The 72089-nt window shown below is 35.9% G+C and overlaps 1 protein-coding gene and 1 non-coding gene across 2 annotated transcripts; both read right to left on the bottom strand.

Annotated features, from left to right (window-relative positions):
• Positions 1-35670: 35670 nt before the first annotated feature.
• On the bottom strand, positions 35671-57879 carry LOC149088925 (uncharacterized). Its single transcript, XM_089253198.1, has 6 exons — positions 57722-57879; positions 46362-46420; positions 42051-42140; positions 37913-37939; positions 37619-37648; positions 35671-35823 (listed from the first exon to the last, which is right to left on the bottom strand). The coding sequence occupies exons 1-6, from the start codon at positions 57837-57839 to the stop codon at positions 35773-35775; spliced, it is 375 nt and encodes a 124-aa protein (XP_089109324.1). The 5' UTR covers positions 57840-57879; the 3' UTR covers positions 35671-35772.
• Positions 57880-63550: 5671 nt separating this feature from the next.
• TRNAA-AGC (transfer RNA alanine (anticodon AGC)) lies at positions 63551-63622 on the bottom strand. The gene has a single exon. It is a non-coding gene; the product is annotated as a tRNA-Ala (tRNA).
• Positions 63623-72089: the final 8467 nt, after the last annotated feature.

Below are 72089 nucleotides of genomic sequence, written 5' to 3'. Positions count from 1 at the left end.
CCTGGCCCTTTTTCAAAAAAAAAAAAAAAAAAAACATATTTAATCACCGCTGTGGTGGTCGAGTGGTTATAGTGACGGACTCGCGATGCGAGGATCCGGGTTCGAACCCCACAGTGGTGGTCGGCTGAAGTTGGTTTTCTGTGGTTCCCAACTGCAAGGCGCAAATGCGAGCCGATCTCCCCGTTAAAAAGTCCCGCAACAGTCCTACAACCATAAAATCATTCAATCATAACACTTCACTCATAGTTAGAAAAACTGGTGGCAGACGGCAGCACTACACATAACAAGCATTACAGAGAAACAAAAAAACTTCACGTCAGGTTTCACTACACGTACACGCACATTCCCGCATGTACCGATTTGTTGGGGGTTCCGCGGGGGGGGGGGTGCATGTGTGGTGTAGCAGTAGTAGGTAGGGCCTCCAAAAAATGGCTCGGGGGATCCATGATGTTCTTAAGTTAGCCACCTCGTTGGGCAATTTGCCTGTTGTATTTGTATAAATCTGTTAGAGATAGAGACAAATGGGGCTTAAAGAATTTGAAAGAACACGTTTCAAGGTACTTATTTTGCTTACTTTAAAATTTTTATACTCGCATCTTTAGTACAGCGGAGCCCATAAAGCATTTCTTGCCGTGTTATTTGTAACTGGATTTTTACAAAGAATTTAAATGAAGATGGAAATAAAATAGATGGAATCAAATGGATGGAATAATTTATTGATTTTCTCTGTGTTGGAATGTTACCACTAAACTTTTTAACTGAATATACAGTCGAATACCGTTTTAACGAATACCGTTATAGCGAAAATCTCGTTTTAACGAACACTTTTCTAATCCCCCAAATAAGTTTACATAGCAACAATGCTAGGTCACCTGGAATTCTTTTGTAACGAAATTTCGTTATAACGAAGTGATTTTTCTGATCTCTTGGCGTTCGTTATAACGGGATTCGACTGTATATATATATATATATTTTTTTTTTTCATATCCGTATTTGTATTAAACTTTGGGTTGTCAAGAGGTCTTTACCTGTTTTGGAAAAAAAATGGTTTGACATCCTCCATGTCCTTAATGCCTTCGCGGCATTGTGTGAAATGTACTGCTAAACTCTACCTGCACCTCGTCCACATTCCTCTGCTGAACATCTAACGAATTGGTTGGAATGTGAGTGTACGTGTATGTGTTGTGAACCCAACGTGAAGTTTGCAAGTTTGTTTCTGTGTAATTCTTGTTATGTATAGTGTGCTGCTATCTGCCACCAATTTTACTAACAATGAGTGAAGTGTGATGATTGAAGAATTGTATAATGGTGAAATATTGAAGGCCTGTTGCTCGTTGTGACGAAAGACTTTTTAAAGGGGGGATCGGCCCGCATTTGGCCCTCCGAATTAGGAACCCACAGAAAACCAATTTCAGCTGGCCACCACTGTGGCGATGGTGGGGTAGTGAAATATACGGAAAGATTATTTTAGAATCTTTCATGCGTATGAGCTAAATTCGCAAATTCAAAATATTGGTCGAAAATAACTTACAAAAATCGGTTTGACATAATAATCATTAGCGTCAATAACGTAAAATGTCCATTGTATTTTTGTATCAGTACATTTCATACAGAAAAGACAAACCAAGATTCCTTCGAAATAAAACTTTTAGACAACACTAACTATAATACGTTTTATTAAATTAATTAATTAATTGCACTTAATTAAGTCAGAAATAAATAAATGACTCTCTCTCTCTCTCATGTTCTAGCACGTGTAACACATTGATATATTTCAACTCAATTTTGATTCCAACCCTGAATTTCAACTGTTAATGTTAATATGACTTTCAAAAACTGACAAGAGTTGATACAGGAAGATTTCCATGGCAGGTTGCCCATAAAATCAAAAAATAAGGAACAAAAATAATTTATAGTTTACAAGTTTTTCCCATTTATTCATCGTCGAGACTAGCGTTATGGAAAAAAAATTGAAGATTTTTCATATATTTTCTTGCATTACGTATTAAACTTTACATATCAAAACCGTTTTTGTTTCACGCGAATAAAATAAATCAAGATACATGATTGAGATGAAACTTCAAAAATGCTTTTACTGATTATATTCAATATTATAACCATTAAATTACACTAGAAGTTAATAGGATCTTAAAATCTTAACCATTTTTGACATCATGTATATGTTCTATATAAAATGGAAATTGACTGCGGGTCCCAGAACATTTTCTAGGCGTTCGCCACCACATTCTGCAAAATTCCATTCATTCGGGAAACATAAATGCAAATACATTCCTAATAGTCATCATATTTTAAGCATTTTTTTAATTTTTATTGGTCTTTTTGTTCATTTGCTATCGTACAAAAGGAAGAGCAATAGTTCCAAAGTAGGAGATTTCTTTGAAATTTTTTTATCTCTTTCATTCATGAAAATATTTCAATCGAGAATTTTGTTTAGTTCATTGAATTTGAAATTAAACAACAGCATTTAAAATAGACCTAATGACGTCACGAATTTCCCAGGTCTACTCATAAGCGTATAGACTGAAAAATATTGCCAATATGTAATGTTAAAATAAATGGAAAAAATTCCTATTTTTTTCATCACTAAAATTTTCATATCCATAACAAAACTGTTTTGATTATTTCAGATTTCGAGTCATAATCTGACATAACTGAAACATATAATTTCAATCGGTATTAACTATTTTGTTATTGTTCGAAATGATCGGTATAAAATAGGAAAAAGTATTAGTCCTAGCGATGCTACTTGCGTCACCCCAACAACTTTTTTTAACATTTCATATGATTCCGAAAAAACTAAATCAACTAAATTTCATCAATTTGCCATTATTATTAAACAACAAGAAACAATTGATTTGGCACCTGTGGTAATTTTCCTCAACTTAAAAAAAACCGCATAATTAAATAATAGAAATTCATCTCGCATATGTTGTCCCAATTTTGACGAGTGTCATTTCAATTTATAATTTCAAATGAGCATCGGATGAAAAAAAAAAGGGAAAATGAAAACATTAGGGAATAAAAGAAAATTTTCGTCTGTGAGAATTGTAAGAATCTTGGAAATTTTTAACAACGAAACATTATCCGCAAAACTGTCAAAAACAGCTGTTCACACTCTATCTCTTACGTAAGAATAAGAAAAAAAAAACCGGTAATGAGGTAACTATAAGCGCTCTCGTAATCCGACGAGAACCAACGAGAGACCAGAAATAATTTTTTTTTCCATCGTGAGTTCGTTTATTGCCTCTTATAAATTTCAATGGAAATTTTTCTGCGTGTGGATACCTTTACATTACCGCAAACAAATTTTCCGACGGATGAAATATGACTTGACACGACTACCAAGAGAGGATCTCCATACACTCGTGAGGGGAATTCTTTTCACTGGAAAATATCTTTCACGTGATTTATCATGAGAGCTTTCACTTCCCCGATATTTAATGCAATTAAAGATACACACTGAATTTTTTGTCTGTGGTAATTTCAGCTGAGAATTTCTCTACTTCAGTTGAGAAAATGGCTTCAGTTTTACGGAAACGGAAAAGGTGTTTCTCTCATTTATCATAAGGAGGCAAATGAAATATTACTGATGTATATTTTCGTTTTTTTCTCGAAAATATTCGCAACTGGTTATGAATGAATTGGAAAGAGCAAAAGAAATGTCATTATCAGATGATCCTTCCTTCCAGTAGCGTACGGATGAAGACGGATAATTTTTTTTATGAATTTTGGCAACGAGAAATAAATTGAAATTGAGTTTTGTAAGCACGGCGGTATTTTTATTTTTTTTTTTTGGGGATTTTCCCTCATTTTTTCATTTTGGAATAAGTAAATTGCAATCCTGTCACAATGATTGCTATTGGATGTATCAGCTGTGGTCTCTGATTTTCTATTCGTGTCTACATTTATTTTCGCATTTGAGTCATTACGTGTAAGTAGGGTTGATAAATGTCATGTATTTCAAAGAAATATCCGAATTTTCGGAATTTTCCACGTAGGTTATTTGTCCCGTATTAAATTTATAGAAAAATAAATACGAAGTACACAAAAGGCAAATTGCTCTACAAGTTGTCTGAAAAAAAAAGATGTCCATAAAAAATATGGATGTCAAATATAACCAAAATACAGCAACCCAATATGAAAGTATATATTAGAATCTCTATAATTAACGAATAAAAGCAATATGCGTAAATAAACATTTTCAATGGTGTTATTGGTTATTTTCAGATTTCGAGTCATTATGAATCATTACTAACATAACTACATTCAATCAGTACTAACTATTTTGCAATCCATCCACGTGATCTGTATAAAATAGGAAAAACTATTGGTCCTAGAGATGCTCCTTGCGTCACCCCAACAATTTTTTTTTCATTTGATGAAAAAATTGAACGAACATCCATCAATTCTTCATTTTATTTTAACAACAAAAGAATTGCTTCGACAGCTGTTTTTTTGCTGAATTTGAGAAAAAAAAAAACCCACGTAATCAAATATTAGAAATTCATATCTCGTATATGTTATTCACATTGTGACGAGTGTCATTTCAATTTATAATTTCAAATGATCATCACATGAAATAAAAAGGAAAACGCAGAAACATTGGAGAATGAAGGAAAATTTTCGTTTGTGGGAATTGTAAGATTCTTGAAACTTTTCAGCAGCGAAACAATATCCGCAAAACTGTCATAAACAACTGTTTACACTCTTTTTCTTAGGTAGGAATCAGAAAAAAACGAAACTGTAATGAGGTAATTATAAGCGCTTTCCCGTAATCCCACGAGAACCAACAAGAGACCAGAAATATATATTTTTTCTATCGTGAGTTCGTTTATTGCTCTTATAAATTTCTATGGGAATTTTTTTCCTCGTTGATACCTATACATTATCGCAAACAACTTTTCCGTCGGACGAAATATGACTTGACGCGACGACCAAGAAGATTTCTATACACTCGTGTGGGGAATTGTTTTCACTGGAAAATATCTTTCACGTGATTTATCATGAGAGCTTTCACTTCCCTGATATTTAATGCAATTAAAAATGAGTACTGGATTTTTTTTTTCATCTGAGAATTTTTCTACTGGAGCTGAGAAAATGGCTTTAGTTTTACGAAATCGTGAAAGAGATTTTCCTCTCATTTGTCATAAGGAGGCAAATGAAATATTACTGATGTATATTTTCGTCTTTTCTTCGAAAATTTTCGCAACTGGTTATGAATTAATTGGAAATAACAAAAAAGAAATATCATTATCAGATTATTCCTCCTTCGAGTAGCGTAATTTTTGTAATGAATTTTGGCAACGAGAAATAAATTGAAATTGTGTTTTGTAAGAACGGTGGTATTTTTTTTTGGGGGGGGGTTATTTTTCTTGATTTCTGTCATTTTGGAAATAATAAATTACAAGATTTTTATAATTGGTTGTTGTTGGACATACCAGCTGTAGTTTCTGATTTTGTATTCGTGTCGATATTTTTTGTCAAATGCATCGAGTCATTAGCTGTAAGTGGGTTGATAGATGTCCCGTAATTCAAGAAAGTGGCCAAACGTTCTTACGTGTCACTTGTTTGTCACCGTATTGACGTATATAGACGAAGAATCAAACGTGGTCTCACACCGTGAGTGTTTTCTACCAAGCATTGCATTGCATATGGTCTCTCGAAAAAAAAGAAAAGATTCTGTCATCATTGATTACTGTCAGAAGTTCAACGCTTTGATACGCAATTCTTGCAAGTGGCGTAAAGCGGGGTGAATCTGGGCATGTCTGACACATGTACATAGACAACAGCGAGTCATTTTGGTGGCACTTTCTTTTGTGGGTAGATGCAAGCAGTTTTCGATAAATCTTGCAACTCACGTGCATGATTATGTCTGTCATTAGGTGCTACCTCTTATCTTTGTAGTTGAAAGCTTCGCGAGACAAACGTATCTATTATTACAATTTTTGCAGTTTGGCAAATTTAGCGTAAGTTTAGGGGCAAAATTGTGTTGCATTTATTGTTAAAAAGGTGAGCAACGAAAGTCCTAGCAAATTATTGATCAATTGGGAAAACTTAACAATGCAGTGTGTGTGTGTGTGTGCCTCTCTTGTTAAGTATGTGATTTGGTTATGGAGGTTCTGTGTGCTATAAATTTCAGGTTTTATACTGGCATGTGAATGGATGTCTAAATGATTTTCTTTGTGTTGCTGATCAAACACTCTGTAGCGAAACGTCTTCTTAAGGCCCGTGTACACGCGCGAAGTAGTTTAGTAATTATCGGAATTTCAAGTGATCAAAAAAATGTCCCCAACGCAAGTAATAAAGTGGTCAACGTTCATTGGATAATACGAGGCCATGGCCACTTGCTCATGCGCATAGGGTCTACTCAATCGAAACAAAAAAATAGAATCCACTTTAGCTACTTGTCTACTTGCCAACTAAATCATTTGACAACTAAACGGCCCTTAACGTCTACATATATTTTGATATACGGGGTGGTTATAAATAAACTGACACTACTCAGACTTATGTATGTATGTAGCAGTCATTCTCATGGAGGTATTTTGGTGAAACTTGGGATTTGGAATTAATTTTTGGGAAACTTGGAATTAATCAAAATTAATTCCATAACATTGAAGTGCATTGCACCATATGTAAGTGCTGTCTTATCGTTTATTTTTAATTTAAGTTTTATCACTGGCGAATTTCCAAAGTGCCTGAAACTCGCAATTGTTTCTCCAATACACAAGAAAGGGGACAAAAAGAATGTTAATAATTACAGACCGATTTCTTTACTATCTGTCTTCTCAAAGGTCATAGAAAAAATAATTAAATCCAGAATAATTAAATTTCTTGACAGCATTAATTTTTTTAGTGAGAACCAATTTGGATTCAGAAAGGCAAAAAGTACCGAGGACGCTCTTGTTAATTTTCTTTCTAATGCGTATATAGCAGATAACAATAATTGTAAAGTTGCGTCATTATTTTTAGATATCAGCAAAGCTTTTGATACCGTGAATCACAGTATTCTTCTAACCAAACTAGAATATGAAGGAATTCGGAGTTCAAAGTGTGAAAGTAAATTCCATTTTGAGTTCTAAAAGATAAATTACATCTGGTGTACCTCAAGGATAAGTACTTGGACCCATTTTATTCCTAATATATATAAATGACCTGTGCAACTTTAATTTGAAAGGAAAAATCACTGCTTTTGCTGATGATTTAGCTCTTTGTTACTCTGAAAGCTCTTCAATCAACTTGAGGAATAACATGCAAAATGATCTTAACTCAATAAATATCTGGTTTAGAAATAATAATTTAAATTCAAATACAGATAAAACTAAATATATGTTATTTGGTTCTGGTACTTTCGATGATTTCGGTGTACTAAAATATCATAGTGTGGCAGATGGCTGTATCTCGGATTGTATGTGCACAGTTGTAAATAGAGTAGACACCTTTAAGTATTTAGGGATTTTTTTAGATTCAAAACTATCCTGGAAAACACATATTAATTATTTGAGTGTAGAATTAAATCGGAACATTAGGAAATTCTATTTTATCAGGAATAAATGTTCCCAATCCATTTTAAAACTTCTTTATTTTGCGTTAGTGGAATCTAGATTGAGTTACGGCAATACATGTTGGGATGGGACATACGTCAGCAATCTTTCTTCGCTTTTTGTCACACAGAAGTCCTTTCCGTATCATTCTGAGTAAAAATAGACTCACGCATACATTTCCACTTTTCAATCAATTAAAGCTGCTCCCTCTACAATACTTGTACGTTTATAAAAGTTTAAAAATGTTTTATAAAAGAAGTGGCCATCTCAATCTGAAATTACACAAGTCTGGAATGCAATTTAGACGTCATACCATACAGGTACCAAGGCCAAATAAAACTCGTTTCCAAAAATATTTCCTTTATTTAGCTCCCAAAGTATTTAATTTACTTCCTCAGTTAATAAAAGAACAATCTTCATGTACATCTTTTTTTATCAATTTAAAATCTTGGTTGTTAACTCAAGAAGATTTAAATGTTCTGTTTGATATTGTAATGTAATCTTCTTTTATCTTGCATACGCTGCTAAATGCCAAATTTTTTTGTTCATCAATTCCATTCCTATTGCCACTTATTTCTTGGTGTTATATGTATGTGTGTTTTTTTCTTTCTTTTTATCTCTCGTTATTATTTATGCCGACAGACATGTATCGGATATTGTTTTCTGGGCTCACAAGCTTGCTTAGCCCCTAAATGTTTTGTAACTGTGTTTAAAAATCTTAAATAAAGGAAATTTGAATTTGAATTTGAACTTGGTATATGGGATATCTGGACCATGTGGGAGGGAAAGGAAGATTAAATAAAAATAGTTCATTTTAGACTACCAGGTGAAAAGTGGCGCTTTTCATCGCAATTATCTCTTCCCCCATGGTCCAAATAACGTATATACCAAGTTTCAATAAATTACGTCCAACGGGCGCTAAATTTAGCTGAGTAGTGTCAGTATATAATTCAACTGTATAATTCACTATACGTTATTTGGACCATGGGGGAAAAGATAACTGCAATGAAACAGCGCCAATTTTTTTACCTGTGGTCAAAAATCGAACTATTTTGTTATGAATCTTTCTCCCCCACCTTCCATGGTCCACATACCCTGTATAATAAGTTTCGTCAAAATACCTTACCAGAATGGGCGTTACATACGTCTGAGTAATGGCAGTTTATTTTTACATTCATTCGGAACTACATTTATTAATTCAGAATTTATTTTTCTCAACGGGTTTTTTCGTCAACGGGCCGCTAAAATAAGCTTCGAGGTCCATATGTGACCCATGGGCCACGCTTTAAAAAAAGACCCCTGATCTAAACAATCGTTCCCGTAAAAAAAATTTGTCAAATCCTGAATGAGAAGAACACAATTAGGCGAATAATTCATTTATTTTTCCATGTTTCAGCAAAAATCGTTCATTGAAAACCTTTGCAAAAATCTGCATAATAAAAGAACAAAGAAAGTTACATGATAACAAAGCAACCGGGAAATCATTAAATTGAGTTTAAAAATAATTCTCCGAAGAATTTTGGACCTGGATAATTATTTTTTTTCCTGGAACGATTTTGTTTTGTTTTTTTCTCATTCCGGTGGATTTTTCTGTCGGTTAATTTCTTGTATTTATAAGTTACATTTTCTTTCTTTTGTTTTTTCTCTCTGAACATGGAGTGTTTAATGGTGATGCAAATTTGCCAACAAAGACAATCACCGAAAATCAATTTCGACAAGTTAATATCTTAAATGAAATAAAAGAATACTTTTTTGTGTGTGTTTTGTATTTCATTTTTGTATTCGATTATTTAAAAAAGGAATATTTTATTTATGTAGATTAGATACTTGGACTAGTTTGGCGATTCCAGAAATTCTTGCCTCGCTTCTGGAATCGAATTTTCTGGTGATCTCAGAAAATCCACGCTGAGTAATTTAGATGATTTTGAACGTGTAAAGGAATTCCATGAATCCTGAAATCGCTTTTTTTTCCCATGAAATCTGAGCGATTATCTCTTTCGTAAATTTTGAAATTGTCCCTCATGAATTCTGGATTCATTTTTCACTAATTATGAAATTATTCATTTCATTAATTATGAAATTATTCATTTCATAATTGTGAAATCATTTTTTCGTGAATTTTTAAAATATTTATCAAAAAATCCTGAAATTATTTATTTTCATGAATTTAGAGATTGAGAGATAGACGACTTTTTTCTAAGCCGAAGACATTGAGGGAACAGATATTTTCTGGATATTATGCCTCGGACCCGAACTCTGACTTTCTTACAAACAGGACAACCATGCTACCATCTACATCAGGCCGCTAATGCCTCTAATTCAGCGACTGACGCTGCAATGAGTGAAATGAGGAGGGCATGGGTCTTGTCTTCAGCGATGCAGATCAGGGGTGACCAACCCGTGGCACGCGTGCCACAATCGGCACGCCATGCTATCCGAAATGGACACGCGAACGCTTTTCAAAAATTAAAGAAATTCTGTTCAATTTTGCACTCACAATCAAAGGAATTCTCTGAAACTCCTAAACAATCTTTTTCTTATGAATGATGGTTTTGCTTGTTTCTAAACTTATATTTAGCACGGTAAGCCCCTCTTAAAATAATAATTATTCGATGGCTTTCTATTCGATGCGTTTCTGTTCGGCTTTTCATCTTTGCACATAGTTGCTGGACGTCCCATGTGTAGGAGATTCAGGATCGTCGTCATGAGAGACATGCATTATATAATGCAATTACATTTTGTGTCCATGATTTCTTGGGGGACGGGGAGCTAAGCCCTCTTACAAAATTTATTGGTGGGGAGGGACGACCAAGGCCCCTGAGTCCTCAGGTTCGAGCATCTATCGATATACGTACTTACATATGCAATCTGCTTTGCGATAATCGAATTTATGACTCAAAAACAAAAATAATTTTAAACTCAAAAGAATGACACACTGAACATATTTACAAAACTAAGAGGACAGCCGAACAATATTTCGCCGAAATGGAGAAATGCCGTGTCCCGTACAAACGGGACGTATAGTCTGTGCGTAGAAGTGGCATGCCTATCGAAGATAATCTTGGTTATGGCACGGTTTGGAAAAAGGTTGCCCGCCCCCCTTTTGTAGATGGTAGAATACTTGCCCGGTTTGCAAGAGGGACTGGGTTCGAGCCCCGGTGGAGACCACCTAACTTTTCTTTCCCAGTTCACTTCGGCATAATATCTACGTAGAAAATACCTGTTTCCTTGAGATTATTTCTTTCATGAATACATTTTTTTCTCCAAATTTCATAAGATAGTTATATTTTGCGTATTTTCATACAGAAAACCATTCAAATTTCTAACTCATTTACAAATTGTCGTATTAAATTAATCACTCTACGTTGCAATGAAATTTCTATAGAAATTCTTCTCTTCTAAATCGAATATTCAATTAATAGTTCCTGAAATTTGATGCAGTCAAAAACCACTAAATATCATAAGCCATATAATATTGACGAATATTATATACGAATATTGACGAATATTTTTTCCCGGCAATCAAACCCACGACCTCTTGCATACTGAGCAACACACTGACCATTACACCATAAAGAGATTATGTTATTATTCGGTTCTCCTTTCCTTAAAACACTCAGAGTGGCGTTACTCGCTGAGTAGAGACATTGCAGCGCCTCTTTTTAACTTCAGCTAATGGCCTCCATGGGGCGGCTAAGACATATGGAATCAATTTCTTTCTGGATATTACGCAGAGGTCAACAAGGGAGGAAATGTCATTTCTCTTCACCGGGAATAAAACCCAGGACCTCTTGCATTACCTAAGTAGCGCGGTGGTAAGATGCCTATCTTCCACCTATGAAGGTTGCCGTCCAGGTGCATGGATTCGAATTCAGCCAAAAGAACATCAGCAAAAGTTCTTTACCAATCGAGCCTGGGGCGATCGCCGGTAGAAGGCGTCTCCATTTCCCACACAACTCCGTCAAATGGAAATTGCCATATGGCGATATATGACTGGAGAGTAGGTGTGCGGTAAAGTAATAGGACCTCTTACATACCGGGCAAGCGCACTGACCATTACGCCACAGAGAGACACAATCCTTTTTTCCTTAAAACACGCACAGTAGCGTTACTCGCAGGGTAGAGACATTGCAACCTCTTTTATTTCGATTCCCGGTGGAGAGAAATGACACTATTTTTCCTGTTCACCTCGGCATAATATCCAGAAAGCCTATTGATTTCATATAGCAGCGCTCTTTCTCTCTCTCTCTGAAACTTTTCCATAGTGATAAGTTGACAGAAGGGTTTAATAACACTGCTTTCCATGGAAGCCAGACGAGACCAAACAAAAATGACGACTTAACCGAAGTGACGACTTATTAGGGTGAAGACTCACCGAGGTTTTCCTGTAATTACCGCACTGACTATCATATTCCTCTGTAATTGATATGCTAATATCATTAATTTGAGATGAATCGAATTTCTGCGAATTCACGGAAACTAACAGAAAATAAATAAAGATGCAATAAGACGAGGAATACAGGCCAACTTGTGTATTCGAACTGAATACTTTCCTTAAGAAATATTCAATGTAATTCTCAATGAATTCAATTTTGAATTTCAAGTCTCTTTGATGTTAGAGTTGTATGCTACGCATGTAATGTAGATTTCTCTTATCTTTTATGGTGTATTCTCACTTTGAATGAAGAACTTTATTCCTTCTACGCGGCCTTTTATTCCGCTATTCGAGAGAAGAGAGAATATCTACATTCATCAATTCTCTTCTATATCATTTGTCATCCGCGGAAGCTTCTTTCCAACGTCTCGTGATTCAAAGGAATTTCCGTCATCGAATTCATTGGGAAATTTGCGTTTTCCCTCCTCGAAATCATAACAGTAAGTACGACAGGGTATTATGCATAATCACAGATAAAGACGATAAATTTCAAGTGCGTATAAATCCGGTTTCTTTGTAATTGATTACGGGCTTTTGAAACAGTGGAAAGTCTTAACTAGTGAAAATTTACGTAAACTAATGAAATTGTTTTAAGGATACGTTTTATTATAAAAAGTGTAAAGGAATGGTTTGTTCTGAATGGATATGTTACGGTAAATGTGATAAATGCGGTTATTATACATAATCGTCCAGCATTTTGGTAAGTTTGATAAATTACCCTGAATTAATCACTTTCACCGGCAATTATGCATCGTACCCAAATCTCGTTGGCGAATTTGATAAATTTCCCCCTACAAATTAACTATTTTCACCGGTGATTATGCATAGTTTTCAGAAAAATCACCAACGAAAAAGGCAAATACAAAGAAAAATCAGAACTCCCTATGCATTTCGACATGCTATGTATGCCGTCTTCACGGGATATAAAATATCACGCTGACTGAGGATCCTACTTGGATTGGTTACTAAATCTTAACTCTTGGTTGCTCAGCGGAAACAAAAAAAATACACCTCCTGATTAGCTGCTTCTGAAATGGAGCTTCGTGATTGGTCTATTCGAATTTTCTTACAATTCCCGCTCGTAATGAACTTAAGCCGTGAAGTTATCGGTGGCGCTGTCGCAGACCAGTTATTTAAGTGGCCCACCAGTCATTTTCATATCGGTGAAGTGGCCCGCACTCTCCTAAAAGTTGAACACCCTTGATCTCGACATTAACAGCCAAAATTATTTTTCCTCGATATATTTCGGGCTGAAAAATATTCTCTCTCTAACCCTCTATTGTTGCCACCTAGGGTGATATTGTGATAATAATGGAGGCTGCAATGCGCTTCACGCTACTGCGCATATCTTGAGTCAATAGAAGTCAGTGTTTCCGTTGTGCATTGGCATTTGTTCGGACTGGAGAAGGAGAGACGTTCGATTCTCAGTGGGAACCATGGAACGTTTCTTTCCGAGTTCGTCGTGGCATTGATATGCGGAAAAAACGTTTTCCTTGGTGGAAGTGCGAGTGAAGAAGTGAGTGGGTAAGTGACCAAGTAAGTGCCTGTGTGAGTAGCCAAGTGAATGGCTGAGTGACCTTATGAGTGAAAAAGTGAGTGAGTGACCATATCAGTGAAAAAGTGAGTGAGTGACCCTATCAGTGAAAAAGTGAGTGAGTGACCCTGTGAGTGAAAAAGTGAATGAGCAACCATATGGGTAATCAAATGAATGCGTGAGTGACTAAGGAGTGACCGTATGAGTGACTAAGGAGTGACCGTATGAGTGACTAAGGAGGGAACGTATGTGTGACCAGGTGAATGCGTAAGTAACTAAAGAATGTCATGATGAATGACCAGGAAGTGACCGTATGTATGACCAGGTGAGTGCGTAAGGGACTTACGAGTGACCGTATGAGTGACTAAGGAGTGACTGTATGTGTGACCAGATGAGTGCGTAAGTGACTAAGGAGTGACCATATGAATGACCAAATGGATATGCAAGTGACCATATGAGTGAGCAAGCAAGTGAATGCATGAGTGACTGTATGAGTGACCAAGTGAATGCATGAGTGACTGTATGAGTGACCAGTTGAAGGGGTGAGTGACGATATGGGTGAACGAGTGGGTGAGTGACTAGAGGAGTGGTGCGTATGACTGTATGAATGGCCACTTGAATGGGAGGAATTGAACGAATAAGTGAGGTCACTCATACGGTCACTATCTTGATCATTCACTTGACTACACACAAAGTCACTCACTTACACACGTCACGCACTGCCGGACGGGATGGGCGGAATATCCGGGGGGTAAAATGCACCGGGGGGGGGGGGTAATTTTCGGATCCTGAATGACTTGGGCTTCTTATCCAAACACGCAAAATGTAGAGATAAAAAACTGAAATCCGAAACGATACGAAAATTATTTAATAAAACTCCACTTCGTTTCTAAAAATTCAAACTCCAAACTTTGAATTAAGAATTTAAATTTGTAGAGAGAAAAAATCGAAAAATTTCAATTAAAGTCTATTTCAAAGTCGACGCCGGTACATAAAAATCACTCGAAAAAAAAAAAATTTGGATTGACTTTTTCTTGGAATTTACTAAATCCAACGTTATCAAAAAAAAGCAAATAAAATAAATTGCATTTTAAATTAGTTGCTGTAAAGAGAAAAAAACTTGGATTTTTTTTCTTTTATAAAATTTGATACCGAGTTCTATTCACCGGAAACATCAAAAGACATCAAGAAAATAAAATCTAATTTTCGATCAAATTCCGATGTTTTAAACCCCCCTTCCATAAAAACTTCTACAATTTCTTTGAATTCCTACGAATATAAATCCAATAAATTTATACGGTCTTCATAATATCAATTACTTATGAATAAAAATAAATATCTGCACACAACATCCAGTGTTTTCTGTATATCTTGCATAACATTCAATATCGGGTTTTTTTTTTGGTTTTTTTTTGGAATAACTGAAAATAAACAACTTTGAAAAATTGTATGTTGTTTTTTTTGGATTTGAAATACACATAATTAACTTTAGATGTAAAAAGAAAATATTGTAATCAGAAATGATATTAAAATTTATGAAACGTCCGTAATTAGTGCTTTGGTTTGTGTTTCTAATGAAAACATATATAGTGCAGGGTGTCTTAAATGCATGGCCCACGGGGCGCCACATTTCGCCCTCGGAGCTTTTTGTCGTGGCCTGCCGATTATTTTCAGTGAATGTCTTAAAAAATTGGGAAATTATTAATTCCAGAACAAATGAAAGAAATAATTCCAGAATAAATGAAAGAAATAATTCCAGAATAAATGAGAGAAATAATACCAGAATAAATGAGAGAAATAATACCAGAATAAATGAGAAATAATTCCAGAATAAATGAGATAATTACAAAATAAGTGAAAGAAATAATTTTGGAATAATTGAAAGAGTTGATTCTAGAAAAAATGAAAGAAATAATTTTAAAGTAGAGTTCCAGAATAAATGAAAGAAATGATTTTAAAATAAATGAAAGAAATACTTTTAAAATAAATGAAATAAATAATCCCAGAATAAATGAAATAAATAGCTCCAGAATAAATTTAAGAAATAATTATAGAATAAATGGAAGAAATAATTATAGAATAAATGGAAGAAATAATTATAGAATAAATGGAAGAAATAATTCTGGAATAAATGGAAGAAATAATTCTGGAATATATGAAAGAAATAATTCCAGAATAAATGAAAGAAATAATTCCAGAATAAATGAAAGAAATAATTCCAGAATAAATGAAAGAAATAATTTTGGAATAAATGAAAGAAATAATTTTGGAATAAATGAAAGAAATAATTTTAGAGGAAATGAAAAAAATAATTCCGGAACAAATTGAACGAAAACTAAGAATTAATGAAAGACATAATTCCAGAATTAATGAAAATTCAAACTTATTGAGATAAATAATTTTTGAAACAAATAGTTTTAGAATTAGTTCATAAATTATTTAAAATTTAAATTTCAACTTCTAAATGAATGAGAGGATTAATTTCGTAATCTCTGATCGAAATTGTGTCACAATCAATAGAAGAACAAATGCATAAATATTGAAAGAAAGTATTTCAAGATATATCGAGAAGGAAAATAATTTCAGAATTACCGAAATAAATAATTAAAGAATTATTTAAAGTAATTTCAGATTAAAATTAATATCACAATCAATCAATTTTATCAGTAATTAATCAAAAAAACAATTTCAGAATTAGTAGAAAAATTTCTTTCACAACCAATCAAAACTGATAATTAATAAACGGTAGCCTTCAATTATTATTATTTAATATTTAACTTCTTTGGCGCCCCCATTGACCCCCTTCTATTAAGATGCCACTAAATTACATGAGCTAGTGACTCGCGGGCTTCGTAGAAAATTTGAAGTTTATTCCGCAGTGTCTGAAAGGCCTACGACGGTATACCGTTCGATCATTACACTTCATGCACAGTTAGAAAAATTGACGGTGGATGGCAGCACTACACGTAACAAACTTCACGGAAGGTTCACTACGCGCACGCACACACACATTCCAACATGTAGCAATATTCGGACAGAACTTCTAACAGTACTTCTTATGCAAAAGTTCTAACGAACTTCTGCAGAGGAATATGGACGAGGTGTACGTCTGGTTTAGTAGTAGTAGTGTCTGAAAGGTTGAAGAACCCTGATACAGGGTATGAGATGGAATTTCAAATTTTATATTTTAAAAAAAGATTCATTGAAAAAATTAAACGAATTTTGCCATAAAAATTTGCAAATTGAAGCAAATGAATCACACATTTGTTATAGAAAAAACTACAAATGAATGGAGGTTCTAGTACCTTGTTGGGGCACCCCCAGCTTGAATACATGATGCGATACCGGTGGGCATTAAGGCATACAGGTCCCGTATGGTCTCCTGCGTCACCTCATTCCACAGTTGCTGTCAGCGCACCTCTAATTCAATCAAATTCCTAGCCTGCGCAACTTGCCGTCTCGAGCGATTCCAGATGTGCTCCATTGGTGACAAATCTGGGGGATCGGGCAGGCCAAGGAAGGGTTTTTATGGGGGGGGGAGGCATTCCTGTGACACTCGTTCCTTGGGAGCCATGAGTGGAAACACGTGTGGCTGAAGGATGTCACGAACGTACCGCTGGGCTGTCATGGTACCGTGAATGAATATTAGAAGTGGCCGGGTGTCGTATGCGATTGCACGTCATACCATCACAACAGCTGTGCGAGTGGTGTGCCGCTGTATAGTGAACTCTCGGGGCCCTCCACACAAGTACACGGTTGTCCTCACTGCCCAAATTGAATCTCGATTCCTCGCTGAAGACGACCTGGTTCCGTTCGATTGCGGTCCAATCCCGTCGAGCTCGACAACACTCCAAACGGAGGCGACGATGAGTGGGTGTCATTGGTGACATACGTAATAGGGGAACGCGATACCAAATTTTCTTCAGCAAGGCGCCTCGCGACAGTACGGACAGACACAGGAGCCTGTAGTGAAGCTGCTGACTGTGTCCGAACAGCGGACAATGTGCATTCTTGTCGAGTGATGTAACGGTCTTCTCGGATATTGGTCCGCCGAGGGCGTTCTGAGCCTGGCCGCCGTGCATGCTACCTCTCTCTACCTCTCTCTCTCATCCACTGGACGCAACACCTCCTCACAGTAAAGTCAGATCGGCCTAAGTGGCGGGCTGCTCCCCAAGCTGACCACCCGGCTTCATGGTTCTTCCCTTCTCGAACTCTGACAGCTGATCATATTGTCTTCGATGGTGGCTTAACGGCCATCATCCTAATGAAAAAGCATCTCTCTCTCTGCAACAGATTAAGTACAGGCAAAATTCCTCTGCGTACCTTTTTTATACGCAATGGAGAACAAAATTCAACGCCCTCTGGTGAAATTACACGCAATCACGCCGCGCATCTAATCAGCTGCATATCTGCCAAACACGTATCTTCATACCCAGTTTCGTTACAATCCGACAATTAGTTCTTTTTATGGCACAATGAGTATGTTTAAAACATTATGAAATCCTTATTCTTCGGTAAAAAATCACATTTTTGCCCAATATTTCTTACATCGCGCAATTTTCCTTAGAATTTTATATTTCTTGAGATGTTTTCCGTTTTAAAAAAACATAAATATAAAGGAAAATTTTTCAATATTGACCTCCCTCATCGATTCCTTGAAGAACGTAAAGCAGAAATAAATTTCAGATAAAATTATATTAAAATCAAATTTAAACACTACTTCACGCGAATAAATTTCTGTTATTTTTACTTTTTCTTCATCAAACTTCGATCGGAAATAATTTCATTCTGTGCTATAAGAGGAATTAATCTCATGTTAAATATTTACCGTCTGGTATATAAAGGAAAGGCATTTACCATGTGTGATATCTCTTTTGTTTGACAAGGAAAAATCAATTTCAATTTTTATACTGTTTTTCTCAAGATTTCGCTTAAACGAGACATACTAGTGAAAAAGAAAAGAATTTTCTCCATATCCTTGCGAATTTGACTTTATCCAATGATTGTACAGGATTGACCAAAAACTCATGAAACATTTCGGAATGAAGTAAATACACCAGTTGACTTATCAGAGTGTGCATTTGCAGTAAAATTCTTATTTTATTTTTAGTTCAATATTACTTTTTGTACAACTCATAAAATATTTCGCAATTTTAGTCATAGATGACGTTGTATCACGAAAAAGGTGCACAACAGCAGCATCGTTTTTTCATTTAGTTCACAAAGACCAACATATCTACTCTATAATATAAAATCACAAACTCGAAAAGGGCCTGTTTCTAAGCAACCGAAATTAGTGATGATTTTATGTTACGGAAATGGGTAACGGAAATCTGTTACGTTTTTGTGTTACGGAAGTCGGTTACGATTTTGGGTCAAATATTCATTTAACTACTACTTTGAGGTACACACGGGGTCGGGGTACCCGGGGGGAATTGCACATAAAAGTTTTCATTTCCAGGGGCCCTTGATGGATCTCATTGTTTTCTTGCTGCTTCAACTCTTTGAAAAATTTGCGATAGCGGAAGCAAAAGATATATCCAGTCTGGGAGCCCCATAAAATTTGTGAATTCGGTCACGGATAGTTGCGTGGATGGGATTCCCTGGATTTTATTCGTTGGTGAAACGAATACAAATGAAAATTTTTCATGTCACTCGCACCGGGGGATGACAGACAAGCTTCCAAGTCGGGGGCCCCCATGTTTACAGGTTTTATTTTGGGGGCTTTGGATGAATCTCATTCTTTTCTGTTGTAGAATTTGCAACAGCGGAAGCCCGAGATAAAGCCAGTCTGGGGCCCCACTAAAAGTATGCGAATTGGTGTCCCGGGTAACTGATTGGGGCCCTGGATTTTATTCGTTGGTAAAACGAATACAAATGAAAATTTTTCATGGCACTCGCACCGGAGGATGACGACAAGCTTCCAAGTCGGGGGCCCCATGTTTACAGGTTTCATTTTGGGGGCCCTGGATGAATCTCATTCTTTTCTGTTGTAGAATTTGCAACAGCGGAACTCCGAGATCAAGACAGTCTGGGGCCCCAGTAAAAGTATGCGAACTGGTGTCCCGTTTAATTGGTCGGGGGCCCTGGATTTTATTCGTTGGTAAAACAAATACAAATGAAAAATTTTCATGGCACTCGCAGCGGGGGATGACCGACAAGCTTCTAAGTCGGGGGCCCCCTGTTTACAGGTTTCATTTTGGGGGCCCTGGATGAATCTGATTCTTTTCTGTTGTTTAACATTGTAGAATTTGCAACAGCGGAAGACCAAGATAAATCCAGGTTCTGGATTCCCCACTAAAAATCTGCGTATTGTGTCCCCGCTACTGGATGTGGGGCCCTAGATTTTATTCGTTCTAAAATAGATAAAAATGAAAATTTTTCGTGGCCCCTCACAGGGGGGTGTCCGACGAGCTTCCGGGTCAGGGCTCCATTGAAATGTTGACAGGTTCTAATTCAGTGTCCCTGGATGTATCTCGTTGATTTTTCTTGTTTAACATTGTAAAATTTGCAACACATCGGTAGCCCAAGATATATCCAGTGTGGGGCCCCACTAAAATTCAGCGAATAGAATCTGGGGACCCCCATGGGGGAAGTTTTCTGGGGGGTGCTTGATGAATCTCATTTGTTTTTTTTTTTTTGGTTTATTATTATTTTCATTAAATTTCGCTTCTTCAGTAAGCTGGTGCTTTCACACGACGTCCCTTTCCATAGCACGCTGATGAAGTGTGACGAAATAAACAAGATATGTTCTGAAGAGAAGTGGGGGGGATTGGCCACCAAAGGCGGCAGGGTGGCAGAGCCCCCTCTAGTAATACATAAATTGAAATATATAGCACAAATACAAACGTATAAAAGCTACAAATGCAGGCATATAACATATATATATATATATATATACACTCACACATCGCACGCCTAGAAGAATACTGTCACAACTCACCTGAAAAACCTGAAATTGCGGAATAATGAAAATAAACTCATTTTTCCAATACAAACGGCTGCCTAATAGAACGAAACCTCTGCTGCTTAGATACCAGAGGAACGTCAATGTTATTGACTGTGAAGAGATGGTAGTTTTTCTGCCTGAAATATACTGAGAAGTTGAATTTTCTGGATGTTATGCCGAAACTGACATTTGAAAAGAAAAGTGATTTGTCTCCTCCGGGAATCGAACTCGGTTCCCCTTGCATACCGGGGAAGTGCGCTAACCAATACACCAGAGACGCACTTTTCAGTCCCTTATAACACGCATTAGTAGCGTGAAGCGCTGAATGGAGTCGGCAGCCTCCCTTGTAACTACAGCAATTTTCGCCCCAGTTAGCGTTTTGTATGAAGAGATGGTATTTTTTCGGCCTGAAATATTGTAAAAGCTTTTTGATAAAACTTGAAAATGCAATCAATAAGCGTATCGGTTACATTCGAGGGAAGGCAGCCAGTAGGCTTTCTGGTTGCGTTTTTTACTTTTGTAAAATAACTTTTATAAAACTTTTAAAGCGTAATGCCGGCTCAACACTCTACTGCATACTACCAGCTGATACGCGAGTTTGGTGATTTTATATTTATTTCTGAAATGTCTCATGATCCCTGGTTCGTTCTAATTTTGGCCCACCCTGTATCAGACTAAGTTCTGACAGTATAATACTTCGATTGAATATTCCCTAAATGTCCGATTTTGAGTATATCAGCGTTTCCCAGCCCATGGTCCGCAGGCAGACTTGTTAATTCATTCCAAGTCTGGGATTACACTATAAAAGTTTTAAGAAAGTTCTTCAATAAAACTTGAAAAATGTAACAAATAAGTGTATCGATCAAATTCAAGTCTATGTAACCAATAGGCTTCGTTGTTTTCTTCAATTTTTGAAAAATATTTTTTATGAAACTTTTTTATTGTGTAATCCCGGCCTAACAGAATGAAAAACTATTCAATTGTTGCAATTTATATTACTTATATCCATATGGGTTCAGATAAAAATTGTACCTTCATACTTATATTCACCATTAACTCGTGAAGGAAATTGTCGAAAAAATTGATACGGGAAATCACTCATTGTGCAGCCAAAAGATGTAATTGATGAGAAATTTGCTAATTAATGCAAACAACGATGAAAGGTGGGGGAAATGAAGGGCTGCTACAAATCCCAGTGAACAAAAATGTATTTGAAGAGAAAAATTCAAGTGAATAGATGGCCATATTTCATTAAGAAAAATAATGGGGAACTCAGATCTTTTTTAAGTACTGTAAAATACGGGACGCCATCAAAAACGTTTCCATAAGTCCGCAATATCCTTGATTGTAGTTACAATAGTTGAAAAATTGAGGAAAAACGTTGAACTTGACAGATACATAAGATGAATAATTGTACAATAATTTGTATTATCACCATTGCTGTTTATTCATGATTTTAACCATTGCAAATTTAAATAGACATCGTAGGGGACAAATGTATATAATAATTCGGAACAACTGAAAATACTGCACTGTCCCGTAATACGGGACACAAGTGGTCCGTCAAATTGTTTCAGATAATTTACTGGTCCTTGGGTTTAGAAACATTGAGAAACTCTAGACGAGATATATATACTTGGTATCAGAAAGAGTAAACACTTCACGATCAAGAGAAGATCCTAGATACTATTTATAAGAAAGTTTCCTGTTCAGAAAATCAGGTTGGTATTGGTAATTATATGCACGAAGTATATATACATGTCGATGTTATATACGCATACGTAGCTTTATTCATGAAGAGACCATGTCATCAGAAACATTATACGGCAAAGTCTTCCGAATCTTTCGTGCTGTGTTAATAGAATTCCGTAAATTAGAAGATTTGGGAGGAAGTTATCGCAGAACTTGGTATTGTTGTTACAGTGTTGCGATTCCGAGTCAGGCATTAATTGGTTTATGGGAGGTTGTGTATATATATATATAAAATTTAGTTATACAAATTCGCGTACGGATTAAACCTCATTAATAAACACTTATTTAATATCAATGTAAGCTTCAAAATACAGGGTGGTTATAATAAATAAACTGGCACTACTCAGACGTATGTAACGTCCGTCGTTCTGATGGAAGTATTTCGATGGCACTTGGTATATAGGACGCATGGGCCATCAGAAACAGAAAGATTCAATAAAAATTGCAATTTTTGATCACCAGGTGAAAAAGTTACACTTTTTTTTAATCTGAGTCATCTTTTCCCCCATGGTCCAAATAACGTATATACCAAGTTTCAATGAAATACGCCCACCGCAGCTGGTGCTACTTCGTCTGAGTAGTGCCAGTTGAATTATGCTGAAACCACTCCAACCACCCTTTATGTGGGACCCTTTGTGGGACCAAATGTAACGCCCTTTGCGGGGGATGTACTTCATTGAAACTTGGTATATATGTTATTTGGACCGTGGGAAAAATATAATTGATAAAAAAAGCGCACACTTTCTCACCTGGTGGCCAAAAATTGGACTACTTTTTTTAAATTGAATCTCTTTTTTCCCCCTTGATTCATATATTCCATATATACCAAGTTTCATCAAAATACTTCCATCAGAATGGGCGCTGCATCAGTCGGAGTAGTGCCAGCTTAATTATACGGACCGAGTCAACCAAAACCACAAGACCAAAGCTAATCCTAAGCTAATGTTCTCTCCAGATAATCCTCTATTTAAACTAATCCCACATTGCTCACCAAAATAGGTTTAGAGCGAGACGATTCTCGGCCTGGCAGTTATATATATATATATATATATGTGTGTGAATTTCTCTTTGCTGTATTCAAGATCTTCATAAATTTCATGTCCCCAACACACGTGCGTGCTCTTGTTGCTCACCGAATAAGGTGTTAAGCGAGATGGCACGCTAATTGATCCCTTATTGTATATATTGTAATGTCTCCCACACAATATTTCTATTTTGTATATTTTGGCAATCCAATAAAACTGATGCTGGCTTCTATTCCGCAAGTTATCAAACCTAGTTTCTCATCAGTAAGGTGCCCGTGAAACAGTTAAATAGAGCGCCAGACCTTATTTTCTTAATAAATGGTCTACATCTCCTTCATCATGGTGACCACTATCTTCTCAAGCATGAAAATTAATGTCCCCTTATTGTCTTTCAATATTCAAACTGCATAAATTCATGTGGGGTAAGATATTTTAAAATTAATTATGAGCCCGTAAAAAGTACATCGAAAAAATTGTTTATTTCACGAATCGCATGAAATAAACGATTACAAATACAATAAACAATCAAAGTTACAATAAACAAATCTACAATTTTAGATCGATCGTCGCCAAATTTTGCATATATACCAAATGAGACCCGACTTGAACGATAGGCTACTTTAAAATTTCGTCAGAGCAGAGCAAATGCCCCAAATGGGCAAAAAACCGTAGGGCAACAATAGTTTTTGGGTCTCAACAATCACTTTCGGAACGTTTACTTTGGTTACCGTGGTTCCCTAGCAATGCGTTTCAGACGAGTATATGCCTTTACAATGGTTTGCCACTTTTCTAATCCTGTTAGTGCATGTATAATTGTTTATGCCTTTGTAATGGTTTGTCACTTTTTCAGTCCTCAGTAATGAGGCTTTTTGAATAGACGTCATAATCATCATCAGCATCTGTTTGAGGGTCAGGAAAAGGGTGATTCCCCATAGATATCAGTGTTAAAATTGCCGATTTTACTGTAGAAATGCTGAAATTTGGTGGGGTTTTCTGACACATAAATAATTTAAAAAACTTAATTGAATTCTCGATTTCTGAAATATATTAGAGATGTACGAAGAGCATCGCTTAGAGATATGCGAAGCCCAGGAGATTAAATATGAAGTAATTATCCGGACCTACTTTTGAGTTGGATATCCACGCAATAACATTGATTTCAACGTATTTATATCCTCTCAAGCATGAAAATTAAGTTCTCTGTATTGTCTTTTAATATTCAACTGCATAAATGGATATAGTTTAGGTTGTTTTAAAATTAATTATGGGCCCGTAAAGTACATTGAAGAAATTCCACAGCTTTAACTAAGCATTTTTGGAAGCAGAAACAGGCATATGGTTACCTTGAAGTTCAGGCGGAAGGGGGGGGGAAGCGAAATACTTAGCGCCCCTAAAAAAGGGAAAAAAAGTATTCATTTTTCTATGTTTCTTTAAATCTAGATTTCTTTATTTCACGAGTCGCGCAAGAAGTCGTTAACTTAGACACGGTTTGCATGTCCCTCAAAGGAAGAGGGAGATATCACGTGATCCACACAAAACAGCCACGCAAGAAAACCCGGGCAGCGCCGGGTATCATAGCTAGTATATATATATAATACAAAACAGCTTTGAATAAGCCGCAAGAGCCAACATATTACATTTCGAAATTACAAAAGTAATTTCGAATTATTACGACTTCATAATTTAAATTGTATTTTATGTATTTGATCAGTATCAATTATCCAATTTCAAGTATGAAAAAAAATTATTGCATACTTTAATTTAATTTCTTGTCCATTACTGAAGATTAAATTTGAAAAAAAAAGCAATTATAATAATATAATTTCATTTTAATATCTTCAATTTCAAGAATTAAAATTTCCGTTTGAACATTCGGAAAGTAAATTAGTGACTGAAAATATTTCTGTTGTTCTTCGTTAATATGTTATGAAATATGAGTATATGTATTTATAAATTACACGCATCCTTATTTATTATTAAAAACAATAATAACAATTTCCTGAAAAAATTTCCATTAATTAATCATAATTATTGAGTTGATAACAAATTTCATTTCGATTGGAATTCCAGTAAAAACGTTGAACTTAATTAAAACTTTTATAATAGAAAATAACATTAATTGAATAGAATGAACAGGATTTTGAACTGTTCGGAGTTTTCTCTTTTTGAACAAAGAAGAAAAATAAAATTCCCGTAATCTAATTAAAAAGTAGTTTTTATGTCTTCTTTTCTCGTGGGAAAATGTGTCGGAAAAATTCTTCTCTCGTCTTGAAAATAGAGTTTTGAATAGCATTTTAATCATAACATTCATTCATGTTAATTGAATTTTATAACGTCTTATATGATGCAAGGCCTCCGTTAACCGATACAAATACAAATACAACGCCACAACAGGCAAAATGCCCAACGAGGTGGCTGATAAAAAGATGCCCATAAAAATATGGATGTCATATATTTTTAGAAAAAAACAGCAACCCAATTAAAAATGCAATTAACACAAATTATAAACAATATATACACATGATAAAATATTATACAACGCCCATAAAGAATACTTATGGTTGTCTTATTCTAAGAATGGATAGCTTCTCGATTTACCCCATGCGGGGCCCGGTGCGAAAATAACAGCGGGACCAGAGGCGTCCTAATAATTTCGGGTGCTCCGCTTAGCTTGATTTTATATATTCTGTAGGAAAAGGGTGGGAATCGGCACATCTAAAATACTGAAAAATTTCCATTAAAAGAGAAATAGAGACACAATTAAATTTTTGAATTAACAAAAAAATTTAATGAAATTTTTTAACTGAAAAATCAAAATTATTTCTTTTCGTCAATTGAAAATTGATGATAGAAATAATTTTGAAACCAATTGAACATCGGGACCTAATGAAAGAAATTATCGGAGAGCATTACGTAAGCAAATTTTTAGCCATTTTTGACCCCCTCCCCCCCCTTGTCAGAAAAAGTCAGCAAAACGCTAACCCCCCTCCCCCTGTCAGCAAAATTTCGTCATCAGCTCTGCCCCTCTGAATCCTAACCCATATTTTCATAAAGGGTGGTTGATGATGTAAGCATTATCCAAACCCCCCTCCCCCCCTTGTCATCAAAAGTCAGCAAATCGGAAACCCCCTCCCCCCCCCCCATCGATGATGACGTAATACTTTAACGGCCCCTTATGTAAATCAGGATTTATGAATCAGAAATGAGGAAAATAATTGAATGAGATAATCTCAACAGAAATGAAAATTCACAATAAATGACAGATATAATTTGAAGTTCAGAATAAACACAATAAATGAAAGAAACACTTCCTAGAAATAATTAAGTCCAGAATCGATCTAAATTCAAAATTCCGGAATTGAAGAACATTCAGAGTTAACAGAGAATAAATGAAAGAAATACTAAATTCATGAAATTTCACAGAATTGATGAAAATTTAGAACTTCAAAATTTATGAAAATTCAAATTTCAAAATTGATGAAAATTCAAAATTTCAGAATTGATGAAAATTCAAAATTTCAGAATTGAGGGAAATTCAAAATTGATGAAAATTCAAGAACTTCAAAATTGATGAAAATTCAAAATTTCAGAATTGATGAAAATTCAAAATTTAAAATTGATGAAATTTCAAAATTTCAGAATTGATAAAAATTGAAAATTTCAGAATTGATGAAAATTCAAAATTTCAGAATTGATGAAAATTCAAAATTTCAGAATTGATGAAAATTCAAAATTTCAGAATTGAGGGAAATTCAAAATTGATGAAAATTCAAGAACTTCAAAATTGATGAAAATTCAAAATTTCAGAATTGATGAAAATTCAAAATTTAAAATTGATGAAATTTCAAAATTTCAGAATTGATAAAAATTGAAAATTTCAGAATTGATGAAAATTCAAAATTTCAGAATTGATGAAAATTCAAAATTTCAGAATTGATGAAAATTCAAAATTTCAGAATTGATGAAAATTCAAAATTTCAGAATTGATGAAATTTCAGAATTGAGGAAAATTCAAAATTGATGAAAATTTAGAATTTAAAAATTGATGAAAATTCAAGAACTTCAAAATTTATGAAAATTCAAGAACTTCAAAATTTATGAAAATTCAAGAACTTCAAAATTTATGAAAATTCAAGAACTTCAAAATGTATGAAAATTCAAATTTCAAAATTGATGAAATTTCAAAATTGATAAAAATTCTAGAATTTCAAAATTGGGGAAAATTTAGAATTTAAGAAAAAAATTGTCATTACGATAAGTGCGGGGCTCGGTGAAACCGCACCTGCCACGCAACGCCTAAAGGCGACTCTGATATGATGTACTGAATCTTCTTGTGTTTGTGATTAGACATAAATATTTCTCTTGAAAATTTAGGTGCATTATAGCCCCTGCATACCATCGGCTAACGTCTGGATGTAGAAAATGCTTATTTTAGAAAATAATTTTCGCTTATATTTTAAGAAATTCCCGGACACTACTAAAATACATATATTTTTCGTGTTTCATGGATTGCTGTCATTGCCCTCAAAAAACTCGCGATTTTAACCCTTTAAGCGCGGTTTTTGAAATCTTCCTGGTTCGCATTATTACTGCCCACATTTGAAATTTCGAGACCTTCACAAATTGCCAACTATTTTCAAGAATTTTTTTTCCGATTGGAGCACATAATTGCTTCCCCCCAACTCCCGCCCCAACAAGAAAATTTACTCCGCCCATCGCTTTTATTTCCCTGAATATGATACATAACACCTGTCATGACGTGTGCGGTTTTCTATAGGGAGAGAAATACTTTTTCTGGGGGGGGGGGAGGGATTTTTTTGTACCAGTTATATAATGAGCGTATATTATTTCTCCTTCCTTCGTCACTCTTTCTTCTTATGTAACGTTGAACAACAGCTGACTCCGCCCACTGTAGTTGATTGGTTGAAGGGAGGAATGGTAAACACGTTTTACATTGTAAAACTAGCTTCACTGCGTTTTTAGAAGGCGAAATGTGTCTCGGGGTGACAAATAAAACAGATCAATTTTGACGAGATATCTCGGGATTGCCGCTGAAAAGGGTTAAGGAACGCGATGAACTAACTTCATCTGATCAACGCCGTGCAATCACCACCATGTTGTCCTATAACTACATGTGAGATCATGATTTTTCCTAAGCCGCACCGAGCTTTACAAAGTTTAGTATTCATAACACCGTGCTTACTACTACTACTACTACTGGACCTCACGCGGACCTCGTACACCTGACGAATTTCTAACGCGTCAGTACATTCCGGAATGTGTGTATTGTATCCATGTTTTCAGAGTTGTGCTTGTTTCGTGTTTTTGCTTGTGCTGTAATCTGATTTAGGCTGCGCTCATAGTGGAGTGAAGAGGAACGAATCACAAGAATTGCGATTAGGAAGAAAAAAATGCACGGGGTCGAGGAAGACATGTCCGCCCATAGTAAAAGAGGTGGAGGGCAGATAAAATGGCCGATGGGGTTCTGAAATGTAAGGTTGTGATGTTGATCACCCATCCCCAGAAGAGGGAAATAAAAAAGGGAAAGGCAGACCACACCGCAGCAGAGATGGCAAAAGTCAGCAGATTGAAGTGAAAACAAACACGTTTGCTCACCTGTCTCACCTCATCGAATGACCCTTTCTCTTTTTTTCGCCTCGCTCCTCAAGTATGTGCAGCGTAGAACAAAACAATGTGATTGTTTTCGCCGCTAGTTCTTATTTTACACTCTCGTGTCTCTTGGTCACCCCATTATGTGCACGGCCTTACACGTTTTAAAGTGAAGATGGTAAATGCTTGGATGTTCATTTAATGCAAGTATCATGTTGTAGGTCTGCCTGCTCTCTGGGAGTTAATTTATGTTTTTAATTTTTCTGTGGTTCCCAACTTGGAGGTGTGAACGCAAGCCGATCTCCCCATTAAAATGCCTCGCCGCATAGAGCAACAGGCCTACAACGATAAAATCTTCAAACATTACACTTCCCTCATAGTTCGAAAAATACGTAGTAGATGGCAGCACTATAACAAGTATTCCACAGAAACAAGCTCCACGTTAGGGTCACGACACGGACATGCACATCTCAACATGTACCAATTCGTTAGAAATTCCACAGAGGAACATGTACGAGGTACATGTATGGTTTAGTAGTAGTGTTTGCTCTCTGGGAAGCGCCACTTCTTGAAATGGGAGAACGGCTCACATTTAAGACTCGAAGTCAGAAAATCGCAGCAAACAAACTTCAGCCGCCAACGAGGTTCGAACCTGGATCATAACACTGTGAGAGTCCAGTACGTTGAACACGTGACCGCACAGGCGACCAATAGTATTTAATAGCAAGTCTTCATATACAAGTTGAATTCTTCTTACAGACTACGCGAGGTAGAAAAACCGAACATACATCCGCTTTTGTCCACGATTCCAGAAATTATTCACGATTTGGTTCATAAATAAACGAATAGATCACTAATGTAATCACTCAGATATTCAATAGTGATAAAAATGCTTATGCCTGGTTCCCCGAAACCAATCTCTACGGAGACTAGTACTGTATTTCATTTTGAAAATTTGGTAATCAAATCATCATTTTCTATATAAACTTTCCATAAACCTTTCATAAGAAACCGAGGATTTTCTCGAGAGAAAATATATGTTCAGTTCTTTGAAATATTTTTATTTTTGCCGATATTTTGTATGCCGTGCATTTTTAGTGAATAATGAAAGCGGATTTTTTTTTTTTACTTGAGGGAACTTATATATAGAACTCGTCTTCAAAATATGCTTTCACGGAAAGAATAGAACAGCGCAGGGAGACGTGATTAAATTCAGATCATCCCTCATTAAAGTCTTATTCAAATGAATGTATGCAGAAAAATTTATTTACCTTAAACCTAAAAAGTTCCGTACATTTTTCTTTCTCCCGTGAGTGAATATGCAATGAAATTTCCATTATCGTAAATTTCAACTTGCAAATTTTCATCACTTTTTTTTTTTTTTTTTGCCCTATAAAGTTTCCTATAGAAATTCAAGGGTTTTAAAAAATCAATATGAAGGACGGAAATTTTTTCGGACGGGGAATTCCGTTATTTATGAACATAATAAATTGATATTTAATTAAAGATATACAATACGTATTGAATTAATCAGCAACACACTATCTGCTATATATTTACTGCAGCAGCGCTCTCGCATATGCAGACGTGAGAGAGTGAGTAGCGCTACTAGATACGCATTCTAAAATGCGTATCCGTATTAAGGCTTGACAAATCTATTGCCCGATATGAAAATATTTCCACCAGACATGAGTGGGGATTCGGTCAAAGCCTACTGAAGAGTCAATGTCGTGAAGAAGACGGAGGGAGTTGGTTTTCTAGAACTTGAACGAAAAGGACTTAAACTGCACACTTAAATTTAGCATTAGGAAAATTCACCGACAACAGTTCGATGCGAGTCAGAAAGCGAGGGAGCGAGTGATTGAGTTACTGAGTCAGTGAGAGAGGAGTGAATGAGTGTGACCTAATGAGTATGTGAGTGAGTAACCTGCTGAGTAGGTGAGTTTGTAAGTGACCTAGTAATTGAATGAGTGAGTGAGTGACCTAGTGAGTATGTGAGTGACCTAGTGAGTATGTTAATGAGTGACCTAGTGATTAAGTGATTAAGTGATTGAGTAATATAACCTAATAATAACCATACTTTGTATATAATCCTAAAAATTAAATTTCAAAATGCAAGCGAATGATCAGATCAATATGATTTACATCAGAAATAATCACTGAGAAATAAAAGAATTTTCTTATTTTTACTTCCCATTAGTTCTACCCGGCGAACCGGAATAGATGATTGGTTAATTGTATCAACAGACTTGCCGTGGAATGGATCCATTTTTCTTAATCTAGTGTTCAGTTAACGTCGAATATCTCCGGGAAACGTGTCTATATCCGGGACGGAAACAAGAAAAGATGAGTGACTTCGGATCGATCGGAACAAGATACAGGGCAATTGAAGTTAATGAGTCGTCTCTCTCCGGTCTTTTCTTATTATTACTCCGTTGTTTCTTACTCCGTCTCTATCCATTTTTTTTTTGTTCTTCTTGAAGCATAAATCTCTAATTATCTACGATTTGATGTTTCCCGTATAATCATTAATTTAATGAGCACAAGACACCGAAGTAAGTAGAAATGTTACCTGTAAAAGTTTACTTATTCGTTTTCTTCTATCCTTGGACATCTATAAATGCAAGAATATCGGGGAAAAGTAATATCTTTATGGTAGATCAAAATGAAACCGCTTCCAGTAGATTTATCACGACGAACGGAAATGTATATGCGATTTAGAATAGTGGTTAACAACATTGTGCTTCAGGTAATTTCTGAACATTCGAAGAGCAGCACATGCGTACGGGGCTAACGTGCCTATAGAAATGCTTGAGAAGCTTTTCATTATAGAAATAAATAGAAATGCGCAATTAGCTTTTATATTTCTAGAAATGCTTAATAAGCTGGAAATTCTTATCTAGGGCTTGGACATCACCGGAACTGCATGGTAGGTATGAGTATTCCTAGGAATGTGTGTAAGAAGCTTACTTACTTACTCCTAGAAATACAAATACACACAAAGCTGGCTTGAAATACGTAATGGATATGCTATTTCTAGAAATGTTTAAAAAGCTTGTGTTTGTAGATGTGAAACTTGTATATTTCCAGAAATACGTAAGTTGTATTGTACATTTTCTTCAAATACGCTGGAAGATCGTGCATTTATAAAAATGCTTAAAAAGCCTGTTTATACAATTATGGGGGCGGGGAGGTTTTGTGCATTTTTCGATATGCTTAACATCTTGCATGTTTTTTTTAAAGTCAGGCGCGATTCTAGAAATGCTTACGAGACGTATATTTTTATAAATACACAGGAGAGGCTTATGCATTTCCGCAAATGAGGAAGCTTGTGCATTGCTAGAAATACCTAAGATTTTCATGTGTTTATACAATTACGACGGAGACTTGTGTATTTTTAGAAATGCTTAAAGTGTCTAGTCTAAAGCTAAAGTCTTTAGAAATACTAAAAGTTTGGAAGCTCCAGAAAAGCAAACGAAGATTTTTGAAAGCGCGGGAAAATTGAATAAAAGTTTTGACAGATCAGGAAAAACCGAATGAGAGAACATTTTGGAAACTAAAGAAATATATACATCAAAACCACTCTTATAACGGGCATCCCTCAGATGCGGCAACCCCCTCTCTTTTACGGCCAAATAAAAATATCTCGGCAAAAGCCTATTTAAATTACGTAATTCCATCTCCTGCTTGACGGTCACCCTCAGATACAAACACCATTTTCGTCATTCGTTCCATTGGATTAGAACTCCCGTACGGACATCAATCGTTGCAATTTTGGTTCAAATTATGCTCACTAGATGATATATAGCGAAATTTCTAATATTACATCCATGTTTTGCTTACATTTCAGTAAGACATACACATTTTTGCTTGAAGTTCTTGTTAATGTTTGGCAAAAATTGATGTCAATGTGCTGGTTGTGCTTATAAAGTTTATAAATTTTCAGTGAGAGAGAGAAATAAAAACGTAAATGGGAGCTCAATGCTCTCGCAAATTAACACTATGGCGGAAGGACACAGATATGATCCATTTTGAAGCAAAAGAAATACTAGCAAGAAAAATGGCTGAAAAACAGAAAGCAAGTTAGGAGAAATTAATTTCCGAGGACAGAAGAACTTGACCCAGTTGTGTATGATTGGTTTGTTTCAACAAAAAGCCAGAATTTACCTGTTTCTGAACCCGATTCTACGAGAAGAAGCTCGAGAAGCTGCAGAAGAACGTGGACTCGTCAACTACAAAGCTTCAAATGGTTGGTAGAATCGTTTCTGTGTGCGTTACGAAATTGTATTTAAGAAATTGTGCAGTGAATTTGCTGATGCCAATGATGAAGTGTGTGAAGAATGGAGTCAAATATTGCAAAAAAGTTAGGGAGGGATATTCAGCCAATGGTATGATGGTATGAGAAAAGAGTGGGACAAAAGCTGTCCCGCGGGCCGCATGCAGCAAATGTAAGAAGGGGTTGGAATACTCAGCCAAAAAAAAACCGAACATCGATTGCTCAGTTTTTCCAAGAGATGTAAAAATATATTCAGTATATAAACTTTGTGTGGTATTTCTTTTGTAGTTTTAATTTTGTATCTATGCAATAATTATGTGCTTTCATGACTTTAAACGCATCTTTAATCATCAGAGAATTCCATTCATTTTCAAAAAAAACCCCATTTCAAATATTGTTAATACTGCATTTTACATTTTCAACAGGAACCTCTCAGATGCGGTCACCCCTCTTTAATGGTCGAATTCTTTTCTCCCGCGAGTGTCCGCAAAAGAGGGGTTTTATTACATTGCATTAATACACTATAGCAAAAAATGTTAGAAATCAATGGAGTTTAGGAGAATTTAGTTCAACTCATACATTTTCCTTGAACCTGTTGCTCACAGTCACATCGGTGTTCAAATAACAGCGAAGATTTTTCAATGCATGCTAATGCCTGAATTTGTACCATACTTGCTGACATTTTTTGATCGATTATTAAACTAAACTTTCCATTTAAGCATTAGCGTCATACTGATTTGACTTGGAGGCACTTAATGGACCTGAGGCATGTTTTTGACTTAAGGGAAACCATATAGCCATATATGTTTGATAATGGTGATGGACATAGACCGTTCTAGGCACTCCAAAGACTTTTCAGACTTTACCTCTCTCACATAATCAATCTGCAGATCAACGAATATTCTAAAGAAAAGCCTCTCTCGGTTCAAAATGGATTTAGTATTTGATTTGATGTGAGTGCTAAAGTGTATTAAAACGACCTTGTGGAAAATTGGCAACAAACAACAGAAAATGTATGAGTTCTAGACATTATAAAATGGTTTTTGAATAGCAGTAATTGGCATTTGCATACTCATGTGGAAAAATAATGAGATTATCGAGAAAAAGTCCGATTTAAAGCACAAATTTATGTCACATCATTCATTAAAAGCGTTCCTTTCAACTTTTATTCAAATTTAAATTTTCCACATATTTTATGAATACAGTATTTATTTATTAAAAGAAAAAATTTTCTAATAATATTCACATGATTAGCATGTTTTGTTTTTCTTTAGGGATTATGATTGATGATACTTTTTGTTTCTTATCTTAATTGGCTCACGATCAGTTGAGAGATGTATTACTCGTATTTAGTTTTTTGTCGGGGCCATTGAACATTGAAGTACTTAGCAGCATAATTAGCCAAGTATCTGATTAGAAAGTGCTTAGAAATTTTTAATAAAAGTGAAAAGTTATTGTGGCTAAAAAAAAATCATCTTTTCGCAATGGATAGGCAAGAAAAAATAGAAAATTCGAAAAAAAAAATGGCTAGAATACATTTATTCTGTATAACAAAAATTTGAGTTTTCAAATTCAAAGAAGTAACTGAAATTACTCGAATCAAACGTTTTGCTGTTCCTATCATCTACTGACAATCTGAAGTACATCATTAGACTTTACCTTAAATGATTCAAAGATCTTCAGTGACGTATTGAAGACCACAGTATTAGATATCTCTTGGTTGGTTTTTTATTGCCCTTTTCGCAAGCTAACAAGTTTTCCGAGTAGCTCTTAATTTGAGTAAGTAATGATAATAGCGTCATGCTGTAACAGCTGCTGCCATCTGCGAAGTATAAAAAAATACTAAAACATAAGATGTCTACTATAAAACTTCCGCGTGCGCGGTAGCCCAGGTCGATAAGATGCTCGCCTTAAAGTACCAAAGGACGTTTAGAGGTGTGGCGAGTTCGATACCTGGTTCGTCCTTGTCAGGAAACTTTCCTGACACAGGGGTACAATCGAAATGGCGACGTGACCGCAGAAAAAAAATTGCTACCGCAGGGAGGCCACCATCGAGGGGTTAGCGCACCAACCTCTTGATGAGTATAAAAAACAAGCCTGCCGTTCGGAATCGGCAATAAATTGTAGGTCCCAGTCTAATTAGCCCTCGTGTGTAGAAAATGACCGTGATGTGACAAAAATGATCAAAACGTCAGTATCCCCGTACGTTTATAAAATTGCAAACAATTGAGGGGAGTGTGATTAAAAACCTGAAGCAGAAATTTCAACTTTAATAAGCAATATCTTATCTGTTTATAGATAACATTAAAGTCAACGCAAACTGCCTATTTTATTCTTAATTTACCATTTTAGCTAATTAGAAAAATATATACTATTATTCATTAATGATGTATTGTTTCAATTAAAAATACGTTCTAATAGCACCCATTTATACGTTTTTATGGAAATGCCAAAAATTGCCAATCAACCAGTTGAAATTTCTACTTCATTCTCAGCCCTAGTGAAAAATAAGAAACGTTTCGGATTTCTTATGCAAATTTTATTTTTCCTTATTTCTTCTACATCACTGTCCATATGAGTGAGTAACAGATTACACGGTATCCAACAAAATGAAAGGTAGAATCCATCAGGCTTCCATGGAAAATCCGAACTTCTCGTAAATAGGCTTCATGCAGTCCTGAAAGGTAGAAAAATATTTTTAATCGATTATTTTATTATATTTTTACTGTAACTGTATACGTACTGTGTATACTTTTAATAACATTAAGAAACTCAAAATAGTTGAAGATTCGGAAATGACTAGTTTAAAAGAAAAAGTTGAAGAGGACCTATTTAAGATAAATATATGGCTAAATAAAAATAGGTTAAAACTGAATACTCGAAAAACAAAATACATTTGCTTTAAACTACAACTGATGAAACTGATATATACACACAAAGATACACAATCACTGCTTGTGCCAATTGAGCTTGCAATGCAATTGTCAAGAAATTGAACTACAACTATTTAGGAATTATTATACAGGATGTTCTTAAATGGAATCTGCAGTGTGAGAAACTAGTTTAAAAAATTAGGATCTAACGCAACACTCCTATATAAACTCAAATACACGTTTTACGATCTATAGACGATAGATGGCGTGATTTGTTCGATGGCTCTCAGAAATATCGAAATCGGTTGATACCGGTTTCGGTTTGGCGGAAATGCCTGCGATTGGCGAAGAGCTGGTGGGAACATTTTAGAAGGTCCCGCCCCTCCATGCAGTGGTTCCGCACCTCCGTACGGTGGCGCCGCCAACCTGGGAACTGTAAAGTAGAATTTTGTAGAATGTTTCTTTTCTCGAAGTTTCTCGACAGACCTATAAATAGTAGGAAGAATGAGAATAGGGGATGCCAGATTCCAGAGACTGGATGAAAAGTCAGTTGTGATTGAACTTTGCGAGAAAGTTGTTAGCTCTCTCTCTGACTAGCTTGTAAATACGTGCAAATTGCTGTTCTGTAAATAAATCTGTGTTTGTCCGTCGAATCGCTTCTTGTTTTGCAAAAATCTCGAAGTCTTGTGAAAAATTATCCGGAACACAAGATTAATAAAAGCTTTCTAAAGGATATCTTTTACGCATGGATTTATTCAATAATGGTATATGGAATTTTTGCCTGGGGTGGGGAATATGATACAAATATACAATGACTAAATAGCACTTACAATAAAATTAGATCACTAATAACAAGTACTAACTCTAACAACAATACAGCAGAATATTACACACTAAACATAAATCAAATCTATATATATACATAATTATAAAATTCGTAACAGTAAATAATATAAGGCTAACCACACGAAAAACAATAGAACATCTACTCGATATAGGAATATTTATCAAGTGCCACGAGTCAATAAAACATTACTACAATAAAACATTAAAAAGAGTTTCTGTTACATTTCCCCTAAAATACTAAATCTTTTTCATGCAATGAACCGTGCGAATATGAGCGCAAATTTCAATATTTACTCATTTGCAAAATATATAAACTATGAAGAGAAATCATGCAATAAATACAGATAATTTATAACAGAACAGTAACAAAATGCTTAACAAGTGATGGATAACAGTAACAGTATGCAATACCGATTACACAAATAAGATGGAAAGTGGAGGTACACATAACTTAATATTAAATTTGTGCTACTTTACATTAAAAGATAGAAGGTTATTTTAAAAATAACATAAAAATGAATGACGGTTGCGATGTGCCAACAGACAATAGATTATTTTTGTAGGCCTACTGGAAGGACACCTTATGCACTTGGGGTCACAGAGTGAATGTTCCTAACCTATGTATTTATATGTGTTTTTTGTTTCTGTTTTTGTCTTTTTGTACCATCATTTTCCGTTTTTTTATCAGATTGTACTTGTAGTATTATTGTCAAGTAATTAAATAAAAAGTACATTTATATAAAGTATACTCACGTTTATCTTCAACTGAATCTCTTCAGTCCACTGAAACAATGAAAATGCATATCAATAACTCATTCTCAGATATAGTTCGAAATTACGCGCTCGATTCTGCCAAACAAATGTGTTGTTAGAAATTTTTTTTGAAATATTTACACTCAAAAACTATGAGTAGTAAAAAAATATGTTTTTTTTTTTTTTACACTAATATTTACTAGGGACGAAGAGTCTTATTGCTCAGAGTTTATAAATGGACATTATTTCTCTTTATGGGACATAACCTGTATATAAAATGAAAATAATATTCACCTCTGATGGGTCTGTCTCTGCATCAACCTGAAAGAAGATAAAATAATTCATATAGGCAAACCGAATGTGTAAATTATTATAACACTTTCAGAACCTGGTGCCACACAAATTTGTGGATTGTTTCTTCTCACTATAGAATTTTCTTCTTTTCACCTCAGGCAGTTAAGTTTTAAGTCAGAAATATGGTGATTGTGAACTATGGGGGCTATCGCGTCAGAGGGCAGCACTTTCGGGGGTTTATAAGATGGCTTCCACGAGAAAGTGCCTCCGGGAAAACAGTGATTTATTATATAAAACTTAGCAATGAAATTCTCCAAAGAATTGCAGGTGAAGATGAATATACCCTGTATCACCTTGGCTGAAAATTTTTTTAATGAAGTGAACACTTTCTTCTCAAAAAATGAATGGAAATTTTGACGAAAAAAATAAAGATTTGTTGTCATTTATGTTTTAAATTTTTTGAGAACCAAAAATGCAAAAACATTTTGGAAATTAAAAAAAAAATGAATTCTCGAATCTGAAAAGAGAGAGAGAAAGAGACGGAGATATTCAAAAAATACAAATATTTTCACAGTTTTATTTTATGCTGCAAACCTCAGATACAAGCGAACGAACACAAATCATCCATTTAAGATAGAAACGATTTCAATGCAATCCGAAGAAATTCGGGGAATTATAATTATCCAATTGAATCGACACTCATTCACACACACGCACATTTATTTACTCAATTACTTCTGAACTATTTTATCATGTTGTTGAAAATGTTTTTCTGAACACAAGTGCTTATTTAGATACGGTTTTTCAGCTTATATCGCAAAACTCAATTAAGTCTAATGCAAATAAATGAGTATTTATAACGAAAACCTCTTAAGAAAATTTGATAATAATCAAGATAATTGAATTTCCTCTGCAATTTTCTCAACGCTTATAAGGTTCATCAAGTGCTGAACATACTTATGTATTAATTAATTAATATTTATTATAAGCTGATATGCTCTTCATAAACGTGAGATTTTTCTGGAGATTTTCTCATAGGAAAATAATCAATCAATTAATGAATGCAAAGGCGCGTGGAAATAATTATTTCGTGTATTTAATAAGTAATGTTTTCCATGCATGTTTGTGCTGTATACATGCTATGTTGAACAAGATTTCTGAGAGTGGTTTACCATTCATTTCGGGTATTTTTACGTAGTATAAAGTGGTGTTTCTGAACCTTTCTACACCCAAGGACCAGTGAAATCTCTGAGAACAATTAGACGGACCATTGATTAGCGTGATCACGTGTCCACTATTTTACGGAATCTTGGTCTTTCCGACATTCTTTATAAAATTTGTCCTGTTGAAAATCTAAAATCTTTACTTTATTACTATTTAATGAAACAAGTTTCATGACTGATAATATACTATGATTACTATTACTAATATGATTACTATTACTAATATGATTACTATTCAATACAAATACAACGCCACAACAGGCAAATTGCCCAACGAGGTGGCTGACTTAAGAACATCATGGATCCCTGAGCCATTTCTTGGAGGCCTACCTACTACTGCTACACCACACATGCACCCTGCCCACACCCCCCCCCCCGCGGAACCCCCAACGAATCGGTACATGCGGGAATGTGCGTGTACGTGTAATGAAACCTGACGTGAAGTTTTTTTTTGTTTCTCTGTAATTCTTGTTATGTGTAGTGCTGCCATCTGCCAACCAGTTTTTCTAACTATGAGTGAAGTGTTATGATTGAATGATTTATCGTTGTAGGACTGTTGCTCTCTGTGGCGAGACTTTTTAACGGGGAGATCGGCTCGCATTTGCGCCTTGAAGTTGGGAACCACAGAAAACCAACTTCAGCCGACCACCACTGTGGGGTTCGAACCCGGATCCTCGCATCGCGAGTCCGTCACTATAACCACGCGACCACCGCCGGTGGTCGAGTCCACATATGATTACTATTACTAATATGATTACTATGGTTGTAATTTATAAATTTTTACCTCGTATATTTGTCATTTTCGGCATCTGTCTCCGTCAACCACATTTCCATTCGCTGCGATTTCTGAAAGCCCCTCATTTCCCATCCATTGGTAATTTTTTTTTTCTATAATTTTAGCAACGGTTGGCGATTTCTCTGAATAATGGCAACGTTCTTGGCGAAAATTGGTGTGATTTGTCGTATATTTTGCTTTCAAATATATATCTAAATTTTTCCCTATTTTTCTTAATGAAATATGGTCACCTAACCATGTTATAAACGCGCGACTTGTTTTTTCTTTTTAAATCAACTTTTGTGTACTGCGATTTGTAGCAGCCCTATTTTTTCGCAATTCAACAACTTGGGAACATTTATGCAAAATCTAGTTTTTCCTCTACTGAAGAATCTGACCTAATCACTGTGATACTGCAAACTAACTATCTTTAACATTTCCCGATGATGAACTGCACCCCGCTGGACAGTTAAGTGATCTGTGAATATGGCACTAGTCCATGAAATGATCTGAAAACGTGCCGCGGGCCACTTAAGTGATATGGAGCCGAATTCGGCGTCATTTGTAACCAATAGGTAGTCTTTACAATCGTCGCAGTCTTTAAATCGCCACTTCATTGGTTTGAAAATGTGTCGCGGATCACTTAAGTTATCTCGGAATGTGCAGCTGGCCATGTAAATAAAGTGGAACTGCACCCTAGTTCACTTCAGTGGTCTGGAAACGTGCTGCGCCTGGCTTGAGTGATCTGGAACTGTGTAGTGCGTCACTTAAGTTGATCTGGAAAAGTACCACGGGTGACTTAAATTATCTGGGAGTGTGGCACGGTACACGATGAAGTGAAACTGTACACACACCACGAGCCATTCTTTAGTCCGAAAATGCGCCGCGGTCGGCTTGAGTTTGAGTGGTCTAGTGCCGTATGTCACTTAAGTGATCTAGAAATGTGAACAGACAGATTGAGTGATCTGTGTATACAGATCACTGGTCCCTCAATTAATCGAAAAACGTGCCGCGGGCCACTTAAGCGATGAGGAACTGCACCGCTGGACAGATAAGTGATCTGTGAATCTTGTCCCTCTAATAATCTGAAAACTTGCCGTGGGCCACTTAAGTAATATGGAACCGAATTTGGCTTCATTTGTAAACAATAAGTATTTACAATCGCCGGAGTTGGAAGAGTTTTATTTGGATAATCCCGTTTTTTAAAGTTATTACAATTTATCGAATAAAACTATTTTATTCTTATTATTTTCTGAATTTCCTCATATACGAGAAAATAACAATAATAATACCTTATTTCATCCTTTAGTGAGATAAATATAAGATTACTTTCGATCATGTTATCAGGCAATCGAGTATTTTTGTCGTATTCGGTGAATAATCTCAATGTATGTAATGCTAATAGTTTTAGGTATAATCGGATTATAGAAAGATCTCAATGCGCGAAAGAATTTCAATTGCTACTTCTCAAAAGCTGTATAATGATATCGAAGGATTTATATCAAGTTATTATAGAGACGAGAGTAGTGTTGAGATTATTTTTATTTTATTGTATCTCGACAGTACAACTCGGTGCCATTTTTCGGTTATAAGTTTAGTTAACATTTTGGCGTATTTTGTTTCAAGTCTGAACATTACATAAATTTCTAAAAATTTTCCAACAATTTCTGAACATTGCCCTGGTGTTCAAAATGAAGAGAATGGAATTCAATAGAATTCGCTTCTCCAAATTTCATGGAAAGAAACTGAACTTCATTGAGTATCGAAGTAGAAATTTAATACAGCTTTCACTATTGTGTTCTATCTCGTACTCTGAATCCATTGTTATTACATTTCTTGATATTTCTGCCTGGTATTAATCAGTTTGCGTTCTCTTCATCTTATTAATTCACTAACTGTCCCATATCCCTACACATCCATGAAGAAATGGGGGGTTTTACTTATGGTGTAGGGGGATTACTCCGTTATAGACGGTATAGGGGCCCCAAATTTGCAAATTACTCCACTTCTGGATGCAAATGGGAAAGTGAGAAAATCTCAAAAAATGTTTTATATTCGTTATTGTATATTAGGTTGATGATCCTTCTTTACATATAATACTGAGAAGAAAATATAAGGAGTGTATCAATTAATTAATTACCTGCTCGTGCAATTCGGGCTTATCGCAGAATTTGAGCATTCCTTCCTTGTAATCTTGCGTTTCTGTAACTCTTATAATTGTGGCTTTTGTCTGAAACGAATAATGTTTAGTATTCAACTACACATATCATTGTAATTGGCAATTATAAAAGGTTATTGTTTATACAGGGAGATTCTAAATTCATGGACAAACTTTAAGAGGTGACATAACACTCCTAAACGAGCATTGTTTATTATAGAATGGGCTGTCGAATCGCGATAGCAAAGTCGGTAGAGGATGTTTTTAAAAAGTACATAACAGCACTCAGTTAACAGTGTCCACCAGAAGTACAGAAAATATGATAATTTTCCATATAAAAATGGCAATAATTTTCTTTTGAAAAATAATCATGAAATAACATTCATTTTCCTAATTTTATACCATATCAAAACCACATTCGTTTTATCCAAAATGATATTTTTCTAAAAAAGAGGTACCACGAAGGCAGACGACTACCCGAATAGCCACACAATTGCCACGCAAAAAATATAACGGATTACGATGAGCATAGGCGGTGCTCGCGACTTGGAAACCTCCTGAGACAACAAGGCGCGTTATTAACACCATACGTATTCGGGCTGGTTCTCGAGCGGTCCGAGTCACGAGTTATGTGGACGGGATGGCGTGTGTTAGCGCCAGCGAAAACTGCCGCCAGAGAGCGTTGCTGATGGAGTACCGAGAGAGAGACTTATAGAAACCGAGAGAGAGACTTATAGAAACCGAGAGAGAGACTTAGAGAAAATAGAGATATAGCGAAGCGATAGGTCGGTCCAAGAGAGGCAGCATCAAAGAGAGAAAGTAATTAAGAATACTACATAGGGTTTTGAATACACTCATGTCCATAAATTAAGGAGAATTCAGAATCACACGGAAATCGAAATCTAAAGTAAAAATTTCACCTGTAGAATTATCACACACATCTGCAAGAATGATATGCAAATTTCAGGAAGCCACCAGATGAGGCCGATAGTGCGTCACAATGACGAGGGTGTAAGAGGGGGGGTATATAAGGAATGGTGGCAAAGAAGTAAAATTGTTGACAAGAGTTCTGTAAGGTGCTCAGTGCCATAAGCGAATAGTTATGACACAGAGGAAGCATGTGGATGATTTTTTACGTGGTAGAATTATCGGCCGCCTGGAATGTGGGCGTACTCAGATGGAAGTATCCGAGGAACTTGGAATTGCCCAAAGTGTCATCTCTAGGCTTTGGCAACGATTCCAAGATAACGGAAATGTCAGTAGACGTTTCAGTACAGGTCGCCCCCAAATTACAACGCCGAATGAAGACCGGTATTTGGCAGTAACTGCCAAAAGAAGCAGACGGAGCACAGCATCCGACCTGTCTCGTCAGCTATCTGCAGCCAGGGGTACCACAGTTTCAAGGCTAACCGTGTACAGACGTTTGGGAGATATTGGTCTATATGCTCGCAGGCCTGTTGTCAGATGTGTTCCGCTCACGGCAACTCACTGTCGGCAGCGATTAGCCTGGAGTAGAGAACATGCAATGTGGACATCGTCACAGTGGGCTTGTGTGATGTTTTCCGACGAGTCCAGGTTTAGCTTGCAGTCTGATTCACGTCGGACTTTCATATGGAGAACGCCAGGTACCCGTTACCACGAAGACAACATCATTGAACGACATCGTTACGGTGGTGCAGCATTGCTCGTTTGGGGTGGGATTATACTGGGTTCCAGAACAGATCTGCATGTTCAAACCGGAACCATGAAAGCCCAAATTTATCGGGACATCATTCTAGAACAACATGTTTATGGGTGCCATGGGCGCAGAATTTGTGTTTATGGATGACAACGCCCGTCCTCACCGAGCAAACATCGTAAACGAATGCCTTGAATCTGAGGATATAACCCGTATGCAATGGCCAGCATTCTCACCTGACTTGAATCCGATAGAGCATGTGTGGGACATGCTTGGCCGACGAGTTGCAGCCCGTCAACCCCCTCCTACATGTGTACCGGAACTTCGGAGAGCATTGCTTGCTGAGTGGAGTGATCTTCCCCAAGATCAGATCGATAATTTGATACTCAGCATGCCTAGGCGTTGTACGGACTGTATTTCATCGCATGGGAGACATACAATGTATTAACCATCATACCAACCATGTAATAGTACGTTTTTGTAAAGGAGATATTTTTTACAATTGCTCCAGGGAGCAAAAATCATAGTTTTTATTAGTGGTATCATAGTACATACACCATCGTTTTTGTTCTTTATCTTTTGTTTAATAAATGGGCTTCATGAATAAGTAACGTTTGTTTTGTTTCTGAACCTTTATTTGCCGGAGCTGGCATTATCCTTAATTTATGGACATGAGTGTATTTAGTAGTTTGAAGAAAAGAAAGTATATACGTATGTAGAATATACTAGTAAATATACACAAGTGTAAATAGTTCATCAAGTAAAGTTCAACTCTCGTACTGTGCTTTCTGAGGGAAAATATTTAGCGTGTACTTTTGTGTTTATGTGTGTGTGATGTGATTCGATGGTTCCTGAGGACCCACCAGTAAGTATTATCGGAGAGAGTGTCACACGCAATGATGTGAGATTACGGTAGCCTCGCAAGCTAGTGATGGAAAACGCAAAGGTAAAACGAGTGACGAGAAAAAGTCCTTATCACTGTCTGTGTGGACCGACCTTCAACAGGTCGGTTGTTAGGGGTTTTGTCTCCCCAGAGTCACTTTATGAACGTAAAGACATACTGTTTAATAAATAACTCGTGCAATGCTTCTGACGTAATATTACGTCTGAAGTTTTATAGAGGAAAAAACAATTCTTTCACTTGTTGCCAAGTGTGTGCGACGGTTTGAGATAAGAAAATAAGCCTAAGATTTTTTTGTGTGAATAGGATAAACACACGTTTTCAATCGAAATCCTCTTTATGCTTGAGAGTTAATTTCTCATTTTGTATTTCCCATTTGATACATGTTTCATTCCGCGTCACTGATTTATGCGTGGTTCTAGAATCCAAAGCCGGTCGTCCATTGGCAGCGACTTGAAGCGATAAACAAGTCGCGCGCAGTTGCCTGTATTCTCAAGACTGATCCCATTGCGTAGAAAGTACGAGAGCTTCGTCTATTAACAGTTATCTTCATCTAGTGATTTCCGGCTACAACAGCGGATGGGAAAAGTTCCGATTCCTGTGCGATCACACGGGTCATGCCATATCTGCGCAGGCTCAGAACGGTTGTTTACTTTACTTCGTGCACTTCGCTCCATTTTTTTCATCCTCTCCTCGTTCTCTCTCTATCTTCTTTCCCACGTGAACGTGGATGTTATAAATTTGATAATTGCCGGTCATGGATTGTGATGGCAAGTAGCAATCGATTGAATATAATTAGCCGTTTATCTACAACAAGAATGGCTTCTCCGAGTTTGTGTCAGATGTCTCATTGAGTGTGGATTTTAATAAATAAATTTATTTATTTATTAAAAATAATTATATTTATTGATTAAATTATAAATTTTCTCAGAAATGTTAGTTTTTTTTCAATATTTCCCCAAAATTATTTGACAACCACACTCGTCTGCATGGAGTACAGTAGCGTGTAGAAGTCGCTTTCAGTGGATGACTACTACTAAATCAGACATGCATCTCATCCATATTCCTCTGCGGAACCTCTAACGAATTGGTACATGTTGGAATGTGCGTGTACGTGTAGTGAAACCTGGCGTGAAATTTGTTTCATTGTAATGCTTTTTATGTGTAGTGGTGCCATCTGCCACCAGTTTTTCTAACTATGAGTGAAGTGTAATGATTGAATGAATTATCTTTGTAGGCCTGTTGCTCTCTGTGGCGAGACTTTTTAATGGGGAGATCGCATTTTCGCCTCGAAGTTGGGAACTTTCAGTGGATGACGTCAGTCACCCTTTGTCTCATCGGGCTCAATGTCCGCTGTTGCCGCTCGAGTATTTTGTTGCTTCAAATGGGCGACCGCGGCTCAATTATCATCAAAGAGAGTACAGCGAAGAGCTGTGACGTTGCGGTAGCCTTGCAGGCTGGTGAATGAAAACGCGAAGGTCAAACGAGTGACGATTAAAAGTCCTGATCACTTTTTGTGTGGACTGAGCTTCAGAAGGTGGTTTATTCGGTTTCGTCTCGCCAGAGTCATTACATGAACGCGAAGACATATTGTGTAGTGAATTAAACTACACAAAGCTGTCATATATTCTAATATTGTACCATTATATTTCTTCCGATAAGATAGGTTAAAACTTATTTCTTCATACTGTTGGTGAGTAGAAATAATAATTACCTCATCTGGCATCGAATCCATACAGACCAAGACGGTATTCTTGGTAACTTCGTCATCACCTGGAATAAGAGATAGAATCGGTAATTATCATCGACAAATACACGATCATATGTTCCAAACATATGCAAGCCTAATAGTGGGCATAGTTTATATGGAATTCATTATATGTGATACACAACAAAATAATATATTCTTCACATTTATGTGTCAGGATCTCTCTATAGTTAAAATACATATATTGGGTAAGGATGCAAAGTACAGCCACTATAATTTCTTAAACCGTGGAGAACATTAATAAATATATTCAAATAGCGGCATACATCACGGGTGTACAACCATAGGCCTGTTAAGAGGTTCCATCCGGCCCACGAAAGGTGTCCCGTTAGAAAAGTATCAATACAAATACCACGATAAAAGCATATGATAACCACATTTCCTTCATAATACAGGAAATCGGGATCAATGCGGGATATTACCAATTATCACAAAATAAACTGTGAAATGCATGTAACGTTGCCAATTACAGCCAAAAAAATAGTCCTACGCAAACCAGGTTGTTAATTACAACCAACCAAAATTCTCAAAGTCAAGCAAAGTTACAGCCAAAAATTACCTTAGGCAAGTAAAGTTGACGATTTCAGTCAAATGCATGTGAAGTTGCCAATCACAGCCAATAAATTATTATAGGCAAGTAAAGTTAAAAATTACAGCGAAAAATATTGTCAAAAGCATTTATTAGAAAGTCATTCGATTAATCTCAACACTTGATTTCAAAAACTGAAGTGAGCTTCGTTGAAAATTAGGTAAAAAACGAGGAATTTTATGAAAAAAAAGTCTGACGGCGAGAATGATATGTGAAATACGGGTCATATGGTCACCCATTATACTGTATATAGGTTTCTTGCCCCCGCGAGCCCCAGATACCGCATATCTGGCTCGCGGATTGAAAAGGATGTTCGCCCCTGGTATATAGATCATGAAATGGATCATTTACTTTGCTATTGTGCTGCATTTGCATTAAATCGTGCGTTCATTTTTTTTTCTCTTACCCAGAACGTCTGTCTAGAAAAATTTTGTCCTGTAACAAATTTAACTATTTTATTCCAGTATGGACATTTTTACTTACTCTCTGTAACATGGCGTGCTTTGTTTTGCTTATGCGTTGCGAAAGGAAGAGATCAAGAAACTGTTTTTCACACGGGTGAGAAGAGAGCGAAAGTTGGAATGTGGCTTCCGTCATGGAGGTTGTGTTTTTAAGAGTATGAAGTAAAATAGTCGTTTTCTTTAGGTTCCGTGTTGTTGTGCATTTTGATTATTGGGGGAATCTCTCCAATATTAAGTGTATATCAATTCGCCACCGCTCGGAAACGGAACGCCCCCACCCTCAACCTGTCGTCTTACAGTCCTGCGTTTAGTAAGTTGAGTGGAAAAAGGTTTAATGTTTCTAATATCCGCCAAGATATTGTTCATAGAAATATTTAATGTGTTACACCAGCAAGGCCTCCGCACGCTGCTCGTAACGTAACGCACAAGTAGTCCATCCTCACTCAGAATATTCAGAGCGAAAAAAAATTGAATCGGCTGCACATGCTAGTATCATCGTTGTGTGGGAGAGAAACGATCGGGCACAGAGTTGGCGATTTCTATGTCCCACATCCAATCACCATGCGGTATTTGTGAGCCGACCAGGAAGATTCTACGCCAACATAAGAAGAAACAAGATAGGATGCCGTGGTTAAAAATGTAGCAAACTTGCTAGGTAGTCTTATCAGACTACTCTCATGACGTCACAGATGAACTCGACAACCCGTGTGGAGGCCTGGTCATACAGAGGGGTTCTCAGAAAATGCGGGATCTATACAAGCTGTCCCAAATTGTTTGCACTGCGAATATCTCTGCACCATGGGCGGAGATATGGGGGGGGGGCATTGTTCCTCCCGCGTCAAAGGTGAAGTTGACTGATCTAATGTATATATGCACATATGAATTTACATTACCATCATCATCGTGCCCCCCCCCCAGACGAAGTCAATTCCGCCTATGCTCTGCAACCGTTGACATAAGAAATACACTTTGAATTACAAGAAGTTTTCAAATGTAGTGCGGTTACTTTTTTTCCCAAGAGGTTGTATGCATAAAAAATAGAAAAATTAACTTTTCATACAGATCCTGCGTGCTAAAACTTTAAGTTATTGAAATGTGAATGAGGTTCTGAGACGTCATTTACAAAAAAAAGTGCATAATTTCGAATGCAATATTAACGGAGATATTTGACTTTGAAGTTTTCAGCATTTGTCGCCAATGATTGAGGGTGTGGTTTACAAATGGCGAAACGTAAATTAAATTCAAAGTAGTGAAAATTTATTTTGTAATTGTCAAAATAATTGTCAAAAAATGCAATTTTTATTTATTGCGAACACACACACACACACACACAAGAAAATTAAATAGATGAGTTAGTTATATTTGTGCACAGTCTCTAAAAATGGCAACTTCTGAGCCAATGAAAACATGTTAACATGATGATAAGTCGCATATATTTTGATATCTCGATAAATATTTGCACTAAAAATATAATTTTTTTTTACAAATGACTTTTCAGAGTGTGATCTACATTTCAATAACTGGAAGTTTTAGCACACGGGAACTGTATAGAAAGTTAATTTCTCTATTTTTTTCATGTGTATGACCTCTGAAACAAATTGTGATATTTTGAGTAACTGCACGTCATTCGCAAACTTTTTGTAATGAAAGTATGTTTCTAAAGTGATCGCTGTGCAAACAATTCAGGACAGCCTGCGTATTCAACTTCATTCACTCCATAGCTGGTCCAATAAAGTAAAAAATCTTCCACCGAAATATATGTACACAAAGTGGAGAGAATCGTAAGATTCAAACGTGAATATTTCGATGAATATATATATTTCACTCAGGCAACATGGAGTCTTTTCTGTGGGGACTGATTGGATGCAGAAAAAGAAATGTTTCCAGATATGGCCATATCAGAAAAGTAAAATTTGTTTATTAATATTGCCTTGTGTAAAATGTATGGGATATCTAAGCCCTGATTATAGGAAGATATCTTTGAATTATGTGTTAAACTCAGAGATACTTTTTAGAAGTATTATCGCACAAATTTGTAACAAGTATGACATACTCTAAAACTGAGATTAGAAGGCCCACGAGGGTCATGGTTTGTTCTAGTGTAACGCTGATGTGCAGTAGATGTGCAAATATGTCAAGATAACAATGCCAACTAATACTAATACCTGAATACAGGCGTTTGCTAAAGATATGATCCAGCAAAAAAGTCACTAAAAACTTGTTAAAGCTCTACTCTCTCAGAATTTCGTCAAGGTTATATGACCATTTTTTTTACTGGTCTGAAACCCAAGCCCATAAATTTATACCAATAATCCTTTGAAGAATTATCATTCTCTTTGGGCAACGCCTGGTATTTTCGCACGTACAAAGAGAAACGTGATGAAAATCAGGGTTGTTTGGTTTAAAGCAAGTAGTTTTTTTTAAAAAAAAACAGTTTTTGGTTCTTTTTAAAAATCAAATCGAAGTAGGCCTATTTAAATATAATTTTTTTCCTTGAAAAATATCATATATTGGTTCATTATTAGCCGAAATTTTCCATTCTTACCACATTTTATATTCTTGGGGACATTCTGATGGTATACCTTTAAATGATATATAAGGTGGTATAAGGTGGTGGTACCAGCAGCTGCTGAAGAACCATTTTCACAATAACAAGATGACATGACACCTGGCCATCAGTTCACCTGACCTTAACCCTTGCAACTTCTGGCTGCGGGGGAATACCTCAAAATGCTATGAACAGTGGTCGGATTGCAAACTTTGGTGAATTGCAAGCACATCCACATCATGGTGATAGCATACACATTGTGCTTTCACCTCATAGCCAGAACACACGGTGGACAACATATTTAACATTTCTTCAAGTTCTAGTTATTTGTTCAATTATTTCATTTTTGTGATGTTTCCATGAATTATGAAATCGTGCGATTGTAATTAAGTTATTATTGTGCCCTGACTGGCTATCGTTTGCATTTTGCGAGCAAATTTCTCACGAGTTGGATGAGTACAGTGCAGTATAAAATTCCATTTTCCTTTAGGAATATTCATGTAAATTTTCAAGTCATTCTGACTACAGTTCTTTTCTTAGTGTTTTGAAATCAGAACTTTAGTAATAACTATCCTGTATACCGTAAATCGCTAATTAATCTGCACTATTTATGCTTCATTAAATGCATTATATTCACCTAATTTTTATAGCAGTTTTTGCAAAATACCTTCCTATATATACTGAAAGTGACTGGAGAAAAAAACCTTTATATATGTATATATATTATTATATGGTTAATAACATTAAGAATTTTCAAACACAAAGTAATTCATTGAGTTAAGCAAAAAAATAACTAAATTTCAAAAGACGATTTTTGTTAAAATGTAAGAAATATTTTTAGATTAATTAATATGGGAATAGATTTAATTACACTAATAACCATTTAATTTTAACTAATTATTACAAGTTTGAATTATTTTTTAGAAATTTTATTGTTTTTAATGTTAATGTTATATTTAAACCAAAAAACCGGGTTTTTTAAAGAAAAACCGGATTTTTTGACGAACTCTGATGAAAATAATGCCACCTAAAAAAAGTTAATGTTATTCTGTGAATCAATTTCAATACAAATAATCTTAATAAATTATTCTGATTTTTCTCCGCAAATGAGATTTAGATATAATTATCAAAATACAGTAAAACCTCGTTAAGTCGTCACCCTGATAAGTCGTCATTCCGGTGAAGTCGTCATTTTTCTTCAGACCCTTCTAACTCTCATAGACCACAATGTTATTAAACCCTCATTTACTCGTCGCTAATTTCGGTTAAGTCGTCACTATGAAAAAGTTTGAGGAAAGAGGAAAAGGCTATTTTTATGGCTCCCATTAAAAAAAGAGCTTGTTAACAGCATCGCCATATATGCTTAAAAGTTACCATAAAATTCTATATACCCAAACGGAACAGTTTAAGGGGAAGTTCATTTTTCAACTAAGGTTTTTGAAACGTTAGGGACTATTCCAGCTAGATCTCATTTCTGCCTGGGCTCCATTGGAGAAACTGGACAAGCCGCGAGACACCCAAGCTCTGTCGCAAGAAGCAACGTAAGCACTTCGCCTCCCGCCCAGGAAAGGGGGTAGGGCATCTCCGGCAAAACCAAAATTTATTGATATATCAAATATTACATATAGTGCAAGGACATCAAAAATTATGTAAATCGAAGAATCAAATTAATCAAGTCAAAGTGCAACGAGCACGGATAATAAATAATCATAGCAAGCATGGGGCTCTCCTAATTTAGGACTTGAAATTTAAACAAAATATTTTTGTTGAAAAAAATTAGACATTCTTTCCCAAGTGTTGAGGTCTTCTGTTTACTTTTCCCTGCCCAGGGCCCTTCCACCAAGTCAAAAGTATTCGAGATCACTTTGTAATTACATCATGAACTACTGATGAAGAATTCAAACACTAAAATTAAATTTGATGTATATGTAAAATTAATGTGCAATAGAGAGTTCTATTATGAAGAAAAGCTGCTTATTCAAACAGTTGCTCTGTTAGTCTGAATTAAAAATTGCTAGTATAAATCAAAGTGTACAGTACATTTCACCACAATAATTTAAGTAATAAGAGATAAAAAAGGTAAAAAAAATTGTTTTTATTTTTTCTTTCGCAATCTATAAATTTTATTAATATTGTTATTTTGATTCATACGTTAATAAATGTCATATTACTTTAAATTTATACGATTTTCATAACATTGCACATTAAAACTGGCGCAACTCCGCTTAAGCCGTCATAATTTTTCGATAACTTAAGGTGACGACTTATCGAGGTTTTATTGTATAATCATTATGTTCTTTAGCATTTTTTTAATTCAGATAATTTTCCCTGAAATATGGTTTTAATTAATTTTTTTCATATATTTCGCCAAATATGAAAATACTTTGTTCAAAAGTGTATTGTTTAATTATTATTTCTGATTTCTGTAACATCTTCTAAAACTTAATTAATATTTCAATAATCTCAATTGAGTTTTTCTACGTACTTACAATACCTATTATAATCTAAAATTTCTCAAACACAATATCCAAACTAAATATTTGCACAGAATTGATATCATAATTTATTTTCGACATCTACGCTTTCGTCAATATTAATCATCTCGGCATTTTATATCAGCTTAAATTCTGACTAATTAATTAATTAGTTGCAGTAGAATAGATGGAAAAATATTTATTCGGGAAATTATATTTGATGTTTTACAGTTAAGTAGGTTCTCATGTGTTTATTCACCTCGCTCAGGAGCACAAACTTAAAAGACCTCTAACAGAGTCTTTGAATTTTAGAATCGATTCCCTAATTTGCGATGACTCTAATTAATTAAGCAGACCAACCAAGCAAGTGATTAGTGTTTGATGATCAAACACCAGCTCGAATGATATGGCATATACGGGATTCCTCATGACCTATATGAGCGATAGACTCGATAAAACCGATGGGGAAGTCTTTGTAATCCTATTTCACGGTAATTAGATATACTCATTAGTAGTACCTACACGTAAAGAAATTTATCTTCAACTCCAAATGAGTTTCTGTATCAAATAAACCAGACTTTCTAAAGCCGATGGTTTTAAAATAAACTTTATATCAATGCGTAGGACGGCACTGAAGCACCACGGAATTAGGAATGCCAACATGGTAACTAGTTCTGGTCTTGTGGCCAAAATACGACGGTGAAATCGATATTGTGCACTAAGGGGTCGTTCAAGTATTACGTAAGCAAATTTTTTGCCATTTTTGACCCCCCCCCCCCCCCTTGTCAGCAAAATTTCGTCATCAGCTCTGCCCCTCTGAATCCGAACCCATATTTTCATAAAGGGTGGTTGATGACGTGAGCATTATCCAAACCCCCCCCCTCGTCATCAAAAGTCAGCAAACCGGAAACCCCCTCCCCCCCCCCCATCGACGATGACGTAATACTTGAATGACCTCTAAGTAATGGTACTCTCGTGAGTATTCAGATTTCTTTCTTAGTCTGGGCGTATTTAGTCTCTGTAACCTTTGAAAAAATTGGATAAATTTCGGCACGAAATAGTGTTTTATGAACTAAAGGATTTCTCCCTGTTTTGTTTACAGGGAAACTGGCAATCCACCAAGTTGCAGGAAGCCCGCAGATCTTTCATATGATGCATAAACATGCATGTGTAGTCTTTAAAGACTACAGAAGTCTCCAGTTCAGCCATCAACAAACTATTGTATTAATTAGGGCTAGACGAATCTCCGAAAAAAATACATGTCCGGTCATCTATGACACGAAAAATCGATTATATTGATAATTAGTATTTCATATGTCCGAAAAATATCATCACTAAATCTACTTCCTCGAAAAAATTTGAAAAAACGAATTGATTCATTTGCATAAAAAAATACCGAAAATTGTGCAGTATATATATTTTTTCAATCGAAATTTTGAAAGAAAAATGTGTGATTCGAAACGAATGTGGTCACCATTCAAAAGTCTAAAATCAGTTAAACCACTAATTATAATTTTATTATTGAAGTTGGAAAAAAATGCATGAAATTACAATTCAGCTCGCTCATATAAGAATTGTCAATCTACGGTACGGGACTAGACTTGAGCTGGCACAAGACATAGGGTGGCCAGATAATGTGACTGAGGAGCCGGGAGATAACGCAACTTCGCTGAAAACACCAGGATATTAGGGAAAAAATTGAAAGGGCATTATAGTGCTGAATTGTAAGGCAATAGATAGAAATAACCGATTGGAACTGAAAACCTATTTCGTACGGTTTAGTTCATTGTTCTTAGGCTGACCATATTTGCACGAGAAAAATACGTATTGGGTTTCGAAATACGGGAAATTGCCAATCATCGCAAAAAATGATACCAAAAGTGAGCAAGCTTGCTAACTCATGCCAAAATCGCAGAAAAGTCGCCAATCCATGTTAATGAAGTGGCACTATAAATTGCGATGAATTAAAAAAAGTTACAAACCTGAAATACATATTCTTATTTGTAGTCGTAATTATTGTAATGCGATTTCTCTCTGAGGTGGGAAGGTAATTTTAGTCATTGATTTGAAGAAGAAAAGTCAAGTTTGATTAGTTGAAAATACGGGAAAAACCGGGACATTTTTGCCAAAAAAGACGGGACAGCCAGATAAACAGAAAAACCAGGACTGTCTCGGGAAATACGGGACGTATGGTCATCCTATTTGTTCTTTGACCTTTTCCTCACTGTAGACCGTTGAAATCAAGTGGACATTTTCGCGTACCGGCTTAAATGGAAGAAATAATTTGCGAACCGTGAAAAAAAGTATGCGGAGAAAAAAATCTATATTAATCTCTTGATTTATTATATTTATACTTTGCTAAAATAAATACGAGAAATCACGCAAAACTAGGACTGCTGCTGTCACCTATTGCACGAAAACAAAACTATCTCTTATTATTCGTAAAAATAGTATAATTCTTAATTTTGAACCGATGTGCAGAACGCAAATGAACACCATGGGAGGTGATATTAGATATTTTTGATTTTAGCTGCAAAGATTTCACAAAATAATCATTCAGCAACGTTACAAAACACCTTCAGTTTGGCTGCAAATGCCTTCCGTGTGATTAGTGTCTTTTTGTGTGTGTGACATCAATTTAATGCTACAATTTTTTACGCCAGTTATAGCCCTGAATAAAGGGAGGAAGTAATATTTCCATAACACCAAGATAATAAATTTATGATTACCATCTATAGTGGCAGAAATTCGTCAAAGATTAGTGGTTCTCAACCTTGAGCTCTATGTCACCCCCGTCCCTCTTGTGGTCGTAAGGGATCATGGATGGACATAAAATTGGGGGCACAAAGAACTTATTTCAGGCATGAACAAATAGATCCACTAAATGAAACAGGGGGGTACATTTTAATATATACAGGAGAATCCATCATTACTGCCGATAAAACCAGGGAAATCTTAACGCTGGTCCCTCCCAGAGACATGTCGTAGTGACCTCACGTTCACACGGGCCTATGCCAGAGGTCTTCAAACTTTTTTTTATCACGAGCACTGCCTGTACTCATCATCAAAAAAAGGGTGCTCCTATGGCAAGTTTGACATACGAATGTATGCAATTTGCACACAGTATTTTATTGGAACGTTGATCATGTGCTCGCGAGCACGAAATCGGACATGAGCGTTGAGCATTCTGGGTGCTTCAGGGAGCACCGTGGTAATCGCGAGCAACGGGATGAAGATGCCTGGCCTACGTGATGATTCCGGTACTATTATTTTCAAGTGTAAGTACATGAATACGTATGTGTGCATGCTACTTCCAGCCAGTGTTCGCCAATACGCATCAAAATTCAGGGTTACTCCTCCAAATTTCTTTGAGGAGTGAAAATACTCTTTGAAATTTCAGTTTTTTTTTGTTTTTTTTTATGTAGAGTTATTTCTCACTAATAAAGAAAAATATTCCTCTTTTCACAAAAATATCCCTTAAAATTTTGGACCGGAGTGAAATTACTCTTCAAGATTATACTTTTCGGCTAACACCGCTGTATCGCTTTACACGCAATAAGCCGAACGTGTTATCTCGTAACTAACCGACAATAATCTGTATTCGTGGACGGTGTACGCTTTCCCATCCAAAGGTTCCACGCCTTTCTGAATAATTATGGTGACTTTTTGTAACGAATATATATATATAGGAACGTTATTGCTTTCTTATAGATTGCTTTGTTCAATTTTGCCACATCTCATTAGTGCAAATAATCCCTCGAACGGATTTAGTATCACCAGCCGTCTTTATAATAATTTATTTATTTATTTATTCACGTCTCAAAAGGCAAGGATTGCCCAATTACAGAGATGGACAAGAGAAGAGAAATACAAACACACAAATACAACAAACTACAAGAAAACAAAAAAAAAAAAAAGCAAAAGCGAGTGGAACAATATTAGAAATACTACGAAAAGCATAATAACATGAATATTCAATACTCACATATAACTTTTAAGAAATTCCCTTATAGTTGAATTGAACATATCGGGTTTCACATCGCACTGATTATATATATTGCACATCTCAAAAATAGGGGACCGTCGTAAAATATTTGTTCGGGGTTTAGGGGGACGAAAAATTCGCCGAACAGGCCTATTTCCAATTGGCACAGAAAAATCAACAAGTTGAAGAAGGTAGCAGTCATCAATTATATTATTGACAATTTTATACAAAAGCGAAGGGAACTTCTTCTTCTTCGGCATTCCAATGATTGGAAATGGGAAAAACGCCGCAGTTCAGTTGTACTTACATCATTGATGTAGACGTGAAATTGCCTGTAAAACATGTAACGTAGAAATCTGTTCTGGACTCTTTCTAGAATCAGTGAGTCTAGATTGTTGTGAGGACTCCATATAATAGTGCAGTACTCTAGTTTCGGGAGCACATAAGTCCTGAAAAGTGTCGCGATTTTTAAAAAAGCAGTTTTAAGCATTTATTATTGAGATCATATATGTGATCGGTAAATGCAAGCTTGGAGTCAAAGAAAACACCAAGGTCTTTGATTACGGAAACACGACTGATCGAGACAGCATCAATGGTGTAGTCGAATTCGGTCGATGACAATTTTCTTGTATAGCTGATGACGTGACATTTACAAACATTGAGCTGGAAGAAATTAGCCCCACACCAATCATGGAGAGACTGTAGGTCTCTTTGTAGAGCCATGCAATCTTCCAGACTCCCAACTTCGCGATAAATTTTCACGTCATCAGCATACGTCAGACACTTTGATGCACTGAAGCACCGAGGAAGGTCATTCACGAATATTAAGAACAGCAATGGTCCAAGATTCGAACCCTGGGGAACACCTGATCCATTGACATACTTTGTTGAAATTGCATTATGAAATACAACTTGGGATGTTTTCAAATTTAAGTAGCTGGTGAACCACATGATAGAATTCTCGGACACATTGAAAGAACGGAGTTTGTAAAGTAGTGTCTGGTGATTTATTTTGTCGAAAGCCTTAGTGAAATCCGTGTAAATTACATCTGTCTACTTGTTGGCGTCGATTGACTCAGCAAGATCGTGAGTGAGATGAACAAGATTTGTTTTAGTAGAGCGATTCGGCAAAAACCCATGTATAATATCTATTATACAAAACGTGATGGAAATAATAAAGCAATTATATAAATTTTTCATAATATTACCGAATAAATGAAAACGAAAACCGAATAATTCTCATTCTCACCGCAAAGACTCTGCGTGAAGATATTCTTAAGTTTCTCCTCTGCTTCAGCCTGATCAAGGCACCATGAAAAACCTGCAAGAGACGCAAACAGCGACAGGAACAGCACCAAAGGACTCATGATGGGACACGATTCAGGTGACAATAAATTCCCGAATATGCATGTCCTACGTGTGTAGACTGTGGTATTTATATATATTTTTGCAGATTTTTTAAACGAGGAAAGAGTGAAAAGAATCGTTTTTCCAACTACACGTCAAATAGACTTTCGACCATTATCGAATGAATCCCTTTTCGTGAGTCATGAACTAATAATTATCTTCCATTTTCACAGTTCTTTGTTTGATAACAAAAGAGTTAACAATAATTTTAAAACACACATGAATGTATATTCCTTATTATCAATCAGAAAAATCCCCGTATAAATGCCAGCATTTCACAACGACCATTCAATTTTGTGACACGACGGACAATACATCCACCGAAAATCACGCGTGTCTTCACTTGTGTGTCCTTCACAAAACCGTCAGAGAAACCATTTTGTTTTTATATTACATTTTAATGTAGTTACTGTCACTTATATACTGTCATGACAATACTAAACGGAAACGGATAAGGAAATTCTGTGTTTTTTACCACCACGTCGTGCAAAGAACAAAAAATGTCTATTATATTTAGTTCTTTGTTGTCAGTTAATTTCACTTTCAATAAGAAATTAAAGGTATTTAGCAATGGTGTATTTTAAACGGTTATTGTGAACGTTTGAAACGTATGCGTAAATATATCAAAGCACGATTAAATTAGGATAATGTCAGTCGACGTGACCTCGGTAGTGTTTGTGGCAGGATGGGATGCGATGAAAAGGAGCCCTGAATACGTTATGTTGATAGGGTTTATACGTACTAAATATAGCGCAGTGCTTTCTGAGAGAAGCAGTCTGTGGATTCCGGAGTTCTATGGGGTGTGATTCACAACAAAGAAGAAATCAAAACGATATTGATATCCCACTGCGTCGAGTGTTACAGTATGCGTTAATTGGAAAGCACTACGCCGTGTGAAGTACAGTATATCCACCACCGAAAATTTACGGCTATAATATGAATTTAGAAATAATAATTTGAGAATATATAAGTCGGTATTGATATCGATATTGACCATTAATAATTAATTAATTATTTGCTAATATAAAATAAACCAAAAATACTTGCGTTATTCTACGGGCACTGTTGTAACTGCTATTATTATTCATATTATCAAGCCTTTAAGTGGCAAGCATTAAAATATCCAGAAATTTTTGAGGGGTTATATTAAGCAAATGAGGTGATCTGAATGGTATTACATGACAAAAAAAATTACTGTCAATATTTAAAAAATATGGGATGTTGCACTTAAAGGAAAACACTGTAATTATATGATGGACGTAGATTTGAATAGCTTGAAAATGTCATTTATTGTTTGCAAAGTTACTTTTTTATCATTGTTTAATGCAGAATGTATAGCAATATGTCTCCTCCATACATGACACAGTGATCTCTCACTTATACATCCCTTCCCCCACGATTTCCTTCACTCCAGGCTAAAGATATAGAATAATAATGATATTCACTAATACGCCTCTCTCACTTATGCGTTTTCTTTCCATTTTCTTTTGCAGCGACACATGAGTGAGAGACAACTGTATTCCCCCTCCAAAACGCAAGGATTTAAGAATCGTTCTTGGTTTTGCTTGTAAAGAAACAGGAGGCAGGTGTACTTTTGAACCATTCTGTTCGTAATTATAGAAATAATTCATAAACAGCTCACAAACAAAAATCTTACGCTTATGCCGGTATTACACTATAAAAGTTTGGGTAAAAGTCCTTTTATAAAACGTGAAAAATGCAGCCAATAAAGTCACCGATTGCATTTTATAGAATGTAACCAATAACCTTAATGGGATTTTTCAAGTTTTATAAAAGGGATTTTATCAATCTTTTACAGTGTAATACCGGCCTTAGAAGCATTAATGACGAAACGAGCTGAACATACAATATGTCTTCACTTGAAAAATATAAGAAAATTATGTTCTTTCCGAGAGAAACATGAACAAAGAAAGGGTTGAAATGACTTATTAAAGTGTATATATTGATAATATATTGCAGTATCCGAACAACGCAAATCTTCAGAGCACTTGTTCCCGAACTGTGGGACGCGAGCACCTGCGGAGCCAATATAAAATTCTTGTCAAAAGAGGGTCGCGCTTCAATAAGTTTGGGAGCCGCTGCTGTAGAAATATCCTATTTATGTTGAATTTATCACATCACATACGACGTCATTACCATCGAAATGATTTCTGTAAGTTTATATCTTTTCTCAGATATTTATTTCTATTTCTATCTTTTTTCTGTCTCTGTTCAATTCATATCAGAAAGTCACTTGAGTTCTTCTTTTTAATGTTCATCTCGAATGATGAATAACTTTTGATAACTTCACCAGAACATATACAAGGTTGTCCAAAGTGGAATATTTAAGGCGAGCTAGAGACCATTGAAATGAAGTATATTTACGAAGGGAATCACTACTACCAGGAATAAATGGTGATAGAAAACACGGTGATGCATAGAAATCGTCTCGCGTTTCAATATTTATATTACTGAAACTACTTATATTATTTTTAGGTACACACAATCTTCTTTTTAACAATGTTTGTTTGCTTTTGATTAAAATCGATGTTTGATTTTCTTTTAATGTTTTCCTTTTAAGGTATCCGACTACGTTGAAAACGTCATTTTGGAAGAAAATATGGATTTTCATTTTTTTAATTTTTTTAAAAGCCCTGGTTGTTGTGATTCCAAAACAGGCCTTTTTTTGTTTATATGATGCGTAGAATCGAAGTTACGTTCACTTTAGTGTTGCGTTTTTACATACAAGTAATAAGCGAATAAAGTCTTTAAACGTGTTTTACGAAGAATGCTATTTTTGACATTTTACTTGTGGCATGATTTGCAAAAATTGATTCATTTTATCATTTACGAAATTTTAATGTGATATTTTGCTATACATTGTTGAGATTATGAACTAAAATCTAAGGTCTATGACATATATTTTTTGAACTACAGTGTTTTATAGACAAAATGTAGGATGAAAAATAACATATTTTAGTGTAACTTATGAGCATATCATACAATCCTTTAAATTTTGGTTCATAACCTGCAACAGTAATAGCTAAATGCACTATGAAAATCACAAAGCATTTCATTAACAAAATCTTTTGCAATCATGTTTCGAATATTACATGAATTTTGCCTAAAATTTGACATAAAAACGACTTTTTCATAGAAAATGTCATAGGCCTACTAAAATTTTTCACTGTTTTCACCATTTCAAGACACTTTCTATCAAAAAATGTTATTAAAGTTCACTCCAGTACCATTTTAAAGAAAAGTAGCAAGAAAGGTACTCGGATACCTTAAACAATTATGATGTATAAAATGTGTCAATCTTCGTAACGTGCTAACGCCCATATGAAAATAAATGTTTTTTAATTTATTGATATTTCAGAGGCAACGGACATTTCTCACAACGTGTGACTTGAGATAATTTTCCCTCGTAAGAAATGTGCGAATCTCTCTCGCTTGGAAAGCACTACATGAATGAAACGTTGTTCGTAGTGTTAAAAGGCTTCTTGTTTTTTTTCCTTGAAAACGGCACCCGTGAACCAGTGCCGAAACATACTGTAAAACCTCCTTTAACGGCTACCTCCGAACAACGGTAATCTTCGAACGACGGCCACATTTTGTTGGAACCGAACGCGTCCCATACACTTGACTATACAGTTAACCTCCGAACAACGGCCACTTGCCATGAAATAGAAAGAAAAATGGTCATATCGCTGTGAGAAAAATAATTCTCAGTCCGATTTTCGAGGGAGTTTCCCCCCCCCCCCGAACTCTATGGGGAAATAAAATTATGTATGATTTCTTTTACTGGGTATAACTGCTAGATGGGTAAATAGAAGGCAGTTGAGGGGGAAAAAGAGCCCCTGAAATGATCTATAGCTTTGCCTCGGGCCACTTAAGTGATTTGTGTGGCCACGGGCCACTTGAGGGGGTTTGTGCCCGATCTTGGCTTCCCATGCTTTCCTATGAGAAAAATCTCTTTCCTTTACCTTGAATTAATTTACCAGTAACGTTTTAATTATATTTCTGCATCATTAGATAAATTTTGGTGCAGAATAACAATAGGAAAGAAAAAAAATGCTGTTTACAGTAATTAATTACAGTGATTAATTACGCAGCTGGTGCTTAAAAGTACCGACAGGAATATGCGTAATATGTAAGGCAAAAAAAAATTCAAACACACATATTTTTATTTACACTACTCGAGCTGATACTTCTGAAAACAATTCTTGTTTTTATTATAACAGAAATGCATCGCAAAATAAACATTTTGAGTGAGGTTTGGACCGTATCTTTTGAATGGAGCCCATCTCACATCTTGCCATATGTTGAAAAAATGCACGCCAAGACCATTTGAGAGTTCCTAGAATCTGTTTCCTGATGTCTTTGGGCACAGAATAGTTACTCTTCCTTCTCTTCTGTGGCTGTTCGGGTGTAGTGCTGACAGCAGGATGATCTCTATACTTTACTAGGCTACTGGGCTATGAGTCCTACTGCCATGTTTCTTCGATTGAGGAAACTCCAATTGTGAAATATCTGCATGTACAAATGACATAGTATTGACTTACGCCATTTCGAGCATCTTGAAGAAACAGTCTGTGCCACCTTTTCTTTGACTTTCCGTCCCTGTTATACAGTGAGCGCAGCATATCTGTCTGGTCCACTCCGCTCATTGATGAATATCAGAGGTGCTGATACAACGTCTTTTTGCGTCCCATCTCGATCTCGAAGACTCAATGTAGTTACCTATGTAAAAAAATATCACCCTCATTATTTTGTTTTCCACATTAAAGTAATTTTTATTTTAGGGGAAAAACATATTACCCTCATTTCCTGGCGGTACTTTGCAGCACCGACATACATTTTCGACCTTATGACAGAAAATAAAATCGTCATTTTCAAATAAAATGTAGGGAATGCTTACCTGTACAGTATAGAATAGAATAAAAAATAATAGCACCAATAAACTGGCAATTAGTCACTAAATTTAATCAAATAAACATCATGCAAATCAACTCTACTACTAATACTAAACCGGACACGCGCCTCGCCCATATTCCTCTGGGGAACTTCTAACGGATTGGTACATGTTGGAATGTGTGTATGTGTAGTGAAACCTTCCGTGAAGTTTGTTTCTGTGCAATGTTTGTTATGTGTAAAGTGCTGCCAGCTGCCATCAATTTTTCTAACTATGCATGAAGTGTAATGATTGAATAGTTTCCCGTTGCTGCTTGTTGCTCTCTGTTGCTCTCTGCGGCGAGACTTTCTAACGGGAAATCAACTCTATTGCAAAACTTCTTCCTAACGTTACATGGCAAATATAAAACGCCCACAGCAAAAAAGATTTCTGCATTTACTGCGAGCTACTGCCTGTTGTCGGAACTACACTCATCGTGTCCTTGTACATACCGTCAGTAAAAATGGTCATATTACGAACATATAAGTGTTTTGGTTGAAGCGGTACTTTAAAGTACCGTTAGGATATAAAGGGTTAAGGAACATTTAAATATTTTCTATTCAGGTTAGAAAATCATTTTTTTCTCAAATATTACTGACATATATGACATGGATGTCGCTCTTCACTTGTTAATACAAGATATACGGAAGACTGGATGTTGTGAAGATATTTATTATTTGAGATGTTAATTTTTTAAGGAAGGAAAAAACTCATCTCTGCCTCTACCGGGAGTCGAACCCGGGTCCCTCGAATGCTGGACGAGTGCTCTGACCACTAAGCTACAGAGGAGAGAGAGATTTTCCTTCGCTAGAGCGTATATATGCCGAACGCACAACATCCAGTCTTCCGTATATCTTGTATTAACAAGTGGAGAGCGACATTCATGTCATATATATAGTCATCTGGTGGCTCGTCGTCCATGAGCTATTAGCTGATCGGTTTCACCGTCCATTGCACGGTTTCGTTCGGCACATATATACGCTCTAGCGAAGGGAAATCGCTGTCTCCTCTGCAGCTTAGTGGGCAGAGCACTCGTCCGGCAATCGAGGGACCCGGGTTCGACTCCCGGTAGAGGCAGAGATGAGTTTTTTTCCTTCCTTTAAAAAATTAACATCTCAAATAATAAATATCTTCACAACATCCAGTCTTCCGTATATCTTGTATTACTGACATTATAATACAATTTAACACGAGCGTTTACCATTTTAGTTGTTGGTTAATTTTTTCTTGAATTTGAACTTCAACACAACATGCAACACAACTTTTTCAAAAATCGTCAAAATTTACCCATATTTTGTGCCGTAAAATTTTTCAAAAAATAATTTTAATAAAAAATCCTCCTCGTGTTGAAGTATGTAACACTATACTGTTGCGACACACACAAAGTTTGTAGACATTTTAGTGAGCGATGTTTGAAAAAATGTTCCTTATCTAACGAAAACTCAGTTTTGAAAAAAAAGAGCATTTTAGTGTGAAAAACATTTAGCCTATGCAATGTCTCTGCCAGCAGTTTATATCAAAATATTTCTAGTGCAGGTAGAACAAAAACTTGAACACAGACGCAGAAAATTTTATAGTATTTCAAAACTGAAAAATTTGAAAATGTGATTTTGAAAAATTTGCGTGCACCAACCCCCTTAAGTTATCTGTAACAGCGCCCCAGGTCACTGATGAGAATGTGCCGCTTAGTTGATTCTTACAAATTTTGGTTTGAAGCAAAGCGCACATCAGATGACTCCGAGGGTCACATTTGGTCCACGCGTCAAGAGCATAGGAGAGTTTAAAAGGTGACATTCGGGCCCCCTCTGTTCCGGGACAAGGGGCACCACATCCGCCTGATCCCCCTCTTGTTGCGGCCCTGTTGTTAATCAATTATTGTAATATTACAGTGTCAATATAATCATATTTTCAAATATAATAAATTATATAATTATCGTAATCAATTAAAAAATCGATTATCATTTTATATATATGTCGCATGGATCGCAAATTTTTTTTCCTCAGAAATAAAATGGCTGTCCCCAATAACAGCCACTTAACCAATAGCGGCCACATTTTGAAGATCCTGTTAGTGGCCGTTATTTACTGTAAGTCGGCCTTTTTTGCTCTTTCTTCGCTAGAACTCAGGCAAGTTATTGAGATTTCAATTAAACACAATACCTTATAGTACCACCTGCAGGTGAATTTAACTGCCATGTTTTTCAATGTGAATATTGTTTAATTTGAAATCCTTCGTCACAACTCACAGTTTTTAAAATGAAATTTTGAATCGCCATATAATCTGATTGATTTGAAAATTCTATTTAAATGTTTCAATTCACAAATTTCCAAAACAAATCCATTAGAATTATGCGATGCATCAGAGCTTGAAGTACATTCATTCTTTGATATTCACGTACAGAGTTCGGATTGATTTGTGTTACGAGTCACCGAAATTCGATCGGAAAATACATCAAACGAAATTGTTACTATATTTGCGAAATTCAAATTCATTCATTTTATGTTCATTGTTTTATTTGTCGAGTGTCTGATAATTGGCAATCTTGAATTAATTAGATTTCCCCCCTTTATATTGATCTATAGTTTCTCTATTTTCTTTAAAGAAAAAAACCTTATGTGGAACTGCGTTTAATTAGTTTCCTTTTTTTTTATAAATTTATAAAAAAATATTTAAAAAAATGTAATTTCTAATTTTATCTCCAGATGTTGCCATTCAGAAAAAGTGGATGATCTCGAAATGTTTCCTCAGAGGTATTGAACCAAATTTTAAGAGTTTATTTCATTTTTTTCTGTTATTTTTGTAATTGATTTACATGGAAAATGCATAGCTAAAAAAATTGTAGTTTTTTTATTGATAGCCATTTGATATTGGGAAGTAAAAGCAATTTTATGTACATAAGTTAATTGATTTTATGAAAAAAAAAATTGGATTTTCCAAGGGTGTTCCGAAACTCATTATGCGAAATTCCAGATTGGAAAGCCACTTCACAACAGTGAAATTAGAGTGTTATTAGGTGAAAACAATGCAAAAAAAAAGGCCTGCAGTTAACTCTCATCAAGTTTATTTATTCATAATGCGTTTTTTCCACCGTTAGATGGCTTTATTTTTTTGAGCATGTCATGCTTTAAAAAAATATGCCTGCCTCCTCGCAACTACACGAGCAAAACTACAGTCGCAAATCCCACCATAAGATATTTATTAACCTAAACCAGCCACAGATCCGTGCCGTCGCCATCCGACGATTTACTACCATCTTTTATCCCCTTTTAGAAGTAAGTGTATTGTGTCAGAAGCGCTTGTGCGCGTGCATACCTAAGAGGTATAGTGGGTTATCTTGGTTATCTTGGTGGGTGCAATCATGGTTATCTTATGTTGTGTATGAAGATGGAGCTACGATCTATGATACGGATTTTGTGTGCAGAATAATGATTGAATATTGGAACCGTTTTATGGTCTGCTGCTCTGTGTGGCAAAGCTTTTTCGTAGGAAGATCAGCTCCCATCCACATCCCGTTGGTGGGGAAGCACAGAAAACCACTTTCAGCCGACTATGTATGTACAGGCTGACGAGACGAAACCAAGTCTCTGTCAATGTTAGTACATCACGATGCCTATGCGACCGCGTATTAGGTTCCTAGAAGCCGGGTTTTCCCAAGAGCAGGTTTTAACGCTGCACCCGTTGCTGAAATTCTACTCCTAGGAAATCTCGGCTTAAGAGAGACGTTAGAGAAGGTCAAATTTTAATTCACTTTTGCTTTACTCTCTTTTAAGGGTAAGTGAGTTGCCCCTAACAATGTACATGCGTATGTAATGCCATGTGTATGGAGTTGATGTGATACCATCTCTATTTAATTTTACGATTGAAGTAAGGTAAACAAAGAGGTAAATTAACCGGTTTTTTTTATTAGTTGAAGCTCATCCTAGCACCTGCGTTGGAGAAATCAACTAAACTTCTTAAAAATATGGCAGCGGATTCTTTGAATCATTCCAGTTTTAGATCTAGCGTTTCAACCCAATTTTCTTCAATGTCACCTTTTCAAGATTAATATTATTTTTTTAGCTGTGCGTTTGCTCCACTTGCCCTCCCCCACCCCGAAGGAAGTGGAGCTAACCCTCTCAAAGAGGCAAGTGGAATCTGACGCTGATTATACTTTGAAGTAATTCATAAAACGATGATTAGCAAATGAAAGAAGTTTAAACAAAATAAAAAAAAGCTCATTTAAACCATAAAAAGCTCAAACAATTTATTATTTTGATATAAAAAGCGCAGTGACAACTTTAGTATGCAGAAAACTCATAATGGTAACTAACTTTGGAATATATAAAACTCACACTGTAAAAATACCACCCCCCCCCCCGTAAATACTATCCGGAATTATACGAGGCAAATGAGAAGGGAAATGTTAAATTTGCGAAAACATGGGCTATGGGGATAATGTAAATGCATTGGTTTCCACTCGACTCGGCGCAGTAAAAACCGTGGGGGAAAAGTGTGAACCCCTTTTATATAATCCCTACTTTACCTAAAGAGTCACCATAATTATCCGAGAATGATGTCACTCTCCGCTATCCATACAAAGGTTTTTAACAGCTGGATGATGCGAAGATTCAACTTTCCTTACGGGGAATTGAACCTACGTCTTTTCACTTTCTGGATGAACGTCCTAGACTACAGAGGCCACGAATAGCGCATTCTTTCCTTAGAGCTCGTGTGCACTAAACGGGACCGTACAAGCATGGTCGAACCTCAGGCCAAAGCTCACACTCGTTGACAATGCCACCAGATGGCGACTTATCCGAGGAGGATGTCACTCTCCTTGTCTAGTGGTCTAAGGCGTTCACCGGGAAAGTGAAAGGACGTGGGTTCGATACTCCGCAGGGGAAGTTGAATTTTCTCTTTCCAAAATATATCTTGGTATCAGCCAGCTGTTAAAAACCTTTGTATACCATAATTACATTAAAATGACCTGAAGTACAGTAAAACCCCTATTTCGTAAAACATACTTTTATTATATATATGCATGGGGAAATTATTATTTGGCCGTAAAAGAGGGGTTTCCTCATTTGATTGGTGTCCATCCGTTAAAAGAGATTTTACTGTAATTAGGAATAAATTGGCATCGAAGTATCGATATTAGGCCAACTCACATTTTCAGAAATAGTCGAAATGTAAAGGGGACACATCAAGCATTGCCTTGACCACAAACCTAACTTCACCATGTGAAAGCTCTCCTTGCAACCTCGTATGAGCAGTTATCGTACCAGTTGCGTATGTGTGTTACTGAAAAATAGAATGGGTATGAGAGAGAAAAAAAAAAATTCTGAAGAAACCGTTTGCGGAAGATATTGAATTTTACAAATCCCGTGTGGTTCCACTTACGCCCATTTTCCACTTGCCTCAGTTCACCTTATCATGTTCGAATATTTACATCGTTGTTGTCTCAATCATTTTCTGCGGAGAGGACAATTCTTTTGATGGGATATCGCCTTGATTTTGGAAACAGCCACAGTAAGCCCCCCTTCAGCCGACAACCTCTACGCTATTTGCAAGGATCAAACACAGGACCTCGCGATTTGAGTCCATCACGATGGCCAAGTGAACGCAAAGCGGCTCTCCTTAGAACTACATTAAAACTTCGCTTTTGCGGACACCCGCGGAGCAAAAAAATTCGTCCGCAAAAGAAGGGGGTGACCGTTAACCAGGGGTTTGAAATGCATACTTCTATTATACAAGGAGGAAGATATTATTTGGACGTACAAGACATAGAAGATGAGAGAGAAGTCACTAAATTAAAAATAAATTTAAAACCGTGATACCACAGTATAAAAATGGACCACCGGAACCTAAATGTGTCACTTACATTCATATTTTTTATACCAAAACATAGTTGTTTCAATTTGCTCTATCGTCCCAGTGATAAAGTTTGTTCCGCGAATTTAAAACCAGTGTAGAATATATGGATGTTTATTATAGCAAACCATGTTTACATTCTGAAGTTAATTCTTCAATTTACGAATAGATTTCATATTTAAATCAATATTTAATCATTCTTCTAGTACTAAAACACTGTTTACTGGTATTCTATGGCACTGAGCCGTTAGCATATTGCCCAATCTCATCCCATTTTGGCTTTCATGGTGCAAGTCCACTTGTTTGAAGAGCTGTTGAAGAATTCTGAATCACATTCAACCGACTATGTTAGCAATAGGCGGCGGTGTTGTCTTGGGACGTTCCCGTCTGTCTGAAAACATTTCCATGTAGAAGATGTTGTTACTTCGGTACGTTCAAGATTTTCTATTGATGGTGGGGTATTCCATCAAGTCTTTATGCGCCTGGAGCAGCCTTAGATGGTTTCCCGGTGTTCTCCAGCTGCAGAAGAAGATCGATTGCAATCTTTTTGAAGAGGGTCTTCCTTTGTTTTACGATGAATACGTTAGTACCTCTTGAGTAAGTCTATTCTGACCAATGAAGAAAACTCTTTTCTCCGCGTTCTAAGAGTCTGAAAATAGATATACATTCGCCTATAGCAAGTTGACCAATTATCTCTTAAATGGACTTCGTTCAAATTCATCTGCATCGTGTATCATTAAGAGTTAGAGAGCTACTAGTATATATGTGTTATGTTAATAGTCATTCAACGCTCTTTTGAACTATTTGAGTCTTGAATAGTCATCGATGTCCACAGTGGTAGTCATTCACGCAGGTGCTGAGAATGGCACCCGCTGGACCTGTGTAAATCCCGTAGATACTTTCCACACCGTACTATACGCTGTACGAAATAATTTTCTAACTTTAAATGATTGTGATTGAACACTTGTAAAACAGCATTTCTTATGAAAATCCGATTAAATCTGGTTTATTGATGTAAAATCTAACGAATCCCGAACGTTTAACATGGTCTCTATTTAAAAATCTCATCACAGTGAGCAACAGTGCATTCTCTCACAACGCAGTTTATTCTCTAATGGATAATGGAAATGGTCAATAAATGGAAAAGCTTACCTCCGGAGGGCGTGAATATCATCACAATTGATACGTTTAAAAAGAAGTACGATAGGCACAGTGGGATAAATCGAGAAGCTATCCGTACTTTATTTAGATAAGACAACCCATAATCTTTTGTGTAGTGTATTATTAATTTCGTTTTGATGATGTATGCTTTTATATTTGATTGCTGTATTTTGGCTATATTTGACATCCATATGCTTTATGGACATAGCGTTTTCAGCCACTCGTTGGCCAATTTGCCGGTTCTGGCCTTCGTATTTGTATTTGTACAAATTTTGGTAATTACACTTCATTCACTATTTGAAACATAGATGGCAGCACTAATTTCATATACTAAGCAAGATACATTAGCAAACTCTTAGCCACATGCATAACACACACCACTCAACCCCCTGAAAGAGGATAAAACGCTAGTAACTTAAGGTATCCGACTACGTTGTAGAGCACTTTTCAATCAAATGGTACTGGAGTGAATTTTAATAGTATTTTTTGATATAGAAAGTGTCTTGAAATGGTGAATACAGTAACAAACTTTAGTATACCTATGCTTTTTTCTATGAAAAGTCATTTTTATGTCAAATTTTAGGTAAAATTCACATAATATTCGAAACACGATTGCAAAAAAAAATATTGGAATGTAATTTTTTCTGATTTTCACAGCACATTTAGCTAATAAAGATTGCATGTGATATGGTCATAAGTTATACCCAAATACGTTAGTGAATTTTTTTGAAATTTCACCTATACAACACAAATTCAAAAAATACATGTGCTCCACAATATATAGAAAAATATCATACCAAAATTTCGTAATGATACAATGAATAGATTTTTAGAAATCATGTCACAAACTCAAGTAAAATTTCAGAAATGTCATTCTTCGTAAAACACGTTTAAAGTTTTTATTCGCGTATTACTTGTATGTACAAACGCAACACTAAAGTGGGCGTAACTTCGGTTCTGAGTGTCGTGTAAAGTGAACAAGGCCTATTTCGGAATCACAGAGAATAAGGCTTTCGTGAAAAATTAAAAAATAAAAATCTATATTTTCTTCCAAAATGACGTTTTCAACGTGGTCGGATGGCTGAGTTGTACTTGGTTTGAAAGAAGATTACCATGGAAGATTTACTAAAAAATGGGTGCTTAAATTTTCTATACGTGATTACTAAAGTCTATTCCACGTACAACAAAATTTTCGGAAATCATGCCTACTAATGCTAAGAACATAGTGGAAGCGGCGAGCAAAGCGACGAATGAGAAAGAAGAGAAACGAGATGAGAATATACAGTATATAGCTGCGAGCAAGGAACATAGTACACATAGTGGGGGCGTTTGATACAGCAGAGAGTATCAAATAGAAACTCGCAATCAGCTTGGTATTTTTAAATTAAAGAATACTTAAAAATTTCATAATTATAAAAATCATTGCACAGACCACAGTTTAGAAATAATAGTGTTGTGTGAATATCAATATTTTTAAATATAACTACAGACATATTCCTCATATTTTGATCGCTTTCCTCCCTACATCTTTTCCCGCGGCACTTGAGTACGATCACTTCTCGAAAGATCAGTAATATTTTCTTCTAAATTTATGATTAAAAAAGTTTATCAAATCTCCCTCCCTCCCCACCATTTAAATTTGTATTATTAACATAGGCGAGAGGGTAGAAGTGGAAAACCCTCTCCCGAATAGCTTTATTTATAGAAATATTTGTTGGTTTCATTGTTTCATTTTTTTAAAACAAGAAACGTAATTATTGACACAAAGATTCAGCATGAAAACATTCGGTATGCTTCCAGTATGGAAATATTCAAGGTACACAGAAAATAAACAAATAAAACTTGCCAATTTTTCCACAAAAACATACATGATTTCTAATTCAGACTACTCAAATACATTTTCTCATGCACGGTGAATGATAAATTAGCTTAAAACTCAAATATAAATCATTTTCGGTTTGGTTAAGCACTTGCGCACGAAAAAAGTTTGACGGAAAACATGTGAAAATTATATTCGGTACTTGCTGTTTTCCATTTGATCGTCCACACCATTTTGAAGTACGTCGAGAACTTAACATCAACGATTCTGGTGACATTTTTGACCTCACTACCGCTTTTTAACAGCGAAAACAAGCCCTTCGATGGACATCTTGAAGCTACACACAAGCGAGCAGAGTGGCGAAAACAAAATGTCTTGAATGCGCTGCTCTTATCGTTTGTCGCGGAATTCCCGCTCTGCTGCGT

Source organism: Pholcus phalangioides, unplaced genomic scaffold (assembly GCF_987345545.1).
Source record: "Pholcus phalangioides strain wild (caught in Gottingen) unplaced genomic scaffold, Ppha-v1.0 ptg000003l_1, whole genome shotgun sequence".
Lineage (NCBI taxonomy): Eukaryota > Metazoa > Arthropoda > Arachnida > Araneae > Pholcidae > Pholcus > Pholcus phalangioides.
Note: the sequence above shows the minus strand (reverse complement) of the source record. Positions and strands in the feature narration are given on the sequence as shown.

What these genes read in the sequence shown, in the direction of transcription:
- LOC149088925 (XM_089253198.1), bottom strand. Translation starts at nt 57,839, where the DNA reads ATGAGTCCTTTGGTGCTGTTCCTGTCGCTGTTTGCGTCTCTTGCAGGT. An exon ending in CAGAGACAGACCCATCAGAG is followed by an intron (nt 37,649 to 37,912) that starts GTGAATATTATT and finishes TCATTGTTTCAG; the next exon opens with TGGACTGAAGAGATTCAGTT. An exon ending in AGATTCAGTTGAAGATAAAC is followed by an intron (nt 35,824 to 37,618) that starts GTGAGTATACTT and finishes TCTACCTTTCAG; the next exon opens with GACTGCATGAAGCCTATTTA.